Source organism: Lygodium microphyllum, chromosome 18 (assembly GCF_053477565.2).
Source record: "Lygodium microphyllum isolate KBCC chromosome 18, Lygodium_microphyllum_v1.1.10, whole genome shotgun sequence".
Taxonomy (NCBI): domain Eukaryota; kingdom Viridiplantae; phylum Streptophyta; class Polypodiopsida; order Schizaeales; family Lygodiaceae; genus Lygodium; species Lygodium microphyllum.
In genome coordinates, this window is record NC_141152.1 from 100,619,786 (window position 1) to 100,691,874 (window position 72,089).

At 41.2% G+C, this 72,089-nt stretch overlaps 2 protein-coding genes and 1 pseudogene across 2 annotated transcripts; 2 read left to right on the forward strand and 1 right to left on the reverse strand.

Annotated features, from left to right (window-relative positions):
- Positions 1–23,756: 23,756 nt before the first annotated feature.
- LOC148021200 (lipase-like) lies at positions 23,757–24,477 on the reverse strand. The gene has a single exon (XM_087698219.1). The coding sequence runs from the start codon at positions 24,450–24,452 to the stop codon at positions 23,757–23,759; it is 696 nt and encodes a 231-aa protein (XP_087554345.1). The 5' UTR covers positions 24,453–24,477.
- A 10,350-nt stretch (positions 24,478–34,827) lies between these two features.
- LOC148021201 (acid beta-fructofuranosidase 1, vacuolar-like) lies at positions 34,828–35,520 on the forward strand (annotated as a pseudogene).
- Positions 35,521–57,048: 21,528 nt separating this feature from the next.
- LOC148021202 (cholesterol 16,22-dihydroxylase CYP90G4-like) lies at positions 57,049–60,313 on the forward strand. Its single transcript, XM_087698111.1, has 9 exons — positions 57,049–57,451; positions 57,707–58,025; positions 58,147–58,305; positions 58,738–59,013; positions 59,131–59,235; positions 59,334–59,412; positions 59,526–59,632; positions 59,742–59,863; positions 60,034–60,313. The coding sequence occupies exons 1-9, from the start codon at positions 57,132–57,134 to the stop codon at positions 60,134–60,136; spliced, it is 1,590 nt and encodes a 529-aa protein (XP_087554237.1). The 5' UTR covers positions 57,049–57,131; the 3' UTR covers positions 60,137–60,313.
- Positions 60,314–72,089: the final 11,776 nt, after the last annotated feature.

Here is a 72,089-nt window from a genome sequence, read left to right on the forward strand (position 1 = left end):
CGAAGTGAAAGAGGGGAGTTTGTTCGTTTGTTTTATATGTTGAGCAGCGCATCAAGGGGCCAATCCCTGCGATGTAAGAGAGCTGCATTGGTGCCGTGGTGATGCCACCGAGAGGTTGCCTCCCATGTATGTGATTATCGTGGTATTCATTGCCAATGTGTGTGGGTTCTCCCTCTGAGGAGTTTATAGAAAGGGAAACGTTGGACTATAAAACTATAAATGCATAGATTAGACTTTAGGACAGTTTGTCCTTTAGCAGAAGATAGACACTCCTGGCCCGTGAGGCCGTGTGGGTGTGTTTGTCTGTTATGAGCATGAGGTCCGGCTAGTGCCATAGCCAGTGCCAACCCATTTGAGGTCCCATCAGTGGTGCGTCTGCCGGGAGCTACCAACAAGTGGTGGTTCTCGAATCTAGGGTTTTCAGGGAGCAAAAAGTTGATTTATGTCCTCTGACAAGGACCGTCAAGCCAAAATACAAAAAGGAGAACGTGCTGAGAGGGCTAGACGGCGGTTGGAGATTGTAAGTCGCTATTGTCCTCAAAGGAGTAGCCCGATACGCATAAGAGGCAGTGGTCTTAGTAACCCAACTGCTGCACATAGTCCTTTAGGTGCAAGAGGAAGCACAAGTTTTTCCTCTCTTCCACCAAGTCAACCCACTTCAAGTGGGGGTGTGATTTCATTAGTCCAAACTCCTATTGTAAATTCGATTGTCGTCATGGCGCAACCCATTGCAATTCTTGCAGGGACGCCAGATCTGTCAGCTTTAAGAGTGCCTTTGCCCATTTTTAATGGGTTAGCTGAAGAAGATGCGGAGTTTCACATTTGTGAATTCCAAAGATTAATGTTTAATTACCGCATCCAAGATGAGGGACATCTTATGATGTTCTTTAACATGACATTAAAAGAAAGGGCTGGAGTATGGTATCATAGCATAGAGACTAGAACCATAACCACAATCGACCAATTTTATGCAGCTTTTCGAGGAGAATATGCCCCTGAAAGAGGTGGCCAATACTGGTTGCATGTTTTGAATGTAACACGGCAAGACCCCCATGAGAATGTGAAAGCCTATGCTAAGAAGCTTAAGTGTTTCGTAAGTTACAAACTTACATTCCTATTTTGCCGGCTGCCCAATTGCAATACTTCTTGCATGGATTGGATTTCATAATGACGATACAATTGAGCAGTGTGGCTTTGGTTGATATAGACACCGCGATTACACAGGCAGAAGGAGTAGAGTCACGATTACAAATGTCCTACTCCTCTCCAATAAATCTTAATGCAGGTCTAGTACCTGGAAGTAATTTACCATTGATAAATGGAAGTCAAGGGATCCCTATGAATAACCCTAATGGGAGAGGAAGCATGGTTCAAAATGTACCTTTGCTGCCAGCTTCTCCCAATGTGACTATGCCTATGGCTAGTTAGTTGGCTCCACCAAGTGTTGGAGGCCAAGTTTCCAACCCTAATGTTGTTCCTGCGAGTCAACAACCAATGCCCAATCAAATTGTTAGGCCAATGGAACGATGGATAGACGATCAAGGCTATGAGTCGAGTACATCTAATGTCCTTGGCGAAGTTAAGGATATGATGAAGCACTACACTGACATGATTTCTGAACAATATCAACAAATAGCTGTTGACGTCAATTTCGTGAAGAAGCAGCAGAATCTGATAGGGAGTCGATGTCCTGAAGAGGGTGGACCCTCAAGATTCAGCTGTAAGTGGTGTGGCGGACAACATTACCCTAATAATTTTCCAAATGTTAAATGTGATATTTGTGGGAAGCCGGGCCACTTAGCCGCTACCTGTTGGAGTAAGATTAGTTCCCTCCAACAAGTGAGTAAACAGCTAGGTCCAATTAATCATAGAGCGCAAGGTAATAACCTCCAGCAAAATGATGGACCAAGACAAATATTGCAAAGGGGAAAGACCATTATAGAAGAGTTGCCACAAGGCAATGGAGTCAGCCTTATCGAGGCTGTATGCGTCAATGGCACAAAAACCTCGAACCTACGAGCCGTGACAAGAGGCCAAAAGGCTAAAGAGGGTGATAAATATAATGCAAAACCAGTTGAGGGAAACCCTAAGCAAGGGGTTAAGGGGACACAAGTCCTGAATCTTAGCATGGAAGGTGGACCTCTAAGGCCAGTTGACAAAAAAGTAGATCCTGAGAAGGATGAGGAAGTGCCAAGAAAGAAGGCAAGAGCTAAAAGGGAAGCACCAAAGATGGTCCCGAGACCAAAAGAAAGAATGGTTTGGCGAGAAAAGAGAGCTTTGGCTACCTATCATGATTTTGATTTAGCAAATTCTCTTTGCAAAGTCAAGCCAGGTGTAAACCTCTTACATTTGATTAAATTGTCTCCAGGAGTACAGAAGGAATTCAAGAAGATCCTGTGGAGTGGGTATATTGTAGAACCTTTGGGCATAGCATGAGTAGGGGAAGATTGGTTTTATCATGCTGAAAAGAATTGCCCTAGGGTTCTAGCATACGTGGATGGAATATTAGTGGAGCAGGCTATCGTAGACACTAGGTCCTCCGTCAATATCATAAGTTCAGAGTTGATGGAGAGGTTGGGTCTAGGCATAAAAAAAGATAGCTCCACCCTTCTTAGAATGGCTGATGATAGCCTAAGGCAACCAAAAAGGTTGCGTTACTAAAGTCCATGTTACAGTCGCAAGTGTAGAATGCTTCTTAGATTTTAGGGTGATAAGATTTATAGGACGTCCTAGCTATCGAGTCTTGCTAGGTAGGCTTTGGATCTTACGAACAGACTGTCAAGTCGATATACCCGCCGGTCAAGTGGTTCTAGGTAGAGGTGCTAATCGAGTAATAGTTGATGCTTACCCTGAGTCTCCTCAGAGTGAGAGAGCTCCTTTATCATCTACTGAATTAGAAACAGCAGATGATCCATTTGGTAGAGAGACATCATCCAGCGATGAATCTAAAGAGGGGTCCAGTACAGAGGATATTTATCAGATAACTCTAAATGAGCCGATAGAGCCGCAAGATAGGATAAGAGATGCGGATGTGATTGAGTTAGACCTTGGCATGTTGAATGATTCGTAGCCAATTAAATTAGGTTCTATGCTCAGTTCAGCAGAAAGGGAGGACTATGTGTCCTTGATTCAAGAATTCCGCGACATCTTTGCTTGGAGTTATGATGAGCTGAGAGGCATTCCTCCCAACCTCACTATTCATACTATTCATGTAAAAGAAGACAATCATCTTGTGCATTAGAAAGTAAGGCGTATACCTTTTAAATTGAGGGACAGGCTATTTGAAGAGTTACAGAAGTTACGAAAAGCTGGTTTAATCTTCCCTGTGCAGCACACAGAATGGTGTTCACCAATTATCATCAAGAAGAAGAAAAACAACCATATCCGACTATGTGTAGATTTTAGAGAGCTGAATAAGCAGACGGTTAAGGATTACTACCCGTTGCCATTTATTGACCAGATTTTGGATCAATTAGTAGGTAGGGAAATATATTCGTTCATGGATTGCTTTGCAGGATACAACCAGATGGCAATTGCAGAAGAGAACAAGTTGAAAACAACTTTCATTACTATCTTTGGTACTTTTGCGTACCATGTGATGTCCTTTGGATTGTGGAATGCACCTAGATCATGGCAACGAATAGCAAACAAGACCTTTGGTGACATCTCCCCAGATGAGTTGAAAGTATTTATCAATGATCTGGGGTCAGCCACCACTGTAAGGGAAAGGATGTTGATTATTTTAAGAGAGTGCTTTGAGCACTGCAGACAATTTTGTATCGCTCTTAACCCATGGAAGTGTATCTTTGGAGTGCCTTATGGGCTATTGCTAGGCCATGTGGTCAGTTCAGTAGGGATCGCAACTGGCCCTGAAAAGATCAAGGTTATAGTCGCTATGAGTCCACCAGACACTTCAAAAGAGGTGCATAAATGCCTTGGCAGAAAGGACGTTGCCACTAACGAACTTATTATCCTTTAGCTGTCTATTTGTATGGAGCGACCCTTGTAAGGTAGCTTTCGAGGATGTGAAACAAGAGCTAGTAAAAGAACCAGATTTAAAAGCACCTAAAAGAGGCGAGGTATTTTACATATTTTCAGCAGCCACCATGCATAGCATCAGCTCTGCTGTTTAGCCCAAATCTGGGAGGAAAAGTTGTATCATCCGATAACTTTTGCTAGTCGAAAATTGGACATATCAGAAATTAACTACACCTACATGGAGAAGTTGTGCCTTGCGATGGTCTTTGCGACTAAAAAATTCAGGCACTACATCCTCTATGAGAAGGTAGTTTTCTATACGAAGGCGAAAGGGCTTAGATTTCTTATGAACAAGCTACAACCGCCTGATCGTCTGGCAAAGTGGTTAATCACTTTGCAGGAGTTCTATTATGAGATTAAGAGTAAGCCACCGAGGTTGCAGGGTATTGTGGAATGCCTTGTGGATTTCGGGGAGCCAAAAGAGACTTTGGATGAAGGAAGTGATATTGAAGAAATGTTTAAAATTGATACAGCTTCTATCCCATCTTGGTATGCTGCTATCACACATTATCTATCAATAGGAGAGACTTGAGCTGGTTTATGAAAATCAAAAAAGAGAAAAATCAGACAACAGGCTTTGAAGTTTTCTTTGATCGTAGTAATACTATATCGGCAGGGTGTTGATGATATCTACTGATGATGTGTGATGCCTGGCGAGGTTCCTTTTATCTTGGAAGAGTGCCATGACTCTACATGTGGAGGGCACTTCTCGCAGGATGGTTGACGGCACAGAAAGCTTTAAGAGCTGGATATTGGTGGTCGTCTATCTTCCAAGATTCTTTTGAGTACATTAAGAGATGTGATGCCCATCAAATATATGACAGAAGAGAGAATAGGAAATGTCCACTTACGCCTATCATGGCTATGCTTTCATTTGAGAAGTGGGGCATTGACTTTGTGGGTCCTATCACCCCGTCGTCTACTAGTCATAAGAGGTACATTATAGTAGCTGATTATTTCACAAAATGGTTAGAAGCGTGGGCGATGCGGCAGGACAATGCAAAAGAGACTGCAAGTTTCCTTTTAGAGCAGATTATTTGCCGTTTCGATCCACCGAAGGAACTAGTGTCAGACCGTAGAATCCACTTTTTGAATAAAGTGATTAAAAGTCTGACTGAAGCTTGGCAAATCAAGCATAACAAAATGACCCCTTAGAATCCGCAAGCCAATGGGCAAGTCGAAAGTACTAATAAGCAGCTTGTGGGTATCTTGTCTAAAATAGTCTCTGAGAAGAAACGAGACTGGGACAGGAAGTTGTATGTGGCAGTATGGGCATACAATACAACGTTCAAGCGAGCTACGGACCATACTCCATTTATATTAGTTTATGGGGAAGAGTGTGTGTTACACCTCGAAATCGAGTTGCCAACCATACGGTTTGCAATTAACCACTCTTTGGGAGACGAGGATACACTCTTTGAACGTTTCACAACCATAGCCCACCTGGATGAACTAAAATTGCAGAGCTTATTACACCAGGAGGCAGCTAAATATCAGATGAAGAAGTTGCATGACCTTAAAGGAAAGAAGTATACCTTTAAAAAAGGGCAATTAGTTCTGTACTACGATGCGCGTAGGGAGATGTTTCCAGGGAAGCTGGAACCTAGATGGGATGACCCCTACAAGATTGTCAGGATAGGGAAAAATAGGTCTACGGCTCTACTAGCTGATCTCCAGGGAGTAGAATTTAAAAATAAGGTTAATCTTAATAAGATTAAACCTTATTATTTCTAAGTATGCTAACATGGAAAAAATACATTACAAGTCCATGCTGGGGCTGATTTGAGACCTGAAAAAGAGCTTAAAGCTGGTTGATGGGGCGGTTAATTCCTTATTTGGAGCACCCATATCTGGAGCAGAGATACCATCAAGAGAAACTTATCTGGTGGAGCAAATGATACAAAGTGATTGAGCAAGAAGACGGAACCTTTGTGTGGGAGATCAAAGCCTTCTACCATCACTGCTTACGAATATTGACAAGTATCCCTATTGAGTTCAATGAAGAAGGTGGGATGGAGCCATCAGTTCATCCTCTAAACATGCTAAATTTTGACTATCATAATTACGAATAGAGGAGTTCGTGATGGAAAGCTATGTAAACCCATTGTGGACGTACACATTATATTTTGACAGAGCGTCCAGGGGCCCTAATAAAAAAGGGAGTGATGGAGTAGTAATCCGAGATCCCCGACGTAGAGTTACGATGAAGTTAGCTGCTTATCTCGGGGTAGGATTCACTAACAACATGGCGGACTATAAAGCCTTGATTATGGGACTGCATATTGACAAGCAAGGTGGTATTCGGCGGTTGTTAGTAAAAGGGGATTCCCAATTGATCTTGAATCAGCTAGATGGGACATACACAGTGCCGAATCCCATCCTTTGTATGTATCATTGAACTGCCATGACCCTACTTGAGGAGTTTGAGAGAGTATCTTTTCAGCTGATTCCACGTTACTAGAATCAGTTTGCGGATTCACTCGAAAATCTTGCTTATAAAGAAGACATCTTCTTCAACTGTGGTCCTAGTTTGGATATTGCTATCAATAATGAGATAGGACCCAGTCACTGGCAGGCGATGGTTGATATGGGTGATGCAAAGAGTAGCTGAGACCCATCTATCATTGTTATCTTGGACCCATAGGCTGATTAGACAACATGTTATGCATACACCTCTCGCTATATATGCAGGAGGGATGGGTCATAATCTTATGCATTTAGTTAAGGGCTGCGAGCCCTATTTTTTCTACTTAGAAAGAAGTATATTATTGTATATCTATTGTAACGTGTCCACTAGCATCAACCAGGACACGTCTTAGCAGTCCATCGGAAAGGATGTCTAGAAAGCTCCACCCGGCACTCCCATGGAATGTTACGGGATTTGCGATCTAGGACTTTCCGCGTCTGCCACGTAGCGAAAGTATTCTGGCCGTTCCCACTCAGGATCGACCGGAATTAGGGTTTTCCTGATTGGTCCTTTCCTAACAGCAAACTAGCGTCAGACCTAAGCAAACTACTTTACGCAGAAACGCGAGGTCTGAAGCGGATTCACGCTACACTTGGTTCAAGGAGAATGGGAAACGAGAGGGATGCGAAGCTCAACCTCTCTGCCATAAGGCATAGTCCCATTCCGTTCCCCTAAAACATCGTAAATCGGGTAAGACATAACTCTAGGTTATCGCTTTCGTTATTTGTGTCCTTTGATGATCATTCTGCTATTCTTCGAGATTTGAGAAAAGTTCCCGGCCAACCGGGACCATCCAACCGTAGGACGGACCCATGGCCCATCCTCCGCACTTTCCTCGATTTGTTTTAGTTAGGTAATTATCTAACACGTTAGTTGGACATGTAACAATCAGCTTCTTTAATTAAACCGTTAAGCACTGATTCCTTTATGTAATCTTATCACGTGACATAGAAAATCAATATCAAACAAGTTCTTTATTAACATATCATCATATTTATCTTTGAAATACAAGGAGTTCCGCCCGTAGGCTTGTCCATAATCCGCCCGAATGCTATCCAGTAATCCACAGGGATCACTATTCCAAGCTTCCGCCTTAGACTAGTATGCGAGCCTCAAGATCCAATCCCGAGTCACGTTAGCCTCTTGTGCAGGACCCGGAAGGCAAGGGATTTACGGCCAGAGCCCCCTGGCACCAGAGCGTCCTCCTGCTCCAAGTAGTGCTCAATGGAGAGACCTCTCGCGGCGGGTTCGGTCACATTCTCGGCGCGGTCAACAACCCCCTTGGTTAGGGTCAGGCAGGCAGTCGGGGGTAACTGAAGCTGCCTCTCCCTTCAGGCCTTCAACCTGAAGTATAGATATTCATTTAATTTGTAATTCATAAATCAAACAGTGCTCTAAAATCTCTAGCAAGCACAACCATTTCCATTAATTGAACTTGTTGTTGGCAAACTGCTAAGGAAAGAAATTTTCCTTTTGAATGCATCTAGCACTCGATCCGGGGTGCCTTGTAACTTGGCAAGATCCTTTATATTCTGGGTTAGGGCGTACCCTATTAACCCAACTTGGTCAACCCTAAAGTTCATTGGATACTTTAGTTTTCAATTTTTAACCTTCCTTATTTAGAAGGATATCAAAGAATACATCCTTTAACAAGATAACTTGCGTAAGGATCTACCATCCTTTTTGAGGGTATTCAACCTTTCTTCTTGTGAATCAATCACAAGACCATATGACTTCGTACTTGCTGCGCAAGTCCTGCATCATGCTATGCGATAATGGAGTTACCAAAACAATCCGTTTCAGTTCCTTTAAACTGATGTTTGTCAGTCCTAGGGTTTCGTAGCTTTTACTATTTTCTTTAAGAACCTCAGGGACAAACCCTAGTTCTTTTAAGTTTACGATTTATTGACCCTACAATCAGGGAAGGTGGGCAAGTATTTAAGGTATAAACATTTCTTTGGATTCTAAATCATTCCCAATGCATATTTCGCAGCATAGGTATTTCTAAGTTTATATTAATTCGGTTGACTTTTAGAAGGTAATATCGAGATCACCTCGGCAGGATTTGTTATCTATGTGACAATTGATTTTTCAGTCCTAAAATTTATTGCTTTGAGGTTAGGTAAATTCAAATAATCTTCCTCTTTTCTTGCGAACAAAACTCATGCCAAATAAACAATCTTTTCCTTGCTAAGATATGCAGCTAGTAATGATAACTTCCTAGAGTTTAAGCAACGTAAGAAACCTTTCATGAATTTCACCTTCTATGATGATTCGTTGTAAAAAGAATAGGGGTTAATGGTGCAAGATGCAGTTTTTATACCTTCTAGACTTAACCAAAGTATACTACTTTAGTGGGTACATAATTTTGCTCGTAATTCGTTTCAATGCATAAGGCTATTTGAAGGAAAACTATGTTTATACCTTATCCATTTTGCATGATCAATTAAACTAAATTCCTTCATCGTAAATAACTGGGAAAAAAATATATCTTATCTCTAACAATTCATCTTACTTGATTGAATTAAAACCGATATAAAACCAAGAAGGAAAAAACCTGGTTTTGGGGTGAGATATCCACATGGATACCGGGAGATGACCCTCCCGCAGCTATTCCTTGGACTTTCTTAGGCGGCATCGCAGTTGTAATCCTTTGAATGTGAAGGCAGCTTTACACTCCTTTTCCGGAATTCCACCACCGCTTCAATACTCTTCTTCTTTCTTTTGAGGCAAGGAGCCGTTTCAAGAATTGACCACGAGAAGGGGGTAATAAGACCTTTAAGGTCTTAGCTTCTTCGGAGAGGGAAAGGTTTATAAGCCTAAAAGAAAAGGCCCTATAGGGATTTACACGCGGCGAAAAGGGTGTGAGTGATTGTGGTTTCAAAAAAAAAAAAAAAAAACATATGAACCTTGGGAGATCTTTGGGCACGGGAGTGAAAGGACCTAGGGGTTTTCAACCCAGGGGGGAAATTTGAAGGGTAACACAAGGGTTTATAGCACGGGGAAAAAAGGTGTGTAAGGAAAAAGGGGACACGGGGGTTAAAAAAAGGCCTTAGGGGGGTGTGATAAAAAGGAATATGAGGGGGTGAAAGGGTAAAAGGGATATAAGGGGGGTGAAAGGGTAAAAGGGATATGAGGGGGGTGAAAGGTAATAAGGCTATAGGAAGGGGGGCTTAAGGAGCCCCTCCGTTAGAAGCTTCAAGAAGCTTCTTGAAGCTTCTGAGGGTTTGAAGGCCCATGTGGGGAGAGGGGGGTGGAGTCACTTCGAGACGGTGGATATATGATGGCGGCCAGCAGAGCTGGCGGTTGGTGGCAGGGCGGCTCCTCCTCAGCAGTGGTGGCGTTTCGTCACCCTCCTTCTTCTACACAGGGTACAGTCGACGCAGCATGACGAACCTTCCCTTCACCTCCCTCACGATACGGCAACCTCCTCGGTCGTTCTCCCCTCCTTCTTGTAGCTTGCGGCCCTCCCTAATTATATAGGGGAGGGGAGGGAATCCTCCCCTCTCAATGTGTCGATGGGCATGCCACTGGAGCCGAGCAAGCTCTAGCGAGGAGCTTGTTGGCTCCTCTATCCCTTCCAGCACGATGCGCTGCTACGAGGAAAAAGAAATAATAAATTTTTGATATATATTACATCTATACTATTTCAGGGAGGGATGTGTAAGTGCTATTCTGTTTGATCTCGTTAGGCCAAGAGGGCCAACTGCCTATTTAGTACGGGTGCGGTTAATGGTTTTTTGTTTTAGTCTTGTGCTAGACAGGTTTAAAGAAGAGCTTGGAAGGACCCTATGTCGGTGGAGACTTCTCGTGGCCCTATCTAGGTGATATTTCTCCTTTATGAGTACCATGGTTTTTATGCATATGTGTCTGTGTACTTGTAGGGGATTTGTCTTTTCTTGTTGTGGACCCGCGTCCAAGGCACAAAGTACCAGGTTTAGGTTAGGCATGTCTCAGGGAGGTCTGAGTAGTCATTGCCTCCTGTAAAGACATTTCCAGGCACCGAAAGACCTGTTTTAGAAGGCAGTTCTAGTGACCCTATTCTGTAGCCTGTGTGACAGCCATTTTAGGAGTTCTTGTTAGTTGTGAGGTAGTTAGAGAAGCCTGCTAAAGGAAAAATGATGATGATAGAGAGGAAAACAAAACCCTGAATATCTCAAAGAAAATAAATATATATAAAGGTGTGTAAAAGGGGTTCTAACCCCTATAAAAATAGAAAAGAAAAGAAAGGAAAATTTGGAAGCAGTTGATCATCGCCTTGTGAAGGCCTGGTAGGTTCCTAGGGATGAGTCAGAATCGGGCCGATGCCTTATCTTCCTAGTGGTGGCGTCTCGCTGGAAAAGAAGAAAGTAAGGAGGGTTAGAGCAAAAATAAAAGTGAGCGTCAGAAAAGGATTAAGTGTCACCTTGCGAGGGCTTGGTAGGTTCTTGGATACCGAGACAAGACATGAGGCCGATGCCCTGTTCTCCTTGGGTCACTACGCTCAGCTCCCTCCTTTTTACACACCCGAGTATGGAAGAATAAAAACCTAAAAGAAGAAATGTGCTAACAGAAATACTTCTTGATCAGGCTATAGGAGTCCTCATCTAGTAGGAGCTCCTAGTTGTGTTGTCCTTAATTAGGTAGGTAGTTCAGACCACCACTTAGGGCGACTTCTTTGATAGTTCTTTTTAGTTTAGCCGTGTTGGAGCAGTCGGTTAGTGACTAGCTTCCGATCTTCTATCAGATTATGCTAGGCCTACTCCCTGTGGATTTCATGCCTTGGTTTTGTCAGGGGGTAGGGTGTGCATTGTGCTGTGTTTTAATATGTATCTAAATTCGTTGATGATTCGCTTTAAGGTTACTTTAGAATATGCATTTTAATTAGAATCATTTTTTAAAGAGTTATATTATTTGTGCTTTACCTAAATTCTTATATTGATTATGCTAACATCATTTTCTGTCTGTGTAGATTACCTTTGAAGCAAGATGAGTTGCAGGATGAGCAATGAGGAGTTGTAGGAGATATTCACACTTATGTCTCCAGATCAGATGGCCTGATTTAGAGATATGGCGGACGAGGAGGAGTTGTCACACGAAGATCATCAAGCCATTCCATGAGGTCTACTTCGACACACTTTGATGCTTTGATTTCCAGTAGATGAGGTTGACGCTTTAGATTGGCCCCGGATAGAGGGAGTGGTTTTAGGAAGTACTGGGGAGATGTGGATGTTGCGAGTCTGTAGCCGATTCTAGAGAGGGGTGCTACTCTTCCCTCTCATACATGTTCCAGAGAGGGTTTCTCAGGTGGGTGTTGTGGAGGCATCGATATAGTGTGTCCATCTTGTTTGATCTAGTGGATACTTGTCACTGCTAGGATTTGTCACACGTGTGGAGACATCTACTCTAGTGACTTTGGGTTGTTTCACTCAACCATCCATAGAAGGTGGCATCCCTATGGATGCTATTTTAAGAGATACTACCGAGTCTATAGGTATGACAGATATACAAGGATCTCTAGGTTATGCCGAAGAGCAGGGTTGCAGGTGGGAGAGGACATACCTTAGACATACCCCAACAGGGTATGGAAACCTCATAGATGACAAGACAGCTGTTGTGATCATGAACGATGAGGGGAGGAGGGTGATGTCTCACATCATGAGAGAGTTTTGCCAACAAGTATTTACGCCCAACGTTCTAGACCATTGGAACAATATACCAAAGGGGAGCAAGGACTATATAGTGGCATCTTTGCATGAGGATTTTTTAGTACCTACGAAAACAGAGAGGTTTTTCACTTGGTGGATGATGGAGTATATGCATGCATACATATTACATAGATGATTAGATGCACACAAAAGGTGCTCAAGAGTGGTGCCTCAAAGCTCAAGTGGCTAGATGCAGGGGATTGGCAAAAACTTAAGGAGGAGGTCACTGATTCTCCATGAAAATGGTTTCATTAGCGAGAGATAGGGAGAGCACAAGTGGAGGCAAGGGTTGTGCATCATCTAGGAAGTGGTAGCCACAGGACTTACCTAGAGGACTTTGTAAGTTTTCTTTTTGTTCTTCTCACTTTGTTATTTGAAATATCACTTATACTAATAATTGTATTCTATTTTCTTTGCAATACTCCATCACAAATGCAATCCCATGGGTTTGGAGACTCGATATGTTGAGAGACGCGGTCTCAGTGCACTTGTCGATGGATTGTATACGCAGGGCGGCCCAGTAAGTCTATAATATTTCTTGTTTGCAGTCATTAGTTTTTTTTTAATGCAGTATGTATGGTGGACTAATCTCGGGAAAGTTACTATATGTATATTCTCTACATCATATGCATTCAATTCAATTTATAAATATCCGTATTTGTATATTTTTCTTGAATAAAATATAACCCTTTTCTATTCAATCAGTAAATAAACCCTTTATATTATACTCTTCTATATGTAAAAATTGTATAAAAATGGTATTTTAAAAATACCTTATTTTGAACCCACATGATATACACATATATTCATGAGTAACTTACTCAAGGGAGTAATGCCTAGTTGTTCATTTTGCAAAGTCCTTTCGATGCTCCTTTGTGTCGGGATGAGCTTTCAGGTGGCGATGATCTATAGCACACGCTTGGGTTCGTGGAATGCACATCATCTTCTATTTTGGTCATGTGATCTATAAAGGCCTCTTCCATGTAGTATTCCTTAGATGTGCTTATCATCGTTTGTATAAAATTGCATTTTACGATATTTATAGATATATTTTCATGTTTGTTTTGGCTCTTCTCTCCATGGTTCCATGTAATATCATGAGTTGTCATCACTAGTTTGATACTTATTCTATGAGTTATTAGTCTTGTGGATTTAAGTAGTTTTGGGATCATCTTGAAGACCATTGGGTACCCAACATGTAATTGCTTTCCAAAAAATTATACAGTACATGGTGCTATATGTGGTAGGACAACGTGTTTCCCTGCCACAATTTTGTTTTTCCTTTGTAATCGTCGCTATTTGCATCACTAATTTCTTTGCATGCGTTGCTATTACCATCATTATTTACATCACAAAATGTTGTTATTAGACGCTTATACCAACACTTTTAGTGATGATGGGGGAAATTTTTAATGAACATTTGCATTGCTTTGAACATCAATATGAGGCCTATCTCTTGTAGTGGAATTGTGGTATAAGGTCTGAAGGAATCCCTTTCTTTTTGAATGGAAGCCATCATACAATTGGAAGAAGACCGGGTCCATAGTGTCTACATTTTATTCAAAGTCCAATTGCAGCAAAAGCATCAAGTGGATAGGATTTCCAAGAAATCAACTTTTCCAAAAGGGCCAACTCATTGTGGTCATTAAGACTTGGATAGGAAAGCTTTTGCACAAGCTCAAATTTAGAGATGGAGCTGTCCTTTCTAGTTCTTTCATAATTCTAGAACTAACTCTTTCTATCTGATTGATTTATAGGAAAAACTATTGCCAAAGCCCCTCAATGGATTGCGACTACATTCATATACAATTGCTAAGCATGTGATTCAAATAACAAGTACCATTGCATATGTTTTGTCTACCATTACTAGTGTCAAGAACAAAGGAAATCGAGTTAACTATCCGGTCTTGGCTGAATGGCTCTTCCATTAGGTCATATATGCAATATTTCCAATTCCTTTCGCATTCAATTTCTGATTCCTCCCGCGTTCTTCACAAGAACCTCCTCTTAGTAGGAGGTCATGAGGATAATAATTTGAAATTATGGAATTTTTTTAAAAAATTATTCCCTCCTTCCTCCCAGCCGACTGTCGTGCTGGGGGAGAGGGAGGGAAGGCGGGATGACTAAGCATCCTTATTGGATGCCTAAGGGGGGTGAACCCCATGCATGATGCCACGTGGGGGAGGGAGGATCCCCTCCCCTCACCTATATAAGCTTTGTGTGGGAGAGAGCCAGGGGGATTTTGTGTCGCTGCCATAGAGCTGGAGGAGGAAAGCCGTTACGCTGTCGTTAAGAGTGGAGGGAGGAGCTGTATCACTGCCTGAGGTGGAGTCGTGGAGGAAGCAGTGTGAGAGAGAGGGAGTTGATGCCGCTACCGCCAACGAATCATCATCTGTGCCTCCATCGCTTGGCCACGTGGGGTTTCCATGATTTCTAGAAGCCTTAGAAGCTTCTTAGGAAGCTGCTAAAGCCTCCTTCGAAGCCCCCCTTCCTGTGGCTTCTTAAGCCTTCTTTTAGAGGGTTTTCATAAACCCCTTTTTTCACCCCCCTCCCTGGGATTTGAACCCCATTCTCGTGGGTTTTCCCCCCTCCGCAAAAAAAAAAATCATTTTTTAAGGTCTTTTACACCCTTTGCCCCCCTTTTCCAATCCGCTAAAGTCCATTTAGTACCCCCTTTCCTGTGGAGTTCTATCCGAGGCCTTTAAAAAGCCTCGTCAAGCCCTTTTTCACCCCTTGGATTGCCCACAAGCTCCCAATAGCCCAAGTGCTAAAACCCTCCCCGTGGGCCTTCCCTATTGACTCTCAAGCGGGTTCTTGTTAACCCGAGATCTTTTAAAAATTCCCCTTTGCCTTCACAAAGCAAATCTTTTACACCCCTTCTTCCTCGAAGTTTTAGGAGGAAACCTATAAAGCCTTCTAAAGCGGACTGAAAGACGGTGCAATCGGTCACAAAGGGAGTTTCGCATTCGAAGAAGATTGGCCAAGGTCATAAATCTGCATCCAAGACGAAAAGGCCGCATTCGCGATGGCTCCTAAGAAAGCACGAGGCGCAACCACAGGAGGATCGTCTCCTAACATCCATGTGGACATTTCACCACAAGTCCACGTTCTTCTTCCTAAATTTGATTAACGTCGTAATATTTCAATTATGCATGGATCATTTGAGGAATTAGGATGCATGTTTTTTCGATTGAAAATACTTTGGCTAATAGCTCACAATTGAGGGATTCAGTCATTAGTATTTTTCAATAAAACAAACAAAATAAAGTGAGCATAAGATTTCTATGCATTTCTAGCAAGTGGATTTTATGCATTAATTAGATTAATTAATGCCCATCTTTACAAAATGGAATTATGATAGTACACTTCAGCATGGAAGGAATGAACTGCATATCGCATTATTGAACATCTTTTTTGAAATGATTCTTAAAGAAAGTTGCTAGCAATCGTAGGAAATTGCTAGGGCTGCATGAAGAAGATTTACCTCTAGGCAAGTGGCCTAAAAACTTAAATCAACGAAAGGGTGTGTAAGTTCAGCATATGACAAATTCATTCGGAAAAGAAAGTAGAAAAAGGCTGCATGTTTAAACATAAAATCCTAAAGCTTAGTAGCATGAATCTTGTTTGCATATTATAGGATGATCAATTGGAATTATGCTATAACTTAACCTATGCTTTGATCTTAACCCGAAAAGTTAGGGTTTGTAAATCAACTTATACGTAGACAATGAATCATGTGGTTACGAAAATGGTAGCATAATTATCTTCAAGAATAGACAAGTTAAATTAGTTTAAACCTAAACACCTTAAAACACGAGGTACCCGTTTAGGAAGGGTTAATTCAATGCAACATATCCCAAAGAGCTAACTAGGGTTAGCACGTTGAGGACATTACCTAATCGCTCTTATTGCTAAAGCTAAAACTCTTAAACCTAAAGACTTAACCACATTCATGGAATGTAGGGACATTAGGACGCACTTGTGAGAGACGATCTAGGATTTCTACCCTAAGGATCTCTCGTTAAAAAGATGAAACTCAGTTTGAACTTGGAACCCTAGGACCGACAATGTTGGCCTAACGGAATCAGGAACGGATTGCTATATCTAATCATGATTTTGTGATTATAAGACTCCATTTGATGGGTAAATAGTCCCATAGTTTGATGCGACACTTGTGCAACAAGCTGCAGAGTCGCATGATCTTGTGATTTGATCACAAGGCAATGGCCAATTCCTCGGAATGAGATTGGCAGATTCTTATGTAAGTTATCTTGCAAGAGGATGAATAATCGTCTTGATATAGTACCTTCCTTGGGTAAAGTGACCAAGTTATGAGGATTAGATAAATTGCTTGGATGCAAAGGACCAGTCAGTAAATTGGAATAACATGTTTACTGCTAATAGAACTTAAGGTATTGATTAAATTGGGTTAATAGGGTACGGCCCTAACCCAGGATATAGGGTTAACAAATAATCCCTTGGGGATCTTGCCAAGTCGCAATTGATCTCGGATCGAGTGTTGGATGCATTCGAAAAGAAGGATTCACTCCTTAGTAGTTGGCCAAAAATAACGACCAATGGAAATAATTGTGCTTGTAACAGTTTTAAGAGCATTGTTTTGTTTTGTTTGCTCAAAGAAATTAAAGGATGAAAAGATATCTAATGCTTCAGGTTGAAGGCCTGAAGGGAGAGGCAGCTTCAGTTACCCTCGACTACCTGCCTGACCCTAACCAAGGGGGTTGTTAACCGCGTCGGAAAGGTGGACCGAACCCGCCGTGAGAGGTCTCTTCGTTGAGTGCTACTTGGAGCAGGAGGATGCTTGGGTGCCAGGGGGGACTCAAGCCGTAAATCCCTCGTCTTCCGGGCCCTGCACAAGAGGCCAATGTGACTCGGGATTGGATCTCGAGGCCCGCATATACTAGTCTATGGGCGGAATCTTGGATTAGTAATCCCAGTGGATTGCTGAATAGCCTTCAGGCAGATTATTGATAAGCCTACGGGCTAGATTTTATAAATGTATTCCAAAGATAAATATGATAAGTTGTTGAAAATGAACTTGTTTGACATTTCTTTTCTGTGTCAAGTACTATGATTACATGAAGGAACCAGTGCCTAACGAACTAATTAAGGAAGCTTTTTGATGCATGTCCAACTAAATGTGGTAGGTAATTAGATAACTAAAACAACTTGAGGAAAGTGTGGTCGATGTGGCCATGGGTCCCTCCTACGGATGGGTGGTCTCGGTTGGCCGAAAACTTTTCTCAATCATGATGGACAGCAAGAAGATCGTTCAAGGGATACGTACAACAAGGGCGTTGACCTAGAGTCTAAGTTATAATAATCCCAATTTACGCTGTTTTAGGGGAACGGAATGGGACTATGCCTTATGATAGAGAGGTTGAGCCTTGCATCCCTCTCATTTCCCATTCTCCTTGAACTAAGTGCAGCATGAATCCACTTCAGACCTAGCGTTTCTGCGTAAAGTAGTTCACTTGGGTTCGACACTAGTTGCCATTTAGGAAATGACCAATAGGAAAAACCCTGATTTAGGTCGATCCTAAGTGGGAATGGCCAGAATACTTCCACTACGTGGCAGACGCGGAAAGTCCTAGATTGCAAACCCCGTAAGATTCCATGGGAGTGCCGGGCGGAGCTTTCTAGACAGCCTTTCCGATGGACTGCTAAGACGTGTCCTGAAGACAACAGGTGGATATGTTACAGTTGGTATCAGAGTGAACCAACGAAGAATTTGTTTTTTATGAAATCTTAATAAGATGAAGTAAAGCAAATGTTGCTGTTCTGAACATTTCCTTACTTTCAATGCTGTCTTGCAGAATTATGAAGCATGGAACAGGTTCTTAGTGTTTCGAGTCATGTTTATGACTATGATGCATTCCCCGGATTATCAACAAAGGGTTGGGGTGATGAATATCCTAGAGCGTATTTATAATCCATCGCCTCTGTACATGGAACAAAGATGGATGGGTGCCTCAGGAATCTACTATATAATGGACTAATTAAGGAAGCTGTTTGATGCATGTCCAACTAAATGTGGTAGGTAATTAGATAACTAAAACAACTTGAAGAAAGTGCGGTGGATGTGGTCATGGGTCCGTCCTATAGATGGGTGGTCCCGATTGGCCGGGAACTTTTCTCAATCATGATGGACAACAAGAAGATCATTCAAGGGACACGTACGGCAAGGGCGCTGACCTAGAGTCTAAGTTATAATAATCCCGATTTACGCTATTTTAGGGGAACGGAATGGGACTATGCCTTATGGCAGAGAGGTGGCCTTGCATCCCTCTCGTTTCTCATCCTCCTTGAACCAAGTGTAGCGTGACTCTGCTTCGGACCTGGCGTTTTTGCATAAAGTAGTTCGCTCGGGTTCGACACTAGTTGTCGTTTAGGAAATGACCAATAGGGAAAACCCTGATTCAAGTCGTCCTAAGTGGGAACGGCCAAAATACTTCCACTACATGGCAGACGTGGAAAGTCCTAGATCGCAAACCCCGTAACATTCCATGGGAGTGCCGAGCGGAGCATTCTAGATAGCCTTTCCGATGGACTGCTAAGACGTGTCCTGAAGACAACAGGTGGACACGTTACAATATATGTCCTTGTCGAAGTTATTGTGACTAAAATTGTCCTACTTTATGCATTTGTGCACCTTCATGATCTAGTAGTTCTCCCTTCCTGAAGATATGTTTCACTCCCATTCAGCAATCTCTCTAAAGCATAATGATAATTGTTTGAATTTTGCTTACACTTGCTTTCCATCAACCATGGGAATGCTCTCAGCACATATTGTAGTAACCTCAATCCATTGCTCGTCCATTGTCTTCATTCTTTGGCACAAGTCTCCTGAAATTCTTTTCTCATCATATCCTTTCTTGCAATGCAACAAAGCCATTTTGCTACATATATCCCAATGGAACCACCCCCCCATCCCCCTTCTTTGCCTAGTTTTTATTTGCATTTTGTGACTTTCTTTTGGGTCCTTCGATCATGACCCTATGCAGTAGGCACCAGTGGCGGGTGTTTAGGGCTATGTTTGCTCATCTGTATCTCCAAAATTAGGTCATGAGGGTTGAGGAGTGGAATCATTAGATGGGATGGATTGGGAGGGCTATGTTTGCTCATGTGTGTCTCCAAAATAAGGTTTGTCTTGAACATAATAAATAGCAAGTCTATCCTTGATGCAGTGAATGAGTAAAAAATAAGTCTATCCATAGTAAATAGTAGATCTATCCTACACAGAGTAGATAGCATGTCTATCCTGACACAAAATAAAGAGTAGATCTATCTTGCAAAAAGTAAACAGTAGGTCTATCCTACATAGAGTAGATAGCAAGTCTAAGGTAATGGAAGGAAGAGAGGCCTGAAAATAGGTGCAATCTGGGCTGTCCATGCTAAACTATTTACTATTATTGTTAACCACACTGGAGCACTTACTAAAGCTCAGTCAGGTCTACTTGATGCCAAGAAGAAGTCTATAAAAGCCAAGAAGAGGTCTATGAAGCATACAACTCATGCATACCTTTTTGAGGAGCAACCATTAAACCTTGAGTTGTAGGTTTCAAATGCAAACTGAAGCACACTAGAAAGAAGCTCTATAAATCAATTCTCTAATACTAGTTGAAGGGAGAATACCAAGTGAGAGCATGAGCAAGCAGAAGCAATGGAGGAGGGAGCTATGGTGGATGGAGCAAGAGAGCAAGAGAGAGAGACTCAGATGTGGAAACTCCAACACTCACAATGTGTGACCATCCTTCCCTTATTCAAAGTGTCATTGAAAGAATAAAGAATGAAGTGACAATGACGAGTTTCCACCACCTACAGTGTGCAGGTGTGTGGACCCACCACCTCCATTGCACAGGTGCGCAAGTACTGTCAGTGTAGTAATACATAGGTGATGTAGGCAATGGTGCCTTTACCCCCAACATTACATACATCTTCTCATTCGATGGTTCTTTCACAAAGTGCACTGGGACATCACCCAGTGGATGGATTATGATGGGCCTAAGTGGACTAGATATTTGTGTCAGATTAATATCATCATAGGGCTTGTCTGCCTTTACTTATTAGATGCTAGCAAGGCTAGAGGAGCTCCTCTTCCAAAATTGAATTTCCTATTCCTAGGATAGAATGGTAGTGGATGGGGTTGTTGATAAGATAGCCTCCTTACAAGCAAAAATATATTACTTTGTGCCCATACCTACCACAATTTGTGCAAGTGTGTGGCCTAGGGTCAAGGAATTTGGTTGGAAGGTGGTTTTCCCCCAATGGATGCATTGTACATGAGGTCATCCAGGTCTTCGGAGTGCCTCTTGGAGCTTAGCTAGTTCCAGTTTTAGATCTGCTATTCCTGTGATTAGTCAATACTCTTCCATTTTCCATGAGCATCAAGGATAGTTTGTTCACTTTGTGAATAATGTTTCTCTCACCATAGCTAGAAGGGACACTTATTAGTTGAATGGCCTTTAAGCTTCTTTCCTTCAACAAGTCATCCATACATATTTCTTCTTCAAAGTCCCTTGCGAGAACCCTAGGGAGGTCAGTCATAACTATATGTATGCATCACGTGGGTTCAATATGAGGGATTTAAAAAATCATTTTTACACATTGTTTACATACAGAAGGGTTTCATATAAAGGGGTTACTTACAAATTGAATAGAAAAGTGTTATGCTTTATTAAGGAAAATTTCATAGATAAGGATATTTATAAATATGACTTGAATGCACATGATATAAAGGGTATACATATAGTAAATTCCTTGGGGTGAGGATATCCATTTTGCAAACTTGAGTTACTTAGTAGGGATCTATAGAGCTTTTCATTCCATATTCCATTGATAAACATAGTGAATATTGCCTTTTTGTTTGGATGCTCAATCATCAAAATTCTCTTATAGAGGCTCTTGACATGGGTGACATAATTGCATATCTCTTCCTTGTCCTTTTGGTTGACATTGATGAGTTGTTGACAATCAAGTTATCTATGTACCTTACCTTGGAAAACCTCCTGATGAAAAGTTATTTCAATGTGTTAAAGTTATTGTGCTTGGTATTGCCTAGCCTAGTGAATCAAGGTTGGCCCTTTTCCCCTAGGCACAATCCAAAAGCTTCTATGCATTGATCAGGGTCTTCAAGGTTATTGGCCTCACAAACCTGCTTGAATTATTCCACAAACTATATGGGTCATTTCTTGTCGCATATTTTTCAACTTGTTTTGTGACTATTGGGATTTTAGTTAGTCTTTGGTATTGGGTGCAATCCTTACTAGGATTGAGATAGCCAGTGCATCACCTTTCTGCTTATTGATTGAATTGTCCAGTAATCCCTTGGTTACGTTTTTGCTCAAGATGAGGTCTACTTTGAGCTCTTGTTCTATGTTAGCATTAATGGAGCCCCAAGAAAGCACCAAGGAAAAAGCGGTTTCTACTGCAAGAAAATCTATATTGTAACATCAACAAGATTTTGTTTCATTCTTTTGAGAACCACAACAAGGAAAAGAACAAATCTTCACGCAATATCATAGTAGATATCTCCCACGGATTTGATAGAATCAACTATATTCTTCAACATCTTCATAGAATCTATCAATAGAACAAGAAACAAAATATAACACACCACTTTTGAATGGAAATAATCATATAGTATTCATCATCATTGTCTTCGTAGTTCTCTCTCTCAATCTCTCATAGATAGATACATTGTTTTGATAGAATTGACTATCTTTGACTCTCTCTCTCAATCAATACTACATCATCTGCTCGCTACAATACTCAATAATGACTCTCAATAATCCTTTCTTAGTCATAGATGCACCTCCCAAGAGCCATGGGAGGTATGAAAGGGCACCATAGCCACTATAGTGTCTCTTCATAGCTCACTACTGTCAGTTCACTTCAGTCTTCCTTTGAGTCTTCAACAGCTATTTCTTCCATTTGTTTTAGCTCTTTTGAACTTACATTCACCTCTTTCCAAGGCTAGAAAACTTTCTCAAAGTCACACATACATTCCACAGAACACTTATAGAAGATCTATAGAATAGAATAGAACAGAACAGGAACAGAGGCTCTACAGAAGGTCTACAAAGGTTCAACAGAAGGTCAACAGAAAATAGAAAAACCTCATAACTCATACTAAAACCATCCCAAACTATTAAATAAGCTTTCAAAAGACCTCAACCTTCATCAACTATCAATCCGGACAGTGACAAACAGATATTTGTCTACTTTCACACAAGACTCATACATCTGCCAATACAATCGCATAGCTTGCTCCTCTCATTCAAGCTGCACATGAGCAGAATGCAGGAACCGGACACATAGCTCAGAAGCTCCTAGTTCACTCAAGAAGCCATGTCAACATCATCATAGGAATGCAGCAAGTTCTTTTGAGATGCGATCCTCATGTTCACATGATTACCCAGTCATACTGAATTCCACTGATCCATCACAAAAGAACCATTATTGTATGAAACCAACTGGAAATTCATTAGGAATAAGTAGCACAAACATGAACTCTATAGAGATGGAATACAGAGGATGTTGGTCCATGCGTCTGCAACATTTCCCTTCCATGCTGGAGCATGCTGCACATATAGTACACAAATCCTGAGCAGACAACAATCTGTACATGCTTAGTAGCAAATTCTTTCTTGATGCAGAAAAAGGGTGGCTCATTTGGAAAGCATAATTCTCACAAACTCCTCATAATTTACTGGTCCATCATCATCTACATCTGGTTCACAAATCATCTCATCCACTTCCTCATCTGTCAACTTCTCTCCAAGATTCTTCATCACATGGCGCAGCTCTGCCCACAGAAATAAAGCCATTCTAGTTCCAAAGACCTGTCGCCTTGAGTCTAGTATGAGAGTCATATGTTGCGGATTTCATGAGTCACCCTGGCATCAGAGAGGGCATCCATCCACATATTGACAAAGCGTTCCTGCTTGTCTGGTGACCACGATCTATATCTTGCTCCAGATTTAGAGAAGCTATTTTCTTTCTCAATGACAACCTTCTCATGACGCCCTGTCAGCAAATTCGAAGGAATAGGTACTCTTTTCGAGTGTCATAATGGATCAAAGCGAGATGGGAAGTAGTTGACCTCCTCGTCCCTGTGCATAAAGTTCATGAAGCCCTCGTGGTGATTGTTGTGGTGCACACACTTTGGTGCATTTATAGGTAGCATAAGGTAATTGGGTCCCAACCTATGCCTTTGAGTATCTGCATATGAGAATATCGTGGTTTGCAACAGTTTGTCATTAGTGTAGTACACACCAAGCACTCTTGCGCTACAAATCATACATGGCATTTATGCTTTTCTTCCTAGACCCTACAACATGCTCCTCTTTTACTAGAAAAGCGGCCCCTCCCACAATAGCGATCCTGGGTAGACTGGGTCGGCGGTAAATAGAGCTCGAACAAAATAGATTTGAACCGAAATGGCATGTTCTCCTCAGCCATAGAAAATATTAAGGTTTTTATAGTTCTGACAAAGGTGAAGATAAAATGATTCCAGCAATTACACGAGTGTGTTTAGTTGGCAACTAACAGTAGTTGTTGTTGCTTAGGATAGCAGAAATAAAGCTTTTACCAATTCTGTTTTGCCCAAATGTTACTGTTTGAATATTCCTCATTCCATAGTTTACCGTGAGATCAAGAGCACAAAACGCAGCCATGGCAGCCCCCATAGAATGTCCTATAACCATAATGTCCAATCCTTCGACTTCATCAAGTATAGACATAACTACACCAACTACTCTTGTATGAAGGGTGGTATTATGGTAGGCTCTATAAAATCCACGATGTACCATTGCACCTGTAACTCCTGGATAATTCAGATCAAGTTGCTTAAAATACAGATCCTCCATCCAGTTTTGAATACTATTCTCTTGCGTTCCACGGAATGCAATCACCATTGCATTCAAGTTTTCAACAAGCCTAACATAAGCCTGTAGGCAGTGTTGAACATCAACTATCAGCTCCACCAATCTGAAACCCTTGGTGTAACCATCACACCTAGAGCAATTCCAAGAAATGAGAGAATCTAAATCATTGACATACACCACAGAAGCGTACTCCACAAGTATTTGAGCAAGTGTATGGTTGTATTGAAAGCCATCATCATAGTCATGAACCCTTGTAAGTTCCAATCCTCGTCCACCTAGAATAGCTGGCACTAGGCCTAGCTGAAAGAAGGAGCACACAGCCTTCCATATGGCTGACCTGATGAGGCACTCCATGCATTTGAATTCATCGACGGAGTGATCGTTCTTCTTTTTGCCCAGGAATTGGAAGCCAAGAAAAGCCATAGAAGATATTGCATGACCACCATTATTGAAGGAGGATCTATCAGGTGTAATCCCAACTGAAAGAAAACGCAGCAGAAGACCCCTCTCTCTACTATAGTGCCCACGCAGAACAAAATTCAAACACAACAACTAAGTATGTACAAAGTAACAAATGTCACACACACAACTTTTTGGTGGATTCCACACCTCGGATGTGCAAAAGTAAGACATCCACCCCCTCTGATCCTGTGCATCCTTCAGATGGGCCAATTACCCATATCATTATCGTCAAGATCCACGAACAGAACAATCTCTTCATTATATATTTCCGGTATATCAGTAGGATTATCTGTCATATCATTTGTCTCTTCTACTGGAGTTTCTTCTCGTTGCTCTTCTCTTACTAATTCTTCTAATGCATAATCATCATAATCTCTTCTCTTGAAAATCTTGATTCTTTTTCCTGCAATGGGTACTCTAAGCACTGCCCCATCCAATTCTGTCAGCTCGTATGTTGCATTATCAAAGACATGTCTGACTATGTACAGCCCAAACCATCTTTTCACCATCTTACAAAGTGTAGTATGCTGATTTTCAAGGCTACTATCAAAGACTAATACCCAGTCTCCCTCTTCTATTGCTCTAGGCCACAAGCAATGCCTACTATCAAACCTGTCCTTATTTCTAAGTCTAACAACCTTCAACTTGTCAATAGCTAGCTGAATATCCTCTGGTCTTCTCTCCAAGTGCTGGATCCGAAGAGCAAAGAGCTCCTCTCTCGTAAAATCCTCTTGCCAAGGTAAAAGTGACCAGGTCAAAGCACAAGTCTCAGTCTCAGCAGAATCGGTTTCTGACCATACATCAACTCTGCGGGCATATATCCTGTGGTAACACTGTGAGTCGTACGATCAGCCCACAAAGCAAATGGTAGAAGTCTCAGCCATTCTCCAATCCATCCTCTGCATGCTTTGGCTAATGCTTTCACTATCAGCGGATGCCCTCTTTCACTCTTTCCATTTCCCTCTGGATTGTATGCTGTGGTTAGAGCCAACTTGATTCCTAGTTGAGAGAAAAAGTCCCTAGCTTCATCTGCATCCAATTCACCGCGATCTGTAGTGATCTTACCAACACAGCCATACCTGCAGAAAATTTTGTCCAATAAGAACTTACACACTGCACTAGTGGTCTTTGTTCTCAAAGGTCTGCCCTCAACATGATTGGTAAGATCCTATCTAGCCAAAACAATATACCTCATAGGCATAGTAACCAAGTCAACTACCCACTTATAATGAATGCATAATGGATAGGTCGGATGAAGCTCATCTCGATGACGCACTACAGAATACATGTGACAGTCTCTGCAAGTCTCTACAAAGCGAGAAACATCTCTATACATGCATTTCCACCAATATTTTTCCTTGATTTTCTCATAAGTAACCCACACTCCTCTATGATCAGCCCAAGGACTCTCATGAAACTCTCTCATCACCTGCAACTAGGTCTCTTTATCGCAGACAACCCGCAAGGGTAATCCACCTCTTTTCTTCGGGTGCTTCCAAAGAAATCCGTTCTTGAGAAAATAACCATAGGCTTTTCTTATGATCTTCTTGAACTCTTCATCTATCCATTCATCTCTTTTGCTTAGTGTACTAAGGTACTTGCCAATCTGTAACCAATCTCCAACATAGAGTTCTTCTATGAAAGCCACAATATCATAGACATGGCAAACATGATCAACCATAGTGGATGAAATTTCTGCATCATCCTCTTCTGCAAGTAGTGTCTCCTCATCATTATATCTGGCTCTAGATAGCATATCTGCCACTGGATTATCCTTCCCTGCTATGTGTTTAAATTCTGGATTTAATGACTTGATGTATGTGATCCATCTCGGCATAGCTATATCCGAAGTAGAGCAACTCGTAATCATACCTATCAATGGCAAGCCAATAAGTACTCCTTGTCACATTTGAGAGCCGTAACAATTCCCAGTAATTCCCTCTTGATTTGCGGATACCTCCTCTGTCTCTCGTCTAGGACTTTTGCCCCAAACCGAATAGCATACCTGTTTCCATCTACATCATCTTGACCCACAGCCCAACCTATGCCAATTGGACTAGTGGCAATTGTCAATACAATAGGCCTTCCGCAATTACAATCTGCTTTCTTGAGAGTAGGAGCAATCTGCAATAACTTCTTCAATTTTCGCATGGCTCTAGTGTGGCTCTCATCCCAAAAAAATTTATGTCCCTTTCAAAGCAGCTGATATAAACAATCTACTATATGTGCAAAATGGGGTATCCAAATCATGTAAAACACACACGGTATAATGAATCTCTGTACCTCTGAAGTGGAAGAACAATACTCCGTAATCTTTCCTATTGCATCCACCTTCTCAGGTGAAGGTTTCTTGCCATAATACCCACACATATGTCCAACAATGACAACCTCATTTACTCCAAAAACATATTTCTGCCCTGATAGTGTCAAGTTCACTTCTTCTAACCTAGCCAAAATCTTTTCACAAGCTACAATATGATCAGCCACAAAGTATCTACATCCCTGCTCATTTAGACTCTCATTCTTCTCTTCTTCTACACACCCCTTAATGGGCACATCATCCAAGAAAGGCATGGTAAGCTGAGGTATGTACTCACGAAGGACCTTATGCATGGCATTCATCATATGCGCAATAGAATTAGTGGCATCTTGAGGCAAGGTACACATCCTAACAAGCCCAATAGGAGTTCTCATAGTGGTTATGTCCCTGCTTTCCAAGGCCAGCTGAAACTGATCATATCCCGAAAACAAGTCACCTAAAGAATAGATGGCACGTCCAGCAAATGCTTCTACAAACTCATCCACAACTGGACCTATACCAACATTCCTGATAGTAACTCTATTTACTGGCTGCATGTCCTGTATAAATCGGAGAGTACCATTCTTCTTTGGAACCGTAAACCACCTATTTGAGTATGGTGCAGATGACGGCTCTAGGATTCCCATCCTGATTTTCTCATTCAACAAGTCAACTAACTTTGGCAGGTGTACCCTAGGCACTGGAATAGGTCGGAGGTTCCATGGAATATGAGGAATAGTAAAGATCACCATAGGGGCAACAATATTCGGATTCACACATCCAATCTCATGCGAGAAAAAAGCAAAACCCCTTCCATGTCGCTCAAGCATATCCTGAAAGCATTTCTTCTCTGAGGGTAGCAAGAAATCACCATTTTCAATTTTTAATTCAACAAGAGACTCTACTAAAAATTTATGGCCTATATGCTTTGGATCCCTCAAAATTGGCTACTTGGCAGCCCTCTCTATTTGCTGATCACTGTCAGGTGGAAGCGGTCCAGCTACCGGCTTCACCTTCTTATCGACAGTCTTGTATTTCGTGTCAACCCTGGCTTCATTATGATCCTTTGCAATACTCAAATCATGCTGTAAATTAGCAACTCTTCCCTCTAGTGGTGGCTGAATATCCTCAGCCCTCTGCGCTATGGACTGCATAGGAACAGCCCTAAACTTTGGATGCTAAAATATTTCAGCAGTAAACTTTGTTGGCTGAAAGTTTTCAGCCCTCTGTGTCTCTGTAGGCTGATCATAATCAGCTGGAAACTCTGTTTGCTGAATTTCTTCAGCACTCAATACTTTTTGCTGAGTCACCTCAGCCTCTGACTCTATCTGTGACACAAAATCTGAAATTTCATGAAACATGTCCAGGGACTGCACTGATACATTACTGTGACAACTCTGCATATCAATTTTTAGCATATTTTCTATCTCTATCATCGTATTTGCACAAACCATACTATCATACATCCCATCTATATGCTCATCATCCTCTAAAATACCTGCATTTTTCAAATCTTTCTCCTTCTTGCATATATTCTGCTTGGTAGCTGTAGGCAACTTAGAAATCTTCTGATAACTCATCGAACTGTTTGCTAAAATTCCAACAAAATTGGAGGAGAAAACACTCCTGCCAGGATGCGAGAACTCCAATCTCCTTTGCTCTGTACCACCATCATCTCGCGGGACAGTGGTACCTAATGAAAACCCGAATCCCTCACAGTGGGCAAAGGTGCATCTCGAAGAGTATCCCTGTTTCTAGCATGATTTACACACACAATCATAAATTGGACTGCTCTCATACCATCTTTACTGCGAATTCGTGCATAAGCAGATCCATGATCCATTACTTTTGTCTCCATGCACATTTCTGTGATGAATGGCTGTCCTAGGATTATGGGGTAAGAGCATGAATCCTACACAAAGAAATGGAAATCCTCCTCTACATCTCCAATAGAAATCCTGACACTGGCACAAGCAGCATACAAATCACCTACAGTATTGTTGGCGGCTCTCATATGCCATCCATGCTCTACATCCATAGGCCATCTATTACTTTCATAAACTCCACGAACTATGAGATTAATCTCTAAACCATGATCCACCAAAGCAACATAAGGCACATGTTTCTCTCCAATTTTTACCATTGTTTCTATAGTTTCCCTAGCCCAATGACTTCACGAAAAATGACTACGCGGTACCAAGATAGGCTCATCAATTTCAGCATAGTGCATAGGCTAAACTCTCTTCTCTGTCTGTGGAAAAACAGAAGCATTCTCAACCATAACCTCATCCTCATCCTCATCCAACTCCCCAATCAAAACTCCTTGTGTATCAGTAGTAGGCAATTTATGTCTTTTCCTCTTCAGGACTTCTTGAAACTGATCTTGAAACTCTCTTTTCGAGATGCGCAAAACCTCAGAAATAGTAAAAGTCACCTCACTGCCAAGTATCTTATCATGAAAGATTTTCTTCATGTCCGTAGATGTCTCAATATCGGACATCAATCTAAACCCTAGCTGCTTTCTCTGTCTAGGCTCCTGACTCTTTTATTTCTTTTTAGCATCTTCAATTTGTCGTTTTGGCCCTAGTCTCAAAGACGGCCTTGCAGTAGGTGGAGTAACAAACTCACCCCCTCTAGTCTTTTTAGCTGCATTTGGATTCTCTTCATCTCTCTTATGCTTCTCTTCAACAAGTACATCTGCTCCCTGAGACTTAGCCAGGTAGGCATAAATAGTGTACCTGCCAACATGCGAATCCCAACTTGTCTCAGATCCGATGCTAGAACCTGCACTAGTCAAAACAGTCTGCTCAATTTTCCCCTTGTTTCTCGTCTCCATAGCATAGGTCCATAATGCTGACTGACTCTCTGAACCTTTCTCAATCTGGACTCCATATGCAGAAGCATCTCCTCTAGTTGCCACATAGGAAGTATGCGCAGCCATGTCATCTACTAATTTCTTCATTCCGCCTTTCCCAAAATTGGTAGCAAGCGGAGCTCCTATTTCAGTCAACCAGATCTTGCCATCTTTTCCCCAAAATACCAAATTCTTCCTCCTTGCATCTTGAAAAGATTCACAATCCCTACAATGCTGATGGTCCATACTATCACACCAAATACATCTTCGATCTCTCCTAGGTGCACTAGGAGCACTCCTAGGTGCAGTAGGAGCACTAGAAGAAATAGTAGGCGCAGCCGAAGCAAATTTCTCTTTCAATTTTCCCACCAATTCTGCTTTAACTGACTCCAATGTCAAATCCGTTATGCCTTTGATTATGTCATCAAGAGAGGAAGGAACCAAAGGAGCAGATGATTTTGGAGCAGAAGGAGTCAGCATCGGTCTTGGAACAGGAGGAACAGGAGGATTAGAAATAGTAGGCACTGGCATAGGCCAAGTAACTGGCTGAGGAAGAGAAGAAATGACAAGGGTAGAAGCAGACATATTAGCAGAAGATGACGTTGGTGTCATGGTTCCATTCTGTAGGTGGGTCTTCCATATTCGCCTCTTGGTTAAAGTCGAGACCGCATCCTGGGCATCTTGCCAATCTGTTTTAAGACCCATAGGCTTCGTGCGATCCTTAAGAAGCTCTCCTAATTCTTCCTGAAGAGAAGGATCTGCAGCTTGCAAGAAAAGCTCAAATTTATCAACATCGAATGCTCTTTGTTCAATAGCATCAAGCTGACTATACCTCTCTTCGAATTCTCGTATCAATTCTGAAGCAGGTAGACCTTTGTTTGGCATGTAGACCCACTCTCAGAATGACCGCTATGTAGCCATCCCAAAGTCATCAAGAAAATACTCCTCTTTCAGGGCCTTCTTAAAATCTTGCCAATGCAAATTTTGAAGGAAAAGATCAGTCACTTTTACCCTCAAGGCGGGTGTGACAAGGCGAAGAGAACATTTGCTCATAAGTCCTGTTGGTACTCCAAAAAAACCCATCTTGATCTCATACGTCTTCAAATAAGCCGAAACATTACGGGAATCATACGTCTTGATCCCATCTTTGGTTCACCAAAGATGTCGAAGGGTTTTCGAAAGCAAAGTCACGCCACAGAGGTTCTTGAGAAATTCCAAGATAGAAGATCAATCAAGCGAGATCAGGCTATGCAGGACAACCTGTCCGATCTAGCATACATGTCAACAAGAGCACCTCCAACGAAAAGATCCAATTCCAAGCTACTTTCAAGAATATGATTATGAATAGACATCCCATGGGATAAGGCTGCTATGATGGAGCATACTTTAAGGACAATAACAAATAGATATTTGTCTGCTTTCACACAAGACTCATACATCTGCAAATACAATCGCACAGCTTGCTCCTCTCATCCAAGCTGCACATGAGCTGAATCCAGGAACTGGACACATAGCTCAGAAGCTCCTAGTTCACTCAAGAAGCCATGTCAACATCATCAGAGGAATGCAACAAGTTCTTTTGAGATGCGATCCTCATGTTCATATGATTACCCAATCATACTAAATTCCACTGATCCATCACAAAAGAACCATTAACACCATATTGGGGAATATGGAAATTTCCCATAAGTTTGGGACACGTGGTCAAATCTTTGGACTTATCATAACTTGAACACTATAACTCCAAATCGAGCGCTCTATAGCTCAATAGATTCCATTTTTCAAGCGCTTTCCAATAATAAGTCACATCATATGGTTTTGAGAAACTTATGGACATGTTATTTGGGAGCTACCTTTTTAGTATTCAAAAAATGGGAATTGGGAGATTCCGAAACTCACTAATATTGTGTTCATTACTGTATGAAACCAACTGGAAGTTCATTAGGAATAAGTAGCACAAACATGAACCTTGCAGAGATGGAATGCACAGGATGTTGGTCCATGCGTCTGCAACATTTCCCTTCCACGCTGGAGCATGCTACACATACGGTACACAAATCCTGAGCAGACAACAATCTGTAAATGCTTAGTAGCAAATTCTTTCTTAATGCAGAAAAAGGGTGGCTCATTTGGAAAGCATCATTCTCACAAACTCCTCATAATTTACCGGTCCATCACCATCTACATCTGCCTCATGAATCATCTCATCCACTTCCTCATCTGTCAACTTCTCTCCAAGATTCGTCATCACATGGCGTAGTTCTGCCATCACAGAAATAAAGCCATTCTGGTTCCAAAGACCTGTCGGCTTGAGTCCAGTATGAGAGTCATATGTTGCGGATTTCATGAGTCACCCTGGCATCAGAGAGGGCATCCATCCACATATTGACAAAGCGTTCTTGCCTATCTGGTGATCACGATCTATATCTTGCTCCAGGTTTAGAGAAGTTGTTTTCTTTCTCAATCATAACCTTCTCACGATGCCCTATCAGAACATTCGAAGGAATAGGTACTCTTTCCGAGTGTCGTACTGGATCAAAGCAAGATGGGAAGTAGTTGACCTCCTCATCCCTGTGCATAAAGTTCATAAAGCCCTCGTGGTGATTGTTGTGGTGCACACACTTTGGTGCATTCACAGGTAGCATAAGGTAATTGGGTCCCAACCTGTGCCTTTGAGTATCTGCATATGAGAATATCGTGGTCTGCAACAGTTTTTCATCAGTGTAGTACACACCAGGCACTCTTGCACTGTAAATCGTACATGGTGTTTATGCTTTTCTTCCCAGGCCCTACAACACGCTCCTCTTTTACCAGAAAAGTGACCTCTCCCACAATAGCAATCCTGGGTAGACCGGGTCGGCGGTAAATAGAGCTCGAACAAAATAGATTTGAACGGAAACGACATGTTCTCCTCAGCAATAGAAAATATTAAGGTCTTTATAGTTCTGACGAAGGTGAAGATAAAATGATTCTATTGAGAACGTCACCTTTAAGCCTCTTCCAATAGTAGCTCTTTCTGACTGTATTGAGGGTTTTGGTATAGCCAGGATGTCCTGAGAAAGGGGAGTCATGAGCTTCCCAAAGTATCTTTTGCTTGAGTGACTGACTTGCCGGTATACATAATCTCGTTCTATAGTAGACAAGTCCACTATTGATAGAGAACTTTTGATACTTAGCCTGTAGCTTCGGTTCTTGATCCTTGATAGGGATCTCCCTTAGCATCTTTTGATAGGTTGGATCATGGCATGCTTCTTCTCTAGCTGGCTCAAGTATTGGGTTGTTTTGGCATGGATACCTTTATGGCTAGAGATCTAGCTGTTGATGGATCTTACAAGATTAGAGAATTAAGAAATGCCTTGCGATTGAGTGCATCAGCAACTATATTCTCCTTTCCAGGCTGGTATTTAAACTCAAAGTCATATTCCTCCAGCACTTCAATCCATCGACATTGCCTCATGTTGAGCTCGTTCTAGGTAAAGATCCACTTGAGAGTTTTATGATCCGTGACTAGGGTAAACTTGTTACCCAGTAGATAGTGTCTCCAAAGCTTGAAAGCATGGATGACAGCTAATAACTTCAGATCATGGGTAGCGTAATTCTTCTCATGGCTTTTCAGTTTCCTTGAAGAGTATGCTATTGGATGACCTTCCTGCATAAGCACACATCCTAAGGCAAGTGTGCTAGCATCAGTTATTACTTCGAACTCCTTACTAAGGTCCGGACGTTTCAGGATAGGTGCTGATACCAAACTTTGGTTTAGACTATTAAAGCTAGATTGTTCAGCACGTGACCATACAATTGATGTTTGTTTCTTCAGTAGATCGGTCAGAGGTGTTGCAATCAAAGCATAGTTTTTGATAAAGACCCTGTACCATCTTGTCAATCCAAGAAAACTACGTATTTCTTTGACAGTTGTTGGTATTGGCCACTCCAGAATGTCTCTAAATTTAGCCAGATCCACTGAGATTCCTTCCACTAATATGATGAATCCCAGATATTCAATCTAACATTTAAAGAATGCACACTTCTTCATCTTGGTATAAAGCTTGTGTGCCCTCATTGTCTCAAGGACAATGTGAAGCTGGGGTTCATGATCTTCTTCCTGTTTGGAGTAGACTAAAGTATCGTTGAAAAAGGCGAGTACAAAGTCGTCAAGATATGGCCTAAAGATATCCTACATTAACATGTTGAAGGTGGCAGGTACACTTGTCAACCCGAATGACATGACTAGGAACTCAAAATGTCCATATCTTGTGTTAAATGTTGTCTTTGGGATATCTTCTTCCTTGATCCTTATCTGATAGTATCGAGACCTGAGATCAATCTTGGAGAAGATCTTCGAACCTTGAAGACGGTCAAGAAGTTCATCTATTCTTGGAATAGGGTACTTGTTCTTAATGGTTGATTGATTCAACCCTCTGTAATCGATACATAGCCGAAGAATTCCATCTTTCTTTTTTTGGAACAACACTGGAGCTCCCCATGGCGAACTGCTAGGACGGATGCAGCCCTGATCTAATAGTTGCTTAAGTTGCTCCTTCAACTCAATTGCTTCCGGGATGGACATTCTATATGGCCTCTTTGCAATAGGCGCAGTGTCGTACTGCTACGCATCCGAGGTGTGGAATCCACCAAAAAGTTGTGTGTGTGGGATTTGATACTTTGTACATACTTAGTCCTTATGTTTGCTCTTTTATTCTACGTGGATAATATAGTGAAGAGGGGTTTGGTGCAAGAGGAACTTATCCGTAATGCTCTGGTTGACATGTATGCTAAATATGACATGCTTGTAGAAGAACAGGGAGCTTTTGATAGATTGGTAACTCGAAATGCAGCCTCATGGGCTACACTTATTTTAGGATATGCCAATTATGGGCTTTGTGAGGAAGTACTAAACTGTTTCAAAGAGATGCAGATCGAAGTACACTGGTGGATATGTATGCCAAATGTGGGAGCTTGCTTGATGTTCAGCACACGTCTGACTGCCTGCCACAACGCAATGAGTATTCTTGGAGTTCCCTTATCCTTGACTATGTTGACATGGGGGATATGATAGTATTTTGGGGCATGCAATCTCGGTTGATCTCATCCACTGGCTATACCTTGATTATGCCATGGAGCCTGACCAGTGGTATGACATTCGAGGTGTTTGGACAGGCTTTGCAACTTTCCTGGAAAATGGTACTCCTGTGATCATCTATACAGGATCTACTAATGAGTCCGTACAAGTGCAGGCTGTAGCACTTCCTTAGGATTCTTCAGATTTCCTTCTCCGAAACTGGACCAAATATGCTGGGAATCCTGTTCTTGTGCCTCCCACAGGCATCCTTCCAACAGATTTCCGTGACCCTACAACTGCTTGGGTCAGAGCTGATGGGTTATGGAGGCTGGGTATTGGATCTAAAGTTGACCAGACTGGCATTGCCATCATCTATCACAGCTCTGGTTTCATAAATTGGTCATTGCAAGACCATTATCTGCATCAAGTAGAAGGCACTGGCATGTGGGAATGCCTGGATTTTTATCCTATCCTAGTTTCGGGTGATTCTGTAGGTGTTGATACCTCCATTTATGGGGACACTGTGAAACATGTCCTTAAAGCCAGCATGGATAATACCAAGTTGGATTTCTATGTGATTGGGACTTACAATCATGACAATCACACGGTTACCCCTGATGATTCAACTCAAGACCTTGGACTTGGGTTGCGCTATGACTATGGCAAATTTATCCTGGGGAAAGAAAAAAACAAAGCCACGGATGGCTATTTTGAAAGGGGGCTTTCTGGGGGGAACAATGGAGTTTAGGACGGAGGAAGGAGGAACGATGAGAATAATGAAGAGGAAGCTCTAAAGAGGAGGACAAAGCCTTCAGCAAAGCATAAGGAAAAAAGATGAGGATCGAAGAGGGGAGCCGAAGTCGACGAGGGTGCTGAAGAAGTCGAAGATGGTAGCAGAACAGAAGGATGAAAAGTTTGGAGACTGCTCTCAGCTAATTCCGATGATGATTGGAGTTTCTGGAGGCATCTTTGCGAATAGCGGCCTTCCCACCATAGTTGGGGGCAGCGCAATACGGAGAACGATACTTTTGGGGACTGCGATGAGAGAAAGGTAAAAAAAAAGGAGGAGGCAATTGGTCTACTGGGGGGGTATGAGGTGTAACAGGCCCGGATGGAAGAACAATTTGAACCCTTGCGTATTGTACTCTCTGTGAAGGGCTATGGAGGTTGGGGGTTATGCACTTTTACAGAATAAAGTTGACTGTTGCGGCTTGCTGCTGTGATTTTTTTCCTTCATCGTTCATGGATTATGCATACATTGAAGCTGCCTGACTCAGTTCTTTGCGCCTCCAGCGTTAGAAATTATTACCCGGTCTAACCTCATAAAACAGCTGAGGGATTATCAATTGTGATTCCAGCAGAATTAGGCAATTCTTTCCTTCTTCTCATCGGCTACACCGATCAGCAGAGTAGAGGAGATGCCGCAAAAATTGGGTTTCTGACTTTACTTTTCCTCTTTTTACTATCTTCATCATTTGTAGCCTTATACTTGAGGTCAAATTGGCAAGGACGAGACAGAGAATAATGCTTATTTCTCTTTCAATGAATAAGGAGCTTTACACAGAATTGATGATGTCTTTGATAACTGGGGTTTTAGACCAGACCTGTGACTGGTTCTATATACTTATGGTATTGTCAACTGCACGTTTCAATAAGCCAGCCTTCAGAAACCTTATATGCAATGGTTTAGTTCTTGCTGAGAATGGGAAGATGTCCTTTTACAACTTGTAAGCTCAGGCTTTCCAGAGAGTGACCATGAATTGCAAAATCCTTTTGTGATTCAGACTTTTCAGCGTGCTGGTCTTTTATCCAAAAATACTGAAGCTGCAAAATTAACAGAAGCAAGCTTTCAAATCCTGTTAATGAATACAAATTACCAACTGTGGCAAATTGTTTGAGAATACATCTCTGCTGCTGTGATTTTCAGGATAGAGGGATCAACAATGTGGAACTGATTCAGTTTCTCCTTGAACTTGGATTTCATATTGTTGGGGAGAATTTTTTTTGAGACCTTGTACTTCTCAATTGTGCACGGCTTTGAATAGAAAAGATCTAACACAGGATGATCCATTGATCCATCTATTATCACCGATATTTCTTGCTATAGAATTGATCTTCTATCTTGAAATTTGTCAAGGTCTTCTGAAGACTCGACTTTGCTTTCGAAAAACGCTTCGAGATCTTTGGTGAACCCGACGTGAAAGCGTTGCATAAATTTCAGGATGGGAGATACTTCAACATCCATTTGAGCCTCTTCTATGATTCCTGCTTTGTCCTCTACTTCGGCTCCATCATTGACTGCTGCTTCAAGTACTTCAACGGATGATTTAAAGCAGATTTTACAGAATATGTCTATGTATATGCAACTTCAAAATCAGCAGACACAATTGTATATGCAGCAGCAGCAGCAATTGCATCAACAACAGTTGTCTCAGCAAAGGCAATTATATTCGGAGCAGAGAATGTAATCAACGCGACTAAGGCGATTGAAGCAGTTGAGAATGAGAAGAAGCTATTTGATGGCCTTAATGTTTCAGCTTACTTGAAGACATATGAGATCAAGATGGGATTTTTTGGAGTACCAGCTGGACTTATGAGTAAGTATTTCCTTCGTCTTGTCACACCCGCCTTGAGTGCAAAAGTGACTGATCTTTTTATTCAAAATTCGCATTTGCAAGATTTTAAGAGAGCCCTGAAAGAAGAGTATTTCCTTGAGGACTTTGGGATGGCTACATGGCGGTCATTCCGAGAGTGGGTCTACATGCCAAACAAAGGTCTAGCTGCTTCAGAGTTGATACGAGAATTTGAAGAGAGGTATAGTCAGCTTGATGCCATTGAACAAAGAGCATTCGATGTTGAGAAAGTTGAGCTTTTCTTGCAAGCTGTAGATCCTGCTCTTCAGGAAGAATTAGGAGAGCTTCTTGAGGATCGCACGAAGCCTGTGGGTCTTAAAACAGATTGGCAAGATGCCCAAGATGTAGTCTCGACTTTGACCAAGAGGAGGATATGGAAGACCCGCCTATAGAATGGATCTATGACACCGACACCGTCTTCTGCTCCTATGCCTGCTTCTATCCCTGTTATTTCTTCTCTTCCTTAGCCAGTTTCTTGGCCTATGCCAGTGCCTACTGTTTCTACTCCTCTTGTTCCTCCTGTTCCAAGACCGATGCCGGCTCCTTCTGCTCCAAAACCATCCGCTCCGTCGGTGCCTTCCTCTCTTGATGACATAATCAAAGGCATAACGGATTTGACACTGGAGTCAGTTAAAGCAGAATTGGTGGGAAATTTGAAAGAGCAGTTTGCTTCGACTGCGCCTACTATTTCTTCTAGTGCTCCTACTGCACCTAGGAGTGCTCCTAGTGCACCTAAGAGAGATCGAAGATGTATTTGGTGGATAGTACGGACCATCAGCATTGTAGGGATTGTGAATCTTTTCAGGATGCAAGGAGGAAGAATTTGGTATTTTGGGGACAAGATGGTAAGATCTGGTTGACTGAAACAGGAGCTCCGCTTGCTACCAATTTTAGAAAAGGCAGAAAGAAGAAATTAGTGGATGATATGGCTGCGCGTACTTCTTATGTGGCAGCTAGAGGAGATGCTTCTACATATGGAGTCCAGATTGAGAAAGGATCAGAGTCTCAGTCAGCATTATGGACTTATGCTATGGAGACGGCAAACAAGGGAAAAATTCAGCAAACTGTTTTGACTAGTGCAGGCTCTAGCATCAGATCTGAGACATGTTGGGATTCGCCTGTTGTCAGGTACACTATTTATGCCTACTTGGCTAAGTCTTAGGGAGCAGATGTACTTGTTGAGGAGAAGCGTAAGAGGGATGAAGAAAATCCAAATGCAGCTAAAAAGACTAGAGGGGGTGAGTTTGTTACTCCACCTACTGCAGGACCGTCTTTGAGACTAGGGCCAGAATGACAGATGGAAGATGCTCAGAAGAAAGAAAAGAGGCAAGAGCCTACAGAGAGAAAGCAGCCACGGTTTAGATTGTTGTCCGATCAGTACATGTGCAGGAATGAGAGAAATTTGAAAAATACAGGTATTTTAGAGGATGATGAGCTAATAGATGGGATGTATGATAGTATGATTTGTGCAGATACGATGACTGTTGAGATATCGAGCTCCACTCGTGATACGCCAGGGTGACCGTTGTGTATTTATGTCACCGACTTGTCAGTTGCAGACGCGGTTGGTACACCGCCCATGAATAATAGCTACATGATAGCTATCCTTATCTACTCTAGTTCGTGGCTCAGTTAGTATGCCACCTTAGTTAGTTGAGTTTGGTTTGAGACCCATATATAGGGTTCTTCTATTTCTTTGTACTAGACTTTTCTTTTTGGCTTACACAACTAAGAAGAGGAAAACTGTTTTCAACCTCCACCTCTGTGTGTATTCCCCCATTGTGCAAGCAAGAAAGCTACAAGTGAGACTCCTTCCTTCTCTCCCACAATCTTGACATGGTATGAGAGCCTTGTTCGTGGTAAGGAGCTCAAGAAAGCAAGCCAAGCTCGCGGTGTTCTGGTAAGAGGAGCAGTGTTGCTTTCATTTTCTGTTTTGGGAGCAGATCTCTGCAGGTAGCACAGCCGGAAAGTGCAGGAGTGCATTGTCTCAGGTTGAGACGCCCTTCACGGTGAAGCAAGAGGGCAGTATATGCTGTGGGAGAGGGCTTTAGCCCATTGGCGACCTTGTTTTTTTGATTTGAGGCCATTTCGGGGCCTGTTTTGGAGGCGGAAGTTTTCTGCACGCACTCAGAAAAAGGCCCAGTTTTATGCTGCCCGACCACTATTCTACAGGTCAGTGAAAAGTTACAGTAGAAATTGCATCGTATGCTTGTGCGCAGAGACATTGGGAGTTTCAGAATCATCCTTGGTTCCTGTTTATGCAAAATCGTCACTAGGAAGTGACTGTGTGGTCAAATACCACTTTCGCCAGTTTTGCAGATTTGCCCTTGTGAGGGTGAAGCTGAGTCTTTTTGCAGTGACAGAATTTTCTGCAGTGTTCTGTAATGGCGTCTGATTCTCTTTCACAGATTGTAACTGAAAAGCTTGACAAGAACAACTTCCAGGCATGGAAGTTTAGAATGACGAATTTCCTTATGGGAAAAGAATATTGGGAATTTGTTGCAGGAAATGAAGAAGAACCAATTCTTCCTGATGTTCCCAATCAACAGCAAATGTAGGCATTCAAAGCATGGCATGAGAGAGCTAGGAAAGTTATGTACTGGCTGTCTATCAGTATTTCAGACTCTATGATTGTGCATATTCAGGATGCAAGTACGCCAAAGGAGGCATGGGATACTTTGTCGAAAATGTATAGCACAAATACGCAAGCCAGGAAAATGCAGCTCAAGCAAGAGTTGCATAATGTGCAAAGAGAAAATATGAGCATCAATGACTACCACATGAAGGTGAAGAAGATTGCAGATGCACTTGCTTCCATTGGTTCGCCAGTGGAAGATGATGATTTAGTTTCTGTGACCTTGAATGGTCTAGGAAAGGATTATGCACAGTTTCGGACATCCATTTCAGTTCATGAAAGATTTCCTGATTTTGAGGAGTTGATTGCTCTTCTAATTTCTGAGGAGCAGAGAAATGGTGGTGCATCTTCTTCAGGAGGAACTTCAAAAGAAACTGTCTTCTACTCAAATGCTGGAAGAGGTAGAGGCAGAGGTAGAGGAGGCCGATTTGGAGGCCGTGGTAGAAATCAGAATATGCAGCAAACTCAAGAAAACCAGTCCTATGGAGGAGGTTGTGGTAACTCTAGAGGCAGGGGGAGCCAAAGAGGTCGTGGTGGATGGCAAAGAGGCCAAAATGCAAACAATAATGTTGAATGCTACTACTGTGGTAAAATGGGTCATATGGCTAAAGACTGCTATAAAAAGCAGAATGACATCATGAATGGAAAATTGCAACAAGGGAATTATGCATCTTCTAGTAGACAGGGTGATGATAGAAATGAGCATTTGTTTATGGTGCAGCACATGAACAATTCTGTGACAAGTGCAGAAGAAAGCAATGATGTATGGTATGTTGACTCAGGTGCATCAAACCACATGACAGGTCATGCAGAATGGATGGAGGATGCAAGGAAAATGGAAAAACCAGGATTTGTGGAGACTGGTGATGATACTGCACATCCTATTGTGCAGATTGGAAAAATTCCTTTGTCTATGCAGGATGGGAAAAAGAAATACCTGTCCGATGTATTTCATGTCCCGAATATCACCAAGAATCTGGTTTCTGTTGGTCAAATGGTTGAGCAGGGCTTGCAGGTCAGATTTAATCCTCATGGATGCTTTGTTGAGGATATGAAAAATAAAGGTCGCTTGATAGCAAAAGGAAAGAAGAAGGGCAGAATGTTTACATTGGATGCAGACATGTCTGAATTGAGTGCAGCAATGTTTGCACATGGGACCAGTGTAGTTGCAGATATTGATATCTGGCATAAACGCATTGGTCATGTTAATGTACAGCGACTTAAATCAACGCAGGCCCAAAATATTGTTACAGGATTGCCCAAATTCAAGGTTGCAGAAATGCATAAGGTATGTGAAGCCTGTCAGTTTGGAAAACAGGCAAGGAAACCATTTCCTAGACATGTTCAAGAGAGTGAGAAGCCATTGGAATTAATCCACTCTGATGTGTGGACTACTAAAGCTGCATCTCTTGGAGGCTGTCATTATTTTGTCACTTTTATTGATGACTATAGCAGAAAAGTTTGGGTGTATTTTATAAAAAAGAAAAGTGAAGTTTTTGGGCATTTCAAAACTCTTAAAGCTATGGTTGAAAAAGAAACAAGCCTGCAGATAAAATGCCTAAGGTCAGATGGAGGGGGAGAGTACCTCTCAAATGAGTTTGCAAGGTTCCTGCAGGAGCATGGCATAAAGCAGCAATATTCATGCAGTCATACCCCACAACAAAATGGAATTGCAGAAAGGAAAAATAGGCATATTGGAGAGGTATCTCGTGCCATGCTCAATGAAAAAGACTTGCCAGATTTTTATTGGGCTGAAGCAGTTGCTACAGCAGTCTACATAATGAACAGGACTCCCATTGCAGCAATACATGGAATGACTCCAGAGGAGAGGTATACTGGTAGGAAACCAGATATTTCTCATTTGAAAATTTTTGGTTGCATTGCCTATGTACATGTGCCAGATGAGTTGAGATCCAAGTTGGATCCAAAAGCTGAGAAGTGCATCTTTATTGGTTACTCTCTGCAGCAAAAAGGGTATAGATGCTATAACCCTTCTACTCGTAAGTTTACAATGAGCAGAGATGTTGTTTTTGATGAGATGAGTAGCTGGTATAAACCAGTAAATGTGATTGATGATGTAGATGCACAAAATGGTAATGTTGCACAGAATTCACAGCAGCAGTCACAAAATATTAGTGGACCTGGAGGGTCCTCTAGCAGTGGTTCACATTCTTCGCCATGGACAGGCAGATTGAGATCAGGAGAATCTTCTCAAAGCAATGCAGATAGTGGTATGCAGGTATCACGAAAAGGAAAAGAGAAGGTTGATCAGCCCATGTTTGATGTGAATGCAGGTCACTCTTATGTGGATGGTGAATCCAGTGGCTCAGAACAGAGCATTGATGATGAGTTGGGTACTCCTTCTATTGTTACACCTAGAGTAAGGAAGACCAGGGATGTTTTGAGAGCATCTGGGAGTGAACCTACTTTGCGCAGGTCTACGAGAGCTAGGTATCCTGTGGATAGGCTGAAATATGATGGATTTACAGCCATTCACTATGCATATATGGTTAAAGTGATACAGGAACCAGAACCCACTTCTTTTGAGGAAGCCATGGGAAAAGAAAAATGGGAGAAAGCCATGGATGAAGAAATGGATGCCTTGGAAGCAAATGCTACATGGGAATTGGTACCTTTACCTAAAGGTAAAAATGCAATTGGCTGTAAGTGGGTTTATAAGGTGAAGCACAATGCAGATGGTTCTGTGAACAGATACAAGGCAAGATTAGTAGTCAAGGGGTATGCACAAACATATGGCATTGACTATGAAGAAACATTCAGTCCGGTTGCAAGGATGGCAACCGTAAGAGCAATCATTGCTATGGCTGCATCAAAGGGATGGTCTTTACATCAGATGGATGTAAAGAATGCCTTCTTGCATGGTGATTTGCAAGAAGAGGTCTATATGGAGCAGCCACCAGGTTATGTGCATGTTGTTCATCCTGAGTTTGTTTGCAGGTTGAAGAAAGCCTTGTATGGCTTGAAGCAAGCACCTAGAGCATGGTCTAACAAGATAGGACAGTATCTTGTCACTATTGGCTTTCAGATTTCCAAGGCAGACTTCTCACTTTATGTGAGAAAAACAGAGAAAGGTATTATGCTACTTGTCATTTATGTTGATGATTTGATTATGACAGGTGACAGTGATGAAGATATCCTTCATGTGAAAATGCTATTGAAGCAGAAGTTTGAGATGAAGGATTTGGGAAAGCTGCGTTATTTCTTGGGCATTGAGGTGATTAGATCACCAAGTGGGATACAGCTCTTGCAGAGGCAGTATGGATTGGACATGCTGTCCAAATATGGGATGACAGGCTGTAAGCCTATTTCAGTTCCTTTGGAGCAGAATGTGAAGCTGAGCATAGATGCAGGTGAGCTTCTAGAAGACCTTACTATGTACAGACGCATAGTAGGAAGTTTGATTTATATGACTATTACCAGGCCAAATTTGAGCTACGTTGTTGGATTGGTAAGTCAGTTTATGCAGGCTCCAAGGAAACCACATTTGGATGCGGCTAGACGCATACTCAGGTATGTGAAGTCCACATTGCAGTATGGACTATTTTATGAGACTGGGGTTCAGATACAGTTGCATGGATACACTGATGCTGATTGGGCTGGTAGTATTTCTGATAGACGATCTACCAGTGGATATGTGTTCTCTTTTGGGAGTGCTGCAGTCACTTGGAGCAGCAAGAAACAGCCTACAGTTGCCTTGTCGAGCACAGAGGCTGAGTACAGGGGTGCAGCAATGGCTGCATGTGAGGTAGCTTGGTTGCATAAGCTACTTTATGATATGCATCAGTCTGCAGATGGGCCAGTTGTCATTTATTGTGACAACATGAGTAGTATACACTTGGCAAATAATCCAGTCTATCATGCTAGAACAAAGCACATTGAGGTGCATTATCACTATGTGCGAGAGAGGGTTTTACTAGGTCTTATTGATCTAGTTTATGTCAGCACAGAGGAACAGGTAGCTGAGATATTCACGAAGGCATTGGGCGCAGAGAAGCTGCGCAAGTTCAGAGACCTGCTTGGTGTGCAGGAATTGGGATTGAGCTCGAGGGGGAGTGTTGAGATATCGAGCTCCACTTGTGATATGCCAGGGTGACCGTTGTGTATTTATGTCACTGACTTGTCAGTTGCAGACGCGGTTGGTACATCGCCCATGAATAATAGCTACATGATAGCTATCCTTATCTACTCTAGTTCGTGGCTCAGTTAGTATGCCACCTTAGTTAGTTGAGTTTGGTTTGAGACCCATATATAGAGTTCTTCTATTTCTTTGTACTAGACTTTTCTTTTTGGCTTACACAACTAAGAAGAGGAAAACTGTTTTCAGCCTCCACCTCTGTGTGTATTCCCCCATTGTGCAAGCAAGAAAGCTACAAGTGAGACTCCTTCCTTCTCTCCCACAATCTTGACAATGACAGAGACGAAAAATATGCTGAAAACTGATATGCAGAGTTGTCACAGTAATGTATTAGTGCAATCCCTGGACATGTTTCATGAAATTGCAGATTTTGTGTCACAGATAGAGTCAGAGGCTGAGGTGATTCAGCAAAAAGTGTTGAGTGCTGAAGAAATTCAGCAAACAGAGTTTCCGGCTGATTATGATAAGCATACAGAGACACAGAGGGCTGAAGACTTTCAGCCAACATAGTTTACTGCTGAAATATTTCAGCATCCAGAGTTTAGGGTTGTTCCTATGCAGTCCATAGAGCAGAGGGCTGAGGATATTCAGCCCCACTGGAGTGCAGAATTGCTGATTTACAGCAAGATTTGAGTAATGCAGAGGATCATAATGGAGCCAGGGTTGACACGAAATACAAAACTGTGGATAAGAAGGTGAAGTCGGTAGTCGTACCGCTTTCACCTGACAGTGATCAGCAAATAGAGAGGGCTGCCAAACAGCCAATTTTGAGGAATCCAGAGCATATAGGCCATAAATTTTCAGTAGAGACTCTTGCTGAATTGAAAATTGGAAATGGTGATTTTTTGCTACCCACAGAGAAGCAATGCTTTCAGGAGATGCTTGACCGACATGGAAGGGGGTTTGCTTTTTTCCTGCATGAGATTGGATGTGTGAATCCAGATATTGTTGCTCCTATGGTGAGCTTTACTATTCCTCATATTCCATGGAACCTCCGACCTATTCCAATGCCTAAGGCACACCTGCCAAAGCTGATTGACTTGTTGAATGAGAAAATCAGGATAGGAATCCTAGAGCCATCATCTGCACCATACTCAAATAGGTGATTTACGGTTCCAAAGAAGAATGGTACTCTCTGATTTATACAGGACATGCAGCCAGTAAACAAAGTTACTATCAGGAATGTTGGTATAGGTCCAGTTGTGGATGAGTTTGCAGAAGCATTTGCTGGACGTGCCATCTATTCTTTAGGTGATTTGTATTCGGGATATGATCTGTTTCAGCTGGCTTTGGAAAGCAGGGACATAACCACTATCAGAACTCCTATTGGGCTTGTTAGGATGTGTACCTTGCCTCAAGGTGCTACTAATTATGTTGCTCATATGATGAATGCCATGCATAAGGTCCTTCGTGATTACATACCTCAACTTACCATGCCTTTCTTGGATGATGTGCCCATTAAGGGGTGTGCAGAAGAAGTGAAGAATGAGAGTCTAAATGAGTAGGGATGCAGATATTTTGTGGCTGATCATATTTCAGCTTGTGAAAAGATTTTGGCCAGGTTAGAAGAAGTGAACTTGACACTATCAGGGCAAAAATCTATTTTTGGAGTAAATGAGGTTGTCATTGTTGGACATATGTGTGGTTATTATGGCAGGAAACCCTCACCTGAGAAGGTGGATGCTATAGGCAAGATTACAGAGTATTGTTCTACCACTTCAGAGGTACGGAGATTCATTGGAGCTTGTGTGTTTTATATGATTTGGATACCCCATTTTGCACACATAGCAGATTGTTTATATCAGCTGCTTCGAAAGGGGCAAAAATTTTATTGGGATGAGAGCCACACTAGAGCCATGCGGAAATTGAAGAAGTTATTGCAGATTGCTCCTACTCTCAGGAAAGCGGATTATAATTGCAGAAGGCCTATTGTATTGACAGTTGACACTAGTCCAATTGGCATAGGTTGGACTGTGGGTCAAGATGATGCAGATGGAAACAGGTATGCTATTCGGTTTAGGGCAAAAGTCCTAAACGAGAGACAGAGGAGATATCCGCAAATCAAGAGGGAATTACTGGGAATTGTTACGGCTCTCAAATGTGACAAGGAGTACTTTATTGGAGCCTCAGTTGTGGTAGAGATAGATTGCGTGCCATTGATAGGTATGATTACGAGTTGCTCTACTCTGGATATAGCTATGCTGAGATGGATTGCATACATCAAGTCATTAAATCCAGAATTTAAACATATAGCAGGAAAGGATAATCCAGTGGCAGATATGTTGTCTAGAGCCAGATATGATGATGAGGAGACACTACTTGCAGAAGAGGATGATGCAGAAATTTCAGCCGCTATGGTTGATCATGTTTGCCATGTCTATGATATTGTGGCATTCATAGAAGAACTCTATGTTGGAGATTGGTTGCAGATTGGCAAGTACCTTAGTACACTAAGCAAAAGAGATGAATGGATAGGTGAAGAGTTCAAGAAGATCAGAAGAAAAGCCTATGGTTATTTTCTCAAGGATGGATTTCTTTGGAAGCATCTGAAGAAAAGAGGTGGATTACACTTGCGGGTTGTCTGCGATAAAGAGACACAGTTACAGGGGATGAGGGAGTTTCATGAGAGTCCTTGGGCTGGTCATAGAGGAGTGTGGGCTACTTATGAGAAAATCAAGGAGAAATATTGGTGGAAAGGCATGTATAGAGATGTTTCTCACTTTGTAGAGACTTGTAGAGACTGCCAGATGTATTGAGTAGTGCGTCATCGAGATGAGCTTCATCCGACCTATCCGCTATGCGTTCATTATAAGTGGGTAGTTGACTTGGTTACTATGCCTATGGGTCTATGGCAGATGAAGTATATTGTTTTGGCTAGAGAGGATCTTACCAATCATGTTGAGGGCAGACCTTTGAGAACGAAGACCACTACTGCAGTGTGTAAGTTCTTATTGGAAGAAATTTTCTGCAGGTATGGCTGTGTGGGTAAGATCACTGCAGATCGCGGTGAATTGGATGCAGATGAAGCTAGGGAGTTTTTCTCTCAACTAGGAATCAAGTTGGCTCTAACCACAGCATACAATCTAGAGGGAAATGGGAAGAGTGAAAGAGGACATCCGCCGATAGTGAAAGCATTAGCCAAAGCATGCAGAGGATGGATTGGAGAATGGCCGAGACTTCTACCATTTGCTTTATGGGCTGATCGTACGACTCACAGTGTTACCACAAGATATATGCCCACAGAGTTGATGTATGGTCAGAAACCGGTTATGCCGACTAAGACTTGTGCTTTGACTTGGTCAGTTTTACCTTGGCAGGAGGATTTGACGAGGGAGGAGCTCTTAGCTCTTCGGATCCGGCAGTTGGAGAGAAGACCAGAGGATATTCAGCTAGCTATTGACAGGTTGAAGGTTGCTAGACTAAGAAATAAGGACAGGTTTGACAGCAGGCATCGCTTGCTGCCTAGAGCAATAGAAGAGGGAGACTGGGTATTAGTCTTTGATAGCAGCCTTGAAAATCAGCATACTACACTTTGGAAGATGGTGAAAAGATGGTTTGGGCCGTACATAGTCAGACATGTCTTTGACAATGCAACATATGAGATGACAGAATTGGATGGGACAGTGCTTAGAGTGCCTATTGCAGGAAAAAGAATCAAGATTTTCAAGAAAAGAGATTATGAGAATTATGCATTTGAAGAATTTGCAAGAGAAGAGCAACGAGAAGAAACTCCAGTAGAAGAGACAGATGATATGATAGATAATCTTGCTGAAATACCGAAAATACACAATGAAGAGATTGATATGTTCGTGGATCTTGATAATAATGATCATGGGTAGTTGGCCCATCTGGAGGATGCGCAGGATTAGAGGGGGTTGATGTCATACTGCTGTGCATCCGAGGCGTGGAATCCACCAAAAAGTTGTGTGTGTGGGATTTGATACTTTGTACATACTTTGTCGTTATGTTTGCTCTTTTATTCTATGTGGGTAATATAGTGAAGAGGGTTTTGGTGCAAGAGGAACTTATTCGTAATGCTCTGGTTGACATGTACGCTAAATGTGACATGCTTGTAGAAGAACAAGGAGTTTTTGATAGATTGGTAACTCGAGATGCAGTCTCATGGGCTACACTTATTTCAAGACATGCCAATTATGGGCTTTGTGAGGAAGTACTAAACTGTTTCAAAGAGATGCAGATCGAAGTACATTGGTGGATATGTATGCCAAATGTGGGAGCTTGCTTGATGTTCAGCACACGTTTGACTGCCTGCCACAACGCAATGAGTATTCTTGGAGTTCCCTTATCCTTGACTATGTTGACATGGGGGATATGACAGTATTTTGGGGCATGCAATCTCGATTGATCTCATCCACTGGCTATACCTTGATTATGCCATGGAGCCTGACCAGTGGTACGACATTCGGGGTGTTTGGACAGGCTCTGCAACTTTCCTGGAAAATGGTACTCCTGTGATCATCTATACAGGATCTACTAATGAATCCGTACAAGTGCAGGCTGTAGCACTTCCTGAGGATTCTTCTGATTTCCTTCTCCGAAACTAGACCAAATATGCTGGGAATCCTTTTCTTGTGCCTCCCACAGGCATCCTTCCAACAGATTTCCATGACCCTACAACTGCTTGGGTCGGAGCTGATGGGTTATGGAGGCTGGGTATTGGATCTAAAGTTGACCAGACTGGCATTGCCATCATCTATCACAGCTCTGATTTCATAAATTGGTCATTGCAAGACCATTATTTGCATCAACTAGAAGGCACTGGCATGTGGGAATGCCTGGATTTTTATTCTACCCTAGTTTCGGGGGATTCTGCAGGTGTTGATACCTCCATTTATGGGGACACTGTGAAACATGTCCTTAAGGCCAGCATGGATAATACCAAGTTGGATTTCTATGTGATTGGGACTTACAAGTTTGACAATCACACGTTTACTCTTGATGATTCAACTCAAGACCTTGGACTTGGGTTGCGCTATGACTATGGCAAATTTATCCTGGGGAAAGGAAAAAAACAAAGCCACGGATGGCTATTTTGAAAGGGGGCTTTTTGGGGGGAACAATGGAGTTCAGGACGGAGGAAGGAGGAACGATGAGAATAATGAAGAGGAAGCTCTAAAGAGGAGGACGAAGCCTTCAGCAAAGCATAAGTAAAAAAAGACGAGGATCGAAGAGGGGAGCCGAAGTCGACGAGGGTGCTGAAGAAGTCAAAGGTGGTAGTAGAAGAGAAGGACGAAAAGTTTGGAGGCTGCTCTCAGCTAATTCCGATGATGATTGGAGTTTCTGGAGGCATCTTTGCGAATAGCGGTCTTCCCACCATAGCTGGGAGCAGCGCAATATGGAGAACGATACTTTTGGGGATTGCGATGAGAGAAAGATAAAAAAAGGAGGAGGCAATTAGTCTACTTGGGGGGTATGAGGTGTAACAGGCCCGGATGGAAGACATAAAACTGAAAATTGAGTTTGGAAAACGGGAAGAGGATCGACTTGCTGGAGCTCTAACTATGCTAATTCAACAGTCGATTCAGTACAGTGTAGTAGAGGGACATGCAAAAGAGGCCTACTATAAGCTTCATCTTTTGATTTGACAAAGAGGTCGATGCTTTGATGGAGCATCTTGATCTCAGAACTGCGACAGAGAACAGAGGGAATGCTCTCTGGGGAAGGCTATGGAGGGGCAGAAATCCATTCAAATCCATTCGAACACTTATACAGGATAAATTCAAAGGCCGTGGAGGTTGTTCTGTCTGAGGCTTTCACACCCTTAGGGCTGAAATTTGATGCAGTTACTTCATCCATCAAACTTATTCATTACTGAAATGCTGCTACGAGAACAATTTGAACCCTTGCGTATTGTACTCTCTGTGAAGGGCTTTGGAGGTTGTGGGTTACGCACTTTTACAGAATAAAGGTGACTATTGCGGCCTGCTACTGTGATTTTTTACCTTAATCGTTGATGGATTATGCATACATTGAAGCTGCCTGACTCAGTTCTTTGCGCCTCCAGCGTTAGAAATTATTACCTAGTCTAACCTCATAGAACAGCTGAGGGATTATCAATTGTGATTCCAGCAGAATTAGGCGATTCTTTCCTTCTTCTCATAGACTACACCGATCAGCAGAGTAGAGGAGATGCCGCAAAAACTGGGTTTCTGACTTTACTTTTCCTCTTTTTACTATCTTCATCATTTGTAGCCTTATACTTGAGGTCAAATTGGCAAGGAGGAGATAGAGAATAATGCTTCTTCCTCTTTCAATGAATAAGGAGCTTTACACAGAATTGATGATGTCTTTGATAACTGGGGTTTTAGACCAGACCTGTGACTGGTTCTATATACTTATGGTATTGTCAACTGCACGTTTCAATAAGCCTGCCTTCAGAAACCTTATATGCAATGGTTTAGTTCTTGCTGAGAATGGGAAGATGTCCTTTTACAACTTGTAAGCTCAGGCTTTCCAGAGAGTGACCATGAATTGCAAAATCCTTTTGTGATCCAGACTTTTCAGTGTGCTGGTCTTTTATCCAGAAATACTGAAGCTGCAAAATTAACAGAAGCAAGCTTTCAAATCCTGTTAATGAATACAGATTACCAACTGTGGCAAATTGTTTGAGAACACATCTCTGCTTTTGCTGTGATTTTCAGGACAAAGGGATCAACAATGTGGAACTGATTCAGTTTCTCCTTGAACTTGGATTTCATATTGTTGGGGAGAATTTATTTTGAGACCTTGTACTTCTCAACTGTGCACGGCTTTGAATAGAAAAGATCTAACACAGGATGATCCATTGATCCATCTATTATCACCGATATTTCTTGCTATAGAATTGATCTTCTATCTTGAAATTTGTCAAGGTCTTCTGAAGACGCGACTTTGCTTTCGAAAAACCCTTCGACAGCAGCTCCTGGCACCAGCTTGATTTCATGATCAACTTCCCTTTGAGGCGGAAGTTCTGTCAGCTCTTTAGAAAATACTTCTATATACTCCTTTAGCCATGAAGGTTCTTCTCTAGACTCCTGATTCTAATCTAGCTTATTAAATAAACAGACAGTCCCTTTCTAACTCCCTTTATTATCCGAGATGCTTTGGCCAATTGAATTTTCGGCTTTCCAGTCTCTCCTTGTGTTGTGACTAGTTCTCCTTCAGAGTTTCGAAAGGAAACTTGATCCTTTCCACAATGAATGTGGGCATCATTGGGTTTAAGCCAATCCATTCTGAGTAAACACTCATGGATACCTAGGTTCATGACCCTGAATCTGAACGAAGTCGACATTCCTCCCAGAAATAATTCCACATTACATTACATGTCCACTTTAGCTTTTAGCCAAGTGACCAAATCACTTTACTTCTTTATTAATATTCACAGTCAAGACAATCATTGATAAAAAGAAGTCTTATTTCATTCATATGGGCATAGCCCTTTCAAAGTACAATTATTCTTGAGGAGATGGAACAAGCTGATACATTAATTCGAGGAGAATAATATGTTGTTGCATTCAGCTACGGGAACTATGTAATAGTATGGATTGGGGTCATGGATTTTCAGGAATCGATAGGTCATTTGAAGATTAGGGTATCTTTTCCTTTGATATCCGTTCTTCTCATGACGTCCCAACACCTTAATTCTGTTGGTAGGGATTACTCGAGTCACTTCCTTGTACACATACGTGTTCTGCTTGACCCATCGACCTTTAATATGTAGGGTTACGTTTGTGTGAGCCTCAACAAAGACAAACTGCTTCAAGATCTTTAGGTCCTCCATCCACTTGATTCTCTTCAAGTTGGTTCGAAGGTACACAAGTCGGTGGGCAGCTATGTAATAGATCCCTGAAACACCCATCCATCTCCATTCCATGTACAAGGGTGATGGATTGTAGATGCGGTCTAGGATATTCATCATATCAATCCTCCATCGGTAATTTGAGGCACGCATCGCGGTCATAAACATGACTTGGAACACCAAGAATCTGTTCCATGCTTCATGACTCTGCAAGTCAGCATTGACAAGACGGTAGGTAAGGAAATGTTCTCACTTCTTCTTATTAAGTTTTCTTATAAAGATAGATCCTTCGTTGGTTCGCTGTAATACCAACTGTAACGTGTCCACCTGTTTACTTGCAGGACACGTCTTAGCAGCCCATTGGGAAGAAAGTCTAGAAAGCTATGCCCGGCACTCCCATGGAACGTTACGGGGTTTGCAATCTAGGTCTTCCTGAGTCTGCCACATAGCGGAAGTATTCTGGCTGTTCTGCATACTTAGGACTGTGACCAGAATCAGGGTTCTCCTAATGGTGAAATTCTTAGAACAACAGCTATTAGCGTTGAACTCCAAGCGAACTACTTTACACAGAAACGTCAGGGTCGAAGCGGATTCATGCTGCACTTCATTCAAGGAGAATGGGAAATGAGAGGGATGCAAAGCTCGACCTCTCTGCCCATAAGGCATAGCCCCATTCTGTTCCCCTAAAAGAACATAAATCGGGGTTCTAGTATCCTTGATTCTAAGTCAACGTTCCTTGCTTTTCATCTCTTTCGAGAAAAGTTCCCTGCTGTCCATTTTATTTGAGAAAAGTTCACGGCCAACCGAGACCACCCATCCGTTGGACGAACCCATGGCCACATCCACCGCACTTTCCTCAGGGTTTCTTTAGTTGTCTAATTACCTACCACATTTAGTTGGACATGCACAAAACATCTTCCTTAATTAACCAATTACTCACCGGTTCCTTCACATAATCTTAGCACTTGACATAAAAAACAGTGCCAAACAAGTTCATTCTCAACCATTGCTCTTATTTATCTTTCGAATGCATCATAATAATCCATCCTATAGGCTAATCCATAGAAAAACAGTATCAAATAAGTTCATTCTCAACCATTGCTCTTATTTATCTTTGGAATACATCATAATCATCCAGCCTGAGGCAAATCCATAATCTGCCCGAAGGCAATCCATCATCCACCCGAAGGCAATCCAGCAATCCACAAGGATTATTAATCCAAGATTCTGCTCGTAGACTAGTATGCGGGCCTCGAGATCCAGTCCTGAGTCACATCGGCCTCTTGTGCACGGCCAGGAAGGCAAGGGATTTATGACCAGAGCCCCCTTGGCACCCAAGCATCCTCCTGCTCCAAGTAGTACCCAACGGAGAGACCTCTCGCAGTGGGTTCGGTCCACGTTTCCGGCACGGCTAACAACCCCCTTAGTTAGGATTAGGCAGATAATCGGGGGTAACTGATGTTGCCTCTCCCTTCAGGCCTTCAACCTGAAGCATTAATTATCTTTCCATCTTTAGTTCCTTGGCAAACAATGTAAACAGTGCTCCTAAACTGTTACAAACACAATCAATCCAGTGGTCGTTTAATTGGCCAACTGCTAAGGAGTGAATCCTTCTCTTCAAATGCATCCAGCATTCAATCCGAGATCGAATTGCGAATTCGCAAGATCCTCAAGGGTTTGTTTGTTTACTCTTTTTGTCCTTGGGTTAGAGTCATACTTTGTCAACCCAAATTAACCAACACCTTAGGTTTCTTAAGTTAAGACAGTAAATCCTGGCGACCATGTCGCTCTAACTTAATTGTTACTTTGCTTACTAAGCAATACATAGCTTCCCTTAACTTGGCAAATCAGCCCAAGAAAGGTGATGTAACAGGATGCCTACTCATCCTCTTGCAAGTTAGACTTGCGTTAGAACCTGCCAACCTTATTCCAAGGAATGGCAAATTTATCTTGTGGTTAAACCACAAAGCCATGCGACGTTGCAACTTATTGCACAAGTGTCGCATCTAACTCATGGGATCATTTCACCCATTGACGACGTTTCTTGTCAAGGAGTATGTTTAGTCAAGATGTAGGGTTTGGGGTGTCTTCTAACCTAACCCAACCCTAATTGTACTAGGCTGACCACTTTTGGTCCTAGGGTTTCCAAACTCAATCCGAGTTTTAGCATTTGGTCGATCGATCCTTAGAGTAGAAACCCTAGTTTGTTATTTCATGAGCGTTCACTTAATAACCCAACCATTCCGTGAATGTGGGTAGTATCCTTTAGGTTTGAGGGTCTCGACTTGGCGATCAAGTGCAATACTAGGCAGAATTTCTGATGTTCTAAACCCTAGCTAGCACTTGAGCTGTTCGTTGTACTAACATTGCAAGTAACTTAGCTAAATTGGTCTACTTATCTTGTGACAAGAAACGATCTCTTCTTAGAGATGCTAAATTTGTTCTAAGGGTGTAAATAAATAGATTCAGGATGCAACGTTCCATTTAAGTATGCAAAACGTAGACTTTTCCTTCAATGCAACTATATGGTTTGCAAATAACCCTTTCTTTTCTTGCTAAAGTCATGACGAATGACAAATTGGAGGATAACTTGCATAAGACCTACAAGGATTTACATCAAGGAACTATGCCTACAACCTTTTGTTTAATGCAATTGAATTTCATGCTTTGATATGACATGCGACCTTTTCTAAATGCATCGATGAATGAAGTTTACGCATGATGAATAGGTAACATGCAACCCTTTTCTAGATACAACGTAGTTAATGAAGTTCATGCAAAACGAATATTATAAGACTAATGTTGACTTAATCCGTTTTACAAGCATATGCAACATGCAAGTCCATAGTTTCATTTCCATGCTATGCAATTTTTCGGACAACATCTAACGGATGTTAACGATTTTTCCTCATGCGAATCACTACAAGGAGCTTATTGCCTAAATGCAATATTCACTTATTCTTTCCAAGGCCAAAAGATGCACTTAACAAATTCATCTTTTAACCCTAAGCAATATGCGTTTAGGCTTGTGACTTTGGAAATGCACAAAAAGGCAACATGCGACTAGCTTGTAAGATGAATAAGCAGTTTATATTCATAACTTTCCTATGAATTTTTAAGCATGCCCAATGCAGAATTTAACTTCCAAGAACTTGGTTATGAGGACTTGCGGTGATGTGCACGTGTAAGCTTGGATTCGAGGCTTCCATGGGTGCGCCTTTCGACTTTGACTTTGGAGCTATCGTTGATGATTTGAACTCCGCGATCTTTTACGCAATCCCGAACTTCCTCCGGGCTTTGGCAAAACAGCCTTCAAGTCTGCCTACTTTCTCCGCTGCGTAGGAATTACCCTTTACGATTGTGGGTTATAAGGATCCGGGGAGAAAACTGCGTGCACAAGCCTTATGGGCCTTATCCTTAGAAGATTCTAAGGAAGCTTCTTTAGCCTGTCACAGACGTGATGTGGGAGGAAAGGGCAATGATTGGCGAGAGGAGATGACGACAAAAATAGGGGATGGAGATGATGATGGAGGTCGTGGAGCTGAGGGCGGTAGCAAAGCGGCTGCAATGGCGACAGCAGGCATGTGGTGGCGGCGGAATGGCGATGGCAGCGGTAGCACGCATGGCAGCAGGCGCTCCAAATCTTCCTCTCTCCTCCTTTGTCAACAGCACGGCAGCCTCTTCTCTGATCCTCCTCCTTTCCAAGCTCGTGCCACAGGGGGGGGTCATATAGCATAAGCGGGGAAAGAGGTAGCCACCACGTGGCCTATGCATGCCTCTCCCTCCTCATGCTCCCCACTACCACACTTCCCCTTAACTCCCTTACACACTCCCTCTCCTCCAGCCATGCATCGGCTGGGGGAAGGGCTAATTAGAAAAAACAAATTTTGCCTAAATTTTCATCATTATCCATTTTCCCTTTATCCAAGAAGGATGTTCTTGCGCGGCTTGTGGTCTTCTTTCCCCGGCCTTAATTGCACATCGCAGATGGGGATTTTTATAGCGCGCGGGGTAACCACTTAGCCACCATCATTAGTCGACGTGGGAGACGACTTTGCACAGCTTTTACGCGGGCGTGCGGGGGTCAAGTTCTATAATATTTTTGGGCGGAAATATTACATTGTCCCTCCCAACGACCCCTCCAATACTCAAAAATTAATTTAAAAATGAAACAAACCCTTAGCACATGAATTGGGATAAGCAACCAGTGGGAGTTCAGATTCACACACAATGGTCCCCTAACAACCCTAGAGAAATTCCTCCAGCTTATTATGGCTAATTCAATAAAAAGGAATCAAGATTGTTGTTGAGAGATTCTTTAAAATAAGTAGAAGTGAAGGTAAACGCCCAAAATATGTAAAACTCAATTGGAGACTTTGGCTCACTTATTTCTACATTGCAAGTACAACAAAGAAGCTCTCAATTTTCTACACTGGGTCACCAAGGATTTCCACCCACAAAGTTTTTTCAAAAGAGCTCCTACTTGGGGACTCCAAGAGACTACCTGTTACAAATCAAAACGAGGAACGCTCAATTGGGGTAGATGGCTCCTGAGGCAAAAGCCATGCTGGATGTCCACAATGAAGAATAAGAAATGGGAACCATCAATCAAGGAGGCCACTACAAGATGCTAGTTGTACTAGGTGTCCACAATGAAGAATCAAGGAGGCCACAATGAAGATGCTAGCTGTACTAGGTACCGTGCCTAGCGAGAGTCATTGGCGTAAATGGAGGCTTCTCTCTCCTTCATTGGGCATAGTCGTTTCTCTCTGTTCGTGAGGAATTCTCTGTGCTTCATGAGATTGGGCTCCACATGAAGCCAATACTTACACTTAGGTGTGTCTGCCAAACATGCACTTGAGAATGTGCTCTGCGCAAGTCCATTCAGTTGCGCATGCCCTGGAGGCTGGCTCCTACTGAATAACCGGCAAGTCGTAACTTTTTTAAACTCCTTTTTATACGAGAAAAACACCAGCCTTTAAAGTTTACAGTGTTTACGTGAATTGCTTCTCAGTGACTGCATCCTCTGCATTGTCAATAAATGCTGCTCCTTTTCGAAGATCAGTAGGTGTGTGTTGCTCTATCTCGCAGCTGCTTCTAGCAGATAAGCTCATCGCAGGATTCCCCACATTCTAAAATGGATTCCTTACCCATCTCGCCTAAACGAGTATACTCCAGGATGTCAGACGTGATTAGTGAACTTGGGCTTGATCAATTGTTAGCTGCAGTCCTTGCAGGGAAGTACATTGACATGCTTCAAGTATGGGTCTCCCTGTGTCTCCTAGTTATGACATTATGGTGCCTGATGAGATTTGGGGTCGGCAGGCGATCTTCTTCTCATTGCTTGCCCCCAGGAAGCTTCGGTTTGCCATTGCTGGGGGAAACTCTTCAGTTTGCCTTCTTCAACAGCTCCCCAATTGGACATCCTTTGCCTTTCCTGGCAGCCCGAAAGCGTCGGTATGGATATTCAATATGCTTACGATGATTCAGTTTCTTGTGTTGAATAATAGCATCAGAGCATTTTCAGCACTGATATTATACTGATTGATGATTGCCGGAGGCATTAAGCTATTGATGCAAAACTCTAACTTCAACAATGAACCTTCTTGCTCTACTTGAACACTGGGTACTCTGAATTGGGTTGTCACTTAGGCTGCATGGCTTATTAGCACTTCCAGCTGATGCGCTTGCATGCATTATATGTACACACAGATACGGCACCGTCTTCAAGTCGCATCTCCTGGGAAGGCGAGCATTGGTTTCCATGGATCCAGAGCTCAACAAGCTCTTGCTGACAGGCGAGGGGAAGATAGTGCAGGTATACTACCCATCGTTCATCTCAAGGCTCATTGGACCTTGGCTAAATGCCCATGAAGCAAGGCATCAGCTTCTGCGCGACTTAACATCCACACGACTGTCGATCCCAGCCATCCAAACTCTCTACTTAAACGAGGTGCAGACACAGGCTCGGGGTATTCTCAAGCCTTGGAAAGACAAGCCAGTGATAGATGCTCAGCATGAAGCCAAAGAGGTAAAAGTAACCATTGTTCCTGTCAGCACAGATTCACAGGTCCTTTCAAGGTTTATTTTCAGACTCGATAATCTTCTGCAGTTTGTTTTCATGGTCTATTAACTGGACAATCTGCTGGCAGTTCACTTTCAGAATCATTCTGCAAATTGCAGTGGGCATGAAGCAAGAAGATGATGAGATCCTGGCTGGCCAGTTGCTGGCAGATCTTGATCTTCTGTCAACTGGATACTTTTCCATACCAATTGATGTTCCCGGAACGCGTTACAACAAAGTTATGAAGGTAATTGTGCTTCGGAAGGTTTACAGTGTCGCTTTCCATGTACCTTTGCATCGTCTACATGGCTGGCTGGACGTGAGAGTCTTGCATGTCGGCCTACCATAGCCATGCATGCCCTGCAAATGTGTACTGATACAATTCAATTTCAATTCCAATGGTATGAATGTTGCCAAATGACTTTTAGCTGCAGTACAGCCAAGAGACTAGAAGTGAAGTAATAAGTAGCTGAATCATGCCGCATGCGGTACAATTAGAATTATGCAAGGCATGCCTTAATTATTGCATGCAACAAGCTGATCTGATGCGATTCTATTTCAATTTCAGTTTAATCTTCAGTGGGAATGCAGTCACATGCAGGTATTAATTAAAAGTTGCAGGCAAGTAATTCTGAGCTGAACGATGCAGTCAATATGCTTTTGTTGTACGCAAATACAGGCTCGTAGAAGGATCGACTCCTGGTTAAGGGAATTGGTGAGAGCGAGGAGGATTAAACAACCGCCGGAGAATGCTGATAATCATCAAAATCCGCCATTCGACCTAATGAGCGTGTTGATTAGTGAAAATGATGAGTTCGGAAATCCGTTGTCAGACCAAGACATCTCAGATCTTATCTTCTTCATAATATACGGGGGCTTTGAGACAACCAGTGTCCTCATCACATTTCTGATGAAGTTCTTGTGTGGCAGTCCCAAGGTGGTGGACAAATTGAGGGTATGTTTGCTAATAATCAGCTGCACTTAGTTAGTATCAACTCTCCTTATTTGATCGCGTGGGCAGTAATCTCGTCATACTTTGATATATTCTGTGGTTTTATAAGCGTGTTGACAGGAAGAGCACACCCGTATCCGCATGAGTAAGCTGATTAAGGGAACTGATGTTGATGATCATCTGCTCTCTTGGGAGGACTACAGACAAATGGAATTCACCCAACTGGTATGTGCCCTAAACCATAGTTCTATTACTATATCTATTGCTACTAACATACTGGTATTTCATTCATGGTTTACAAACTTGAATATTCCAAAGCTCAGGTAATCAAGGAGACCTTGAGACTAACAAGTGTGGCCCATTATGTCATTCGGGAGTCAATCCAAGACATCCACTACAAAGGTAGTCTTGACTTTAATGATATGCAAAAATAGCATTCTATTCTGTTTGTAAAAAGCTATTACCAATACCTATGCACCATGTTTGGTTGTATAAACTGGGAGCAATATTGGTAGGACTTGTGATTCCCAAAGATTGGTTAGTCTTCGTGAATCTCTCAATGGTGCATCTTGACCCCACATACTACTCACAACCTTCGACATTTGATCCATGGCGTTGGCAGGTATAGTTTGCATCCAACATGTCTATAATTAATATTCGCAAAACACTATGTGTTCTTGAAAGCATTATGATTGTCCAATCTTAGTTTTTCTCATATTGTTTTTTGGTAGGATTGTCCAAACAACCCATTATTTCTTGCTCCGTTTGGAGGAGGACCAAGAAGTTGCATTGGCAGTAACTTGGCCAAATTTGAGGCAGCCATGTTCATCCATAACCTTGTCACCACTTTTAGGTATGGGACACACACATGCACACGCACACACACACACACATGCACCTATGCTACGTGCTCATGCACATGCACATGCATGTGGACACACACATAGTGGTAGAGCCCCAAACTTGTCAATTTTGTTGTTGAGATTGTTATTTTCTAATATATTCATAGTTTCCCAATTCCAGGTGGACACCTATGATTAATAAAACCACACAAGGTGATTGCTTCTCGGGCCTTTCTATACCAATCATGTGTAATGGGCTACCTATCAAGGTTCATCCAATTTAGAAAGGGACATGGTTTATTACAACCACAACCAAAAGCAAGGTGTAATGGCCTACTTATGATTGAGAGAGAGAGAGAGAGAGAGAGAGAGAGAGAGAGAGAGAGAGAGAGAGAGAGAGAGAGAGAGAGAGAGAGAGAGAGAGAGAGAGAGAGAGAGAGAGAGAGAGAGAGAGAGAGAGAGAGAGAGAGAGAGAGAGAGAGAGAGAGAGAGAGAGAGAGAGAGAGAGAGAGATGCTCCTTAGAGAGCCTTCTTCTATCCTTGTAGCTTTATCTTTCACAGCCTTTTCACTCTATGCCTATGTGTTTCCTACCTTCTTTTGAGTATGCTTGGTTGGCTCTATACTATGTCTTTGCTACCTTCTTTTGAGTATGCTTGGTTGGCTGAAAAGCTTTGTAACTATTTCAATTCATAAATCCAAACTTCTTCATTGAAAGGCAAAGGGAGAGAGTCCTTATTTTTGCAAGTTAGGATTGTATTACCTCTAGAAGGCATTCTTCAAGGTTACCTTTATTTAAGAAAGGAAAATTGTCTACTGCATTTTGAGAACATAGCTAGAGAGTAATCCTTTCTTAAAAAATATATTTTTAATTCATCAATTTAAAAGAATCATTACATAAACTGAAAATTCAAAAGGCTCTGACAGTCTAGATTATAATTCTTCAAACATATCATAACTCCAAGCAATAACACATTCTTTGCTATATTGAAAGAAAACTTTTATGGACACCACATGTCAAAAGGGATAAGAATAAAACTTCTTTTTTATGTCATCACATTTAGATTGCAATGCTCTTTCAAGCCATCCCACACAAGATAAATGGTATCCCAATCCATTGCATGATGATTTTTTTCTCCATTGTATGATGGAAACATCAATATATTCAATGTCTCTAAATCTAAGCAATTTCTCTGAAGAGGCTTAATTCTATTTATTTGAGAAAGTCCCCTCTCACAGTCCATTAGACTTGCAAGAATTAGTAGACAAGCATGCTAAAGTTCCTTCATTTCTCCATATAGTTACTCTTGATGCTGTAAGTTCCACATATTGCCCATGCTTGTGCATACTCATACCTAGACACATTCTTTTCAATCTAATCATGAGATCCTCATAAGGCAAATTGCATGTGCTCTCATCATATAGGGCCCCAATTTTTTCTAACACAAAAGGTTTCCATATCCATGCCATGCAAAACATTACCTTATGCTCGATAGGATAGAATTTTGGACTAAGTTTTTCAAAAAGTTTAATGTCTTTAAATTCTACACATAATGATAATACAATTTTTCTTAAATTTTATCTATTTGTACATATACAACTCTCCTAGGAGTTTAGATGGCCTCTTGCATCCTTATCCCAAAAAGCACGTGTTTCAAGAGCATGGACTTCTTGTATATTATGCCACATGCATATCACAAATATCCATTATTGGATTTTCCAATAAACAATGTGAACAAATGTGCTCTAATGTTAAATGTATCTCCAAGAAACCTTGCCTCTTATGTCTCCATTGTCACTAGAAGCTCAGTGTCAATGGAAGTTACATCAACATTCTTGATTTAGAACATCACATTGAGCTTTTTTTTATAAAAAAAAACCTCTACAACCATTAGAGGAGATTTAAAGTCTCGAAATAGCCCTCTGAGGGAGTTTGACTAAAATATTCCCTCAAAAAATGGGATCACAGTATTATTTTTGCAAATGAAGTCCAATGTCGTCAAATATTACATTTTTAGACTCTAGTTGTTATGAGCTCTCCAATCTATAGCATAATGGAATCCCAAGATTGGACCTGGCTAGATTCTACAAAGATTCATTTTTTCTATTTGAAGATTCCATTACAATAAGTTCATTTTTAGGAAAAATAGAATCTTTGTTGCATCTTCATTTTTCCACTTCCATACCCTATGAACCCATATATAATTAGAAAACTCTTGAAAAGTATATTCTAGAAATCAATCTCTAGCAAGTGTGGACTTCATTGGTAAAAATTTTACCTCACCCTCATGTTTTGAGGAGGTATTTTAGCTAAACTCCCTTAGAGAGCCCATTTGACACCTCAAAATTCCCCTAATATATGTGTGAAAGAATAGAAAGTCACATAATTCACGACTTTCTAATTTCAAAAGATGCAGTAAAGCAAACATAAGTTTCAAAAATCATGTTGCATCACTACCACAAGAGAGCCAACAAATATCATGCATTCTCAAAACCTCATACATAGGCAAGTAAAAGGCATTTGCAAGCTCTTTTAGCTCTTTGTGGCATTTATAAGAGCTTATTATCCACGTGTATGATTTCTTCATAATCCTTTTTAAAAGTTTAAAGCTAGGAAATGGCTATGATGTATTCTTGGTAGCTCTAGCGTCTCTCTACATGCAATGCAATGCACACCCATGTAATGGGGAGCATCCCTTACAAATTGAGTCACAAGCCCATTTTCAAAACCAATCATTATAGTACATCCATCACTCGCAAAGTTAAGAAGTTTTGTCTAGGACAACTGAAGCTCCAAGAAATATGTGATAATACTTTCATACATTGCATATGTACAACCATTAGTTTGTCTCAAACAATCCCATAGATTGGCAACAAATCGGCCCTCTTCCTTTTTTAGTGAGGTATGTGATGGATACAATCATCCTGTGATCACATAAAATAATTATACTTTCATCAGCAATTATTCAAAAACATGGACTTTCCTTAATTTAAGCACTAAAATTCTCATAATGCATCTTGTAACAAGTTATTAAAAAAAGGTTATCAGCATGTGAAGATGTGTATCCACCATAAGAGTTCACTCTAGGTGCAATTGGTGCATTATAAAATACCAATTCCTCAACTCTACCGCCAAAGTAAAAATAGGATTTTTCCTTTAATCAATGGAATGTAACTTCTCAAGAAGTCATGTAGTACGAGATAATTTTTTATCTTCTTCGTCATGCAAAACTTGCAAATGTTTTCCAAGTGGCAATATAATACTTTTTTGTTGTTCCAATCACAATTGCTTAAATCCTCTTTATGCTATTTAGATTGTTGATGGTCTTTGAGTCATTCACTTTGCACATTCTTACTACCTATAGTGCCAAATGGATTTTGCATTCTAAAATGTGCATACAAAAGGCAATGTAATCTTTGTTGACTCTCAACATCATATGATAAATATCTCCTCTCATTATTGATACACTTTCCAAAGTGCTTTATATGTCCTAAAACATTATATTAGGAAAATGGAGAGAGATCGTATCACTTGGTAGAGACCCTCATATGTACTGCTGTGAAGCTTGCACGGGTCACCACTTCTAGAATAGGATGGCATGCAAAAAGCAAGTTACTTTTTCAACTAGTTTTGGAGATTTCATGCAAAAAGAAGGATTCGTGCGCCATGCAATCGTAGTTGATAGCTAGCAAATAGCACTCCAAACTGGGAGAAAAAGAACGAGTGATCTAAAAGAATTTTGAGGAAGTATCTTGGGGTTTTATCCCCCTTTCGAAGCCAAGGAATCATCAGATTTGTAGTCTGAGTATAGCAAAGAAGAAGCTAGTGTTTGATGCGCGTTTTTTGGTCTACAAGGGAGCTCTAGGAGATCTAACGCTTGGAGATTGCTTCTGAGTAGTGCTAGACAAGTAATTTGTTTTTTGTCTCAGGTCTTATCGATACATAGTGCTTTGATTCATTGTTCTTTGTCTTTATCTTGTGTACCTCTTGTCTATTCTTTTTTGTCTCTTTTGTCTCCTATTCTCTACTTCCTTCTCTCTCTAATCCCCAATGGATATGACCTTTGGCCCCTCTAACATTGGTAAACCCGATGTGAAAGGTTGTCAGAAGGAAAGACAAGATGCAAGAACCTTCAAGCACAATTTCTAGTGATGTTTTGTAGTAATCACTGCAAAATATGAACATGCTTATGTAAGTACAACAACAATGAATAAGGATCTTGTGGCTACAGAGTTATGAAGAGAATTTGAAAGTTGGTTTGAGAAGTTAGATCTTGCAAAATAGCAAGCTCTTGCAAGTCAAAAAATTGAATTGTTTCTACAAGCAGCAGATCCTGAGCTTCAAGAGAAGCTTGATGATTTGTTAGAGGATCAGACTATAGATTGTGAAGAAAGTTGTTATTGTGCTGGTGAAAAAGCATAGAAGAAGAGAAAGATCGCATGTCTCTAGCTTGCCCACTATTACGGGAAAAATGGCTGATGTATCTAGTAAGTCACCGAGTTTTGTGACTAAGCCTATGGCTGCACCTACTGTTGTTCCCATTGTTAGGAAGATGTATTAGATGAATTGGGCAAAGGCATATGGGATCTTCAGCTGAAGGTTGCAAAATTGGATGAGAAAGGATAAGAGGAAAGGGGATAGGTAGCAGCCCCTAGATCAGGGAAAATATATATGTGGTGTAATAGTTTGTGGCAAGAAAGGAAGGATTGTGCTACTTATCAGGAGGCTTTGGTACGACAGCTCATCTTTTGGAAAGATAGCAAGATCCATGCATAAGAAACATGAGTGCCTCTTCCTTTGAATTTTAGAAAAGGAGGTATGAAAAGTTATTGGAAGACTTGGCTATTCAATTTAATGCTTATGCGACTGTATATGCTTCTACTTTTGGTTTGTAGCTGGATAGAATGTTTGGCCAAGTGATGGTAGTCCAAAAGCTGCAATATAGACACATGCTTTGCATGCAACTGAAAAGAGAAAAGTTACTAATAGTGAAATGTCTCATGTAGGGCAAGACATTCGTGACATAACTAGCTAGGAATCACCAGTAGATGTATATTCAGTGGATGAATATTTAGCAAAAGGACAAACCACGGATGTACTTGTGGAAGAGAAATAGAAGACAGATGAAGATAACGCAGGGATATCTAAGAGAGTGACAAGAAGAAGTGTGGATCAGCCTAAAGCTACCAATCAACCACTTCTCGAGCATGTTATGGAAGAGGTTTTATAGGAGCAGAAACAAGATAGCAAGCAAGAAGCAAGCAACTAGGATATAAAATATAGTTTGATATTGAGACAGCCACAAATGCCTTGGAAGATCCTATAGTGGAAGAGTCAACCATTACATCTAGGATATAAGTTATAGTTTGATATTGAGACTGCCACAAATGCCTTGGAAGATCCTATAGTGGAAGAGTCCATTAAATCCATATATTTTCTTAATGCATCAAAATAAGTTTACGAAGCTCATGTTTTACATGATGCATGGACTCAAAGGGAGATTGATGAAGTGTTGGATGCACATGATTTGCAAGATACATTTATTGTTTATGAGACAGATCATGAGATCAAGGATATGCATTTAGATGATGTTAGATATGATGCTCCACATTTGAAAATACTTTTAGATCCTTTATCAGAGGCCTTGATAGGAAATTCAAAGATGCTTCAAGATATGGATTGCTTCCCTATTTTTTGTAATGGTTAATTGATATGGTATACAACTATCAATATAAGCAGATTTCCATGGGATCGACTTAGAAATAGCAATCATGTTGCTATGTATTTGTTGATGGTACATTGATAACATGTATATGGAGATTCAATAATCTCTAGTGTATGATATGCACCTAAGGCCTTATGACCCTAGAGGGGGTACTAGATATGGCTCAAGAGTTTTACAAATGATGAGTATTTTGATCTATGATAAAGGGGGATGCCTTCTTATATGCATGATAAGTGACAAGTTGACACTATGGGTGTTTGACTTGAGTGGTGCATTGGTGGCACATACTGCAAGATGTGCAGGTTTAGAGGGGGTGAATGTCATGTCGCTATGTGGACACAGTGTGAAAAACTCTAGAGTGCATCATCTTCTAGATTTCTTATTGATCTAGAGAGTCAATGCTATTTTAGTAATTAGTTCAGTGTCCATAGTATGGATGGTCGAGAAGAAGCTAGTGTGTGATGCACATTCTTTAGTTTACTAGGGAACTCTAGGAGGTCTAATGCTTGGAGATTGCTTCTAAGTAGTGCCAAACAAGTAATTTGTTTATCTTCTTGACATGTTCTATCAATAAAATAGTGCTTTGCTTCATTGTTCTTTATCTTTAGCTTGTGTACCTCTTGTCTATTATTTTTCTTCTCTTCTATCTCATATTCTCTACTTCCTTATCTCTCTGATCCCTAGTGGATATGACCTTTTGACTAAAGCCCCTCCGATAATGTAACTACTATACTACCAACGAAAAACATGAATCCGTTGGTAGATCTTCTGTCAAACGTGTTACCACTTCAATCTGTATTTAAAACTTATTAGAGATTTTGGGAATTTTCTAAGTCCCATTTTTAATGAATGTCTTCTAGATTCTGTAATAATTTTTGGACTTTTGTTTTTGCTAGTTTGAGTACTAAGATTGATTTCTCATTTGCATTCCATCCTAAAACGAATGGGAAAATAGAAGCTACTAACAATACAATTCTAGATATTTTGCATGCACACACAATTTTAAAGCCACAAACATGGGATACACACTTGCATCTACTTCAATTTTCATACAATAATACACCACACATAGCTACACATAAAGCAGCTTTTGAGATAATTTATGGACATAGATTGCCTACACCTATTACATCATTGTCAAACAAAGTTAAAGATGATGATGATATTGCCAATACGGATGCTACTATTTTTGCTAAAGTTAAAGATATGATTGTGAAAACCGATCAATCATACATGAAACAAGCTAATAAGAAAAGAAAAGCCATGAGTTTCAATGTTGATGATTATGTTTGGGTACGCATTGAAAAGAGAAGATTGCAAAGTGTGGAGAAACACCATAATACTTTGGAACTATTCCATAATACCATGTTGATGATTAGAACTATCCCAACATTGGAAGATCCATAATACTTTTCATATCAGTTTACTACGACCTTTTAGATGCCAATTACTTGTCCACCCTGTCTATGAAAACCATCCTTTGTTAGAAGAAGAAACATAAATACTTGAGCCTAAAACTATTCTAGAAACAGACTTTATGACCATCAGAACTGGCCGTAGATATTCTAGATATTTGGTTAAGTTTAAAAATCATCATGTTGAAGAAGCCCCATGGATGCACGCTCGTAACCTAAGTGCTTACCCCTCCTCACTGCTCGCTTCACATTGAGCTAATAACAATTGAGAAAAATTGCTATCCCACCCGGGGGTATGATACCATGAGGCATATTCCACTTTGGATTCTGTGAGACGACTGTGGATTCCATGAGATTTTTATTCCACGATGGATTCCATGAGGTTTTGCGGTGGATTCCGTAAAACTATATTTATTTGTCGGGGCACATACACAAGGTGGATTCCTTGTGCAAGAAGTTGACTGGGACGCCTGTCCTTTTAGAGCCTCATGTTAATTTAATGTACACATGGGTGGTTCCACGGCAAGTGATTCCGTAAAATACATATTTAAATTATTGGACATTTATGAGTTTAGAGTGCACTCGTATTAAATTAACATTAGGATAGAGTTTCAACTTATTTTATTATTTTGTAGGTGAAAACTGCTAGGTATTCACTTTTGTGATTTTTATCTTATTATTTTCTAACAATTGTGAATGCTTCAATTGATGTGTAGAGCAAGCAACGGTGGCATTGGGAAGCACCGAGTTATGGCGTGTATTCAAATTACCTAGAAAAAATTATCATTTTTGGATAGGCACACATCTTATCATTTAAGACATGGCATTAATATTTATTTAGTCGTGCTTATTTATTGAAGATCTTGACAAACATTTATTATATTATATGCACATAGGTGTTGGATTTAAATATTCCATTATTAGACATTGTATTTAGGCACAATTCAACTTTTGGCAAACGCTTTATTCTTTATTTGGGCAAAAGCAAACACAAAAGCCAAAAGCATACTAATTGTAAATTGGGTTATTTTTTAGCTTGAAGAGGAATATATTTATAAATACATGCCTTCTGGAGTGCTCACACAAGGCATGGGGGGAGATTGTACCCAATTCGTCTTTTTGGTCTCATGTTGTGCAAACTTTCTTCTTCCTTTATGAGCTTTTGGCAAAGTTCTTTGTTATTGGGGACCTTCTGGCATTCACTTCATGTGCACACAACATTTGATTTGCACACCAAGCATATAATCCAGAAAGCAAGGGGAAGAGTGAAAGAGGCCATCCGCCAATTGTGATAGACTTGGCCAAAGCATGTGGTGGATGGGTTAGGGAGTGGCCTAGATTGTTGCCTTATACTTTATGGGCTAACTGCACTACCCACTGTGTGACTATAGGTTATATGCTAGTTGAGTTGATGTATGGACAGAAACTAGTTATGCCTATAGATACTTGCACACTCACTTCTTGGAGTGCTTTATCGTGACAACAAGATGAGATGACTAGACATGATTTTTTGACTCTTCGTATTCATTAGTTGGAGAGGAGATCTAAGGATATTGAGAGAGCTACCTAGAAGCTCAAAGAGGCCAGAATTTGCAACAAAGATCGATTTGATAGCAAACACAGATCTAGAGAGATTGAGCCGAGAGGTTGGGTGTTGGTTTATGACAATAGTCTACACAACCAGTACAGTGCTATCCACAAAGTTTCAAGCAATGGTTTGGGCCTTATTTGGTGCAGGATTCCATGACAATGCTACGTATTCCTTAGCAGAGCTTATTGGTACAACCTTAAAGATTCCAATTACATAAAAGAGAATCAAATTGTTCAAAAGAAGAGATGATGCAACCTATGCAGTTGAGGAGTTGGATGATGAGTTTTATTATGGACTTGAGGCAAGAGATGATGTAGAAGAGGATGTGGATATTGCAGATGATTTTGTAGAAGATGAGGAGATCACATTAACCATCAAGCTTGGTGGTGATGAGGATAGGTAACTATGGCCCATCTGGAGGATGTGCAGGTTTGGAAGGGGCGGACGTCGTGATGCTGCGCGTCCACTACTGCAAACTTGAGGGTGGAGTTTTTCGCTAGGAATTTGATCTTACTAGTCAACGTCATTAGGAATTTGTTTTCCATTGTGTTTTTTTGTTTGCATTTTTCATGACACATGAGCACATGTAGATAGGCTAGGCACAGTTCTTCAGTGCATTCATAGTTTTTGTGTGGAAGCATCGTTTGAGTGATTACATCACTTGGATCCAACATTGCATATTTCCTGGAATCATGAGTGGATGAGCACGAAGTTTGATTTTATAGCATATTTTTAATATGGTACATTTTATTGCAACACTTGTTGAAGTGATCAACCCAAAGCAAAGTGATGGATTTCAAAGATAGGTAGCATGGAAATTCTTCTTGTCACGAGATTGTGCAACATGTTTGATCTACCGGTGGATCATGTTAGCCTACACATCAATCTTTAGAGATTGAAGTTGGAAGTTGATGAAGGATGTGTTGGTCTGAGGGGATCCAAGAGACTATACTATCATTGGAACAAAAATTTATAACTTAAAACAAATGCAATGTATAAAAACATGTGGAAGTTGGTAAGAGGCAATGAAAGAATACAAATGTATCTTAGTTTCAATGCATGCAGAGATTGGTTGGGGAGAAAAGTTATCTACTTGAGCATATAGACTCGTTGCAAAGCCTTGTGGATAATGTGATAGCGAAAGAAAGAGATTTTTGAACCAATCATTGCAATCATGAAGTCTTATTTTGAAGTATGTTTGGCAAATGATTCAAAGTTTGGGCTCTATCTTGCGGATCTTAATTCAACACCACTGAACATAGTTATAAAGATGGAAAATAAATAAAAGATGGATTTCAAGTAGAAGATTCGACGACCATCATAAATGATGGGAAAACCAAAACATGATAGTTTCATGGAGTGCCTGACAAGGCAGAGGCCTACAAGCAGCTCCGCAAGCACCTCACCATTCTTTGGGCTTGGATCGCAATCCTTCATTGTCGTGCTGCTACATGCACACAATTTGAGAAACTCTAGAGTGCATCATCATTTGTATTTCTTATTGATCTAGAGAGTCAATGCCATATTAGTCATTAGTGTCAGTGTTCGTAGTGTGGATCGTTCAAAAATACTAGATTTTTGAACAAGTTTAGCCTATTTTTGATATTTTAGATAATATTTCTTGTAAATATCCAAAAAATGTAGGCAACTTCTAAAATAGGATGACATGTAAGAAAAAGAAAGTGTCTTTCAGCCATTTTGGAGGGATTTTATGTAAAAATAAGGATTGGTGAGATCGCACGACACGCGATCGCAGTTTTAAGGCAATAAATAGCACTCCGAACTATAGTGAAAACCAAAAAATTGTAGATAAGGGAATACTGTGCACAATAAGGGAAAGAGATAGAGGCAATATAGAAATGGAGTGAACTACAGTTGAATATTTCATGGCTAGTGGTTGTATATATACATGGTACATTAAATGAGGTAGAAGAGCTTCATCTCTAAATATCTAAGATATTTACAAAGTGGATATCTATGAGATCCTGTTTTCCACATACTAACTTATCCTTATCTTATCCAAACTTTTATCCTTATCCACAACTTTATATTTACATCCCCCCTCAAAACTATTCCATAGGTATCCATAGAGAAATAAAATATTACATTTAATTCATCAATTCAGCTAGAATGTTTTCCCCTCCCCATCACATCATGCAGAGGATTCGCATGGCAATTTTTTGCTTCAAGTGAGGAACTGATTTGGTGATAAAATCAGCAGCATTATCACATGATGGTACATATTGAAGGATGATATGCGAATTTTCAACTAATTCACGTACATAATGATATCTCATATCAATATGGTGGAGTTTAATACTTAATTTTGGGCCTTGAGTGACAGAGATTGATGCTTTATTGTCAGTGAAGATTGGAATTTGCAAAGGCTAATATCCAAAACTGATGTCTTCCAAGAGTTTCTTCACGTTAATTATTTCTTAGGTAGCCATGCTACATGCCACATATTCAGCTTCAGTAGTAGGAAGTGCTATGGAGTGTTGTTGTTTGGTGCTCTAAGTGATGGGACCTCCTGCTAGAGTAATGATAAAGCCAGTGAGAGATCTTTGGGTTGCAAGGTCACCACCCCAATTTGCATCAGAATATGCTCATAAAAGAAAATCATTGTTGTCTTTTGTAAAAAAATCCCTACATTTGATGTTGCCTTTAGTTATCACAAGACCCCTTTGAGTTACTTCTAATGTTCGTGAGTGGGCTAATGCATGGCTTTGGAGAGAATGTATCATGCATAAGATAAATCTAGACAGGTACAAGTAATTAGATATCGAAGATATCCAAGTTCTTCCATATAAGGAATAGTCTCCATTTCACGAGCCTAGTTAGTTGAAGGAGAATGGGATGGGGATGGATTCATTTGGAGATTTTGGGCAAGTGGAGTGACCGTGGGATTACATTTAGCATGGAGTAACGGGAGAGAATAGACAAAATGTAGGTATGTTGATGCATTTTGATGGATGTGGGTGACCGTTCAATTTCAATGCCAAGAGAGTAATGCATAGGACCATAGTCTATGATAGAAAATTGTGAAGATATGATAGATTTGGCTTTGGACATTGCATGAGGAGAGTTGGCAAGAGTAGGAATGTCATCAACATAGAGACCTAAGATAATGATGGTGTTTCCCTGAAGAAGAGTATAAATGTTGTGATCTATTTCTAGCCGCCGAAAGCCATGGTGTATTAAGTGAGAATGAATACAAGTGTACCATTGACTTCGTGTCTATTTTAGACCATAAAGAGCTTTATGCAGTAGATAGACATGTGTAGGAAATTTTGGGTCAACAAAGTTCGGTGGTTGAGAAATATAGATTTTTTCTTCTAAGTGACCATGTAAGAAGGTAGTTTTGACATCAATATGGTGAAGAATTAATTTGAAATGAGGAGCTATGGAGAGTAATACCTATAAGGAGGATAAAGATAGTGCAAGAGAGAATGTACTTCCGTAATGGAGGCCTTCACTTTCTTCAAAACCATGAGCGAAAAGTCAAGC

Bases quoted from the DNA above. Each gene is read 5' to 3' on its own strand.
- LOC148021200 (XM_087698219.1), bottom strand. From the start codon at position 24,452: ATGGAGTGCCTCATCAGGTCAGCCATATGGAAGGCTGTGTGCTCCTTC.
- LOC148021202 (XM_087698111.1), top strand. From the start codon at position 57,132: ATGGATTCCTTACCCATCTCGCCTAAACGAGTATACTCCAGGATGTCA. The intron at 57,452-57,706 runs GTATGGATATTC...ATGTACACACAG, and splicing joins CTGGCAGCCCGAAAGCGTCG to ATACGGCACCGTCTTCAAGT. The intron at 59,413-59,525 runs GTAGTCTTGACT...CAATATTGGTAG, and splicing joins CCAAGACATCCACTACAAAG to GACTTGTGATTCCCAAAGAT.